The following is a 60,948-nucleotide window of genomic DNA, read 5'->3' as shown; positions in this document are numbered from 1 at the left end:
GAGGTAACCTTTATCAATCAAGTCTTTGTAGACAGATAACCTGAGGTCACCTTTATTAGACAAATCTTATTACACAGATTACCTGAGGTCACCTTAATTAAACCAGTCTGCATACACAGATTACCTTTATTAATCCGGTCTTTATAGACAGATTACCTGAGGTCACCTTTATTAATAAAATTTAATGATCTAATAATTAAATTGATTTATTGCATTAACAATATATTTATTTGTTTATTGTGTTTCAAATGTACGTCAGTCCATTACTTACGTTTTGCCATTTAAATACTTACAACCATATATTTAAACATACGAAAGAATATGCTTTGAAGCGCCTCGTGGACTTTGGTCATATATAAACACGTGTTCCCGTTAAATTTTCATTCCACGAGTATTTTTCAACAAGATTGCACAAGGATAGGACCAGAGCGTTAATAAGATAAGTTGATTTAGTTTATTCATTATATTTAAATACGTTTACTTTTATGCATTTAAATTCACTTTAATAATTTGGTTTACATTTAAAGAGCAAACTTTTTACCTGTAACGATAAAGTAAAACAGGTAACTTTAAATTTAACACGTGTTTGCACGGGGTCGTAATTTTGTTTCCCTTTACTTTCACAATTAAATACATGAATTGTTTTTGTCAATTCAATATTACATTTAAATATATGCTTATTTATTACCGTTTAATTTCATTGACTTCTGGTTGTTGCATTTAATTCACAGTTCTTAAACATGGTATTTTTATCGGTAAGTTTTTGTTTTTATTTTACCATTGTAGCATTGAATATTCTCATTTAATTAGCTATGAAATGCATGTGTAGGCTTGCTTACGATTATACGCTTAGTTATTTTAATTCGCGTACTTTATCTAACCTGTATTGATTTAAATTCACACTTACATTATACCGGTTATTCAAGTTACGGAACGCCCGATTATTACAAATGTAACGGCATTTATTTAATTAAAAATCAACTGCTGTTCAGTTTGCTGGATGTTATTGTACATACATGTATATAGCCGTCTTTAAATTTGATAATAAATTGACACTTATATTATACCTGTTATCAAATTATGGAACGCCCAATTATTACAAATATATTGCATTTACAACTGCGGGTTATTATACACTTCTAGCTGTCTTAAGATGCGTACTTATATACACATTTATATTTGTATATATATTTCAAGTACGGATCAGTTGTTAAATTCACGATTTTATCTATATGCAGTCGAAGCATCAATGTAATCTGTTTTATAAATTAGAACATCTTTATATATTTATAAACATTATACTAATATTGATTTCATTTATAAAATGCCTAGGAGAAGGAATGAATATCGTCGGAGATTACGGCCCAGGGTAAACGATGTTAGGGTTCAACAACCTGCTCATGAAGAACCTGAACCCGAAGAGGAACCCGTCCCTGAGGAAGTTGTCCAAGTGGTCAACAGAGGTAGACGTGGAAATAGAAGGCGTGCTGCGCCAGAGCATCAGCAAGCAGATCAACCTGTGGAGCCCAATAATCAGCCTCCACCTCAGAAACAGCTGAAAACTACAGCAGTTCAGGCTGGACCGGGTAATACTTTAAATAATACTGGTCCCTTGTTAATGCCATGTGCTAATGAAATTGATATAATTGTTTCTCAACAAATAAAAGAAAAAATTTGGAATTTTGAATATGTTGATTTTGGTATTCTACTCAAACAAAATAGTCAATATTATAGCAATGTGGACCAGAAACAAAGTGTTACTGTTGAAAATGGAATGCTTGTCATTTCCAATAAACCTTCAAAGGTCAATACTATAAATAACATTGAATTATGGACTGAAGCGTTTGCAAATTTTTCTAAAATACTTCTTCAAAAGCATGCTAGCTTAGCAAGAGACTTGTTTACATACATGTCAATCATAAGAGATGCTATATCAGATGCTCCTTTTGACAGAGTTTACCAGTATGATAGACAATTTAGATTACGTGTATCACTAAATCACTCCAAGTCTTGGTCTGAGATTGATGGCTTTCTTTGGTTGAAATTCATTGCAAAGGCATCGCAAGGCACACCTAATCCTGTAGTCTATCAGGCTAACTTACAAAAACCTTGTTATGATTTTAACTTTAAAGGATTTTGTCAGAAATCTCAGTGTTTTTATAGACATAACTGTATGAAATGTTCATTACAACATCCAGCCTTATCATGTGTTAGATTTGACAGGTTACAAGGTAACCAAGGTTTTCATTATGGATCATTGAGGCCACCAATGTTTAACCAAAATAGACCTCAAATGTCATACCAGTTTCGACAAAACAGGCCTTCATTTGTTCAACAAAATAGATATAGGCCACCATTTAACACAAGGTATTCAGTACATAGATTTAATCAAATGAATTGAAATTAACCTTTTCTTTCAGATTTTTCAAAGGATAGATATGATATTTGGAAGATGGGACATTCACCTATTAATATTAAACAATTACAGTTATTTTTAAGAGATTATCCTAATGAACAGGACAAACAAATTTTGTTTAATGGTTTTAAATTTGGATTTAGTTTGAATTATCATGGACCAAGATTTCCATTTGAATCAAAAAATTTAAAATCTGTTTTGTCAAATCCTGTTGGAGCTAGATTTAAGATTGAATCTGAAATATCATTAGGAAGAATAGCAGGTCCTTTTTGTAAACGACCAATATCTAATCTTAGATGTTCTCCTATTGGGTTAGTTCCTAAAAACACTGGGGGACTTCGTCTAATTACCCATTTATCATATCCGCCATTGAGCAGTGTTAACGATTTCATTGATGAAAGGTTTACCGCGGTTAAATATTCTTCATTTGATAATGCTGTTAATATGGTTAAGAAACTACGAAAAGGTGCTAAATTAGCCAAAATGGACATTAAGTCAGCATTTAGATTACTTACGGTTTATCCAGGAGATTTTGATTTACTTGGTTTTAAAATTGAAGATGAATACTACATAGACAAGACAATGGCAATGGGCTGCTCAATTTCATGTGCTGTTTTCGAAAAGTTTTCAACCTTTTTGCATTGGGTTTTAAAAAGCAAGTCTGGTTCAAATAATATAGACCACTATTTGGATGATTTTTTATTTGGTGGCAAATCAGATTCTGATGAATGTGAACAACTGATGTTTCAGTATGATGAAATTTGCAAAAATTTAGGAGTCCCACTTGCAAATGAAAAAACTGAAGGTCCAACTACACTGATTGAATATCTGGGTCTTACAATTGATACGGTAAATATGCTTGTTAAAATTCCACATAAAAAGGTTGAAGAACTTTTAGACAGAATTATTAAGTTGTCAGCCATGAAAAAAGTAACGTTAAAAGAATTGCAGTCAATATGTGGTTCATTAGCTTTCTGCACAAAGGCTCTACCTGCTGGAAGAGCGTTTAGTTGTCGTTTGTATTCAACAATGGGTAAAGTTTCAAAACCGTTTATTAGGGTGACATCAGGCATGAAAAATGATTTATTAATGTGGAAATTATTTTTGGAACAGTTTAATGGGATTTCGTATATAAATGATATAGGATGGATATCAATTTTGATCTTGAACTATATACAGATAGTGCTGGTGGATTAGGTAAAGGGTGTGCAGCTTATCTTAATGGTAAATGGACTTTTCTCGAGTGGCCTAACGAATGGAATAGTTCAGAAATATTTAAAGATATAACATACCTTGAAATCATTCCAATAGCACTTGCAATATTTTTGTGGTTTGATCAATTTTACAAGAAAAACATACTTTTTCACATTGATAATTTGGCAGTAGTGAATATTTTAAACAAAAAGTCAAGCAAATCTGAACGAGTTATGTCCATTTTGAGATTAATTGTTTACTGTTCACTTATTGGTAATTTTCAGTTTAAAGCTGTTCACATTTTGTCAAAGGACAATGCAATTGCTGATGCATTATCTCGTGCAAATTTTCAGAAATTTCGACGTCTACCACCACTAGCCAACGATCTTCCACATCCAATTCCAGTGGAGTTCTGGAACCTTTTAAAGACGAAGTGAATAAACTTTTACAGCACTCTGTTTCTTCAAATACAATGAATGTGTATGAAAATGCAATCTGTTCATTTAATAAATTTCGGACCAGTTTTCAAATAGAGGAAAGTTGGCCACCGCCTGTTGATCACATAATTAATTATGTTGCATATCTTTCAAAAAATGGTTATTCCTACACCACTGCAAACACATATCTATCAGGAATTAATCATAAGTTGAAAATTAATAATTGGAATGATTATAGCAAATCATTCATTTTGGAAAAAATGTTAAAAGGTATGCAGCGTTTGGGTAAAAGAGTTGATTCAAGAAAACCTATTACTGTTGATGTATTGAAACGGCTTATATTAATTCTTCACCATGTTTGTAAGTCAATTTATGAGACAAAACTGTTTAGGGCAGCATTTGCTTTAGCCTTTTTTGGATTTATGAGAATTGGAGAAATCACATATGTTAACAAAAATGCTGATAATCATGTTTTAAAAATATCAGATATTAAATTTAATGATATTGATTCTGAAGTTTTTGTTACTATAATGTCTTCAAAGACGGATCAAATTGGTTGTTCAACAACTTTAATATTGTCTTCAAATGATAATGATAACGAACTGTGTGTTGTCAAAATGTTAAAAGATTACTTACAGTTACGTCCAGATTCTCAAGGCCAACTTTTTTGTCATATTAATCACAATAAATTGACTCGTTTTCAGTTTTTAGCTGTTTTAAGGTCTGCTTTGAATTTTATTAGTTTGAATCCTGAGGAGTTTAATACGCATTCATTCCGAATAGGGGCTGCAACTACTGCAGCCTTGGAAGGCAAAACGGATGAAGAAATACAAACCCTGGGGAGATGGAATTCTAATTCTTTTAAATCATATATAAGGCTAAGTCGTTTGGTAAATTAAATAATTTTAATTGTTTTCAGGCATTTTTGTGGTTTGGATTATTGGATCTTCCTTGGTTGCCAAAGCCTCATCACATAGTCAAATAAGACCTTTGGGAAATGATTTGGGGTTGCATAAGTTAGGCTACAAGTTGATGTGGGCAGGAATGTCCGGTATGTCAGTATATAACGTTGTACCAATAGTAGAGAATTTGATACATTGTTGCGGTTTACCAGATGCTGTTTTGCTTCACTGTGGTGGCAATGATATTGGACTTGTTAACTGTGCCAAACTTTTATTTGATATTAAATTTATGCTAGATATAGTTGCACGTATGGTGAATGGAGGTAAAATTATTTTTTCAAGTATTTTACCAAGGTTGAAATGGAGATATTCAAAAGATTTGAAAGCAATGGATGCAACCAGGAAACGTATAAATAGGGGGGTTAAATCACATTTAAATAAAACTGGGGGTTACACTATAACTCATTCTGATTTTGAAGACAAACATCAATCTTTATTTAGTCATGATGGCGTCCATTTGTCGTTTATTGGCAATGATATATTTTTGAATTCATTTCAAACTGCTTTAGAACAATTTTACTATATACCAAATAATTCTGTTTATCCGATGCATGAATGATGTTGTTTGTTTATTTTTGTTGTATGTTAAAAAGAATAACAACTAGTTGATTATATTTTCATTGAATTTATGCTGCTTATTAAATTGTCATGGCGGATTAGCATTTGATTGAGAGTTCACTAAAATGCCAATTTTGGCAGTGATTTATTCAAATATCGTTCATTAAGCTGTTATGGATCTGCCCAGCAGCTAGAAATTGTTATGCATTTACTGTTGGTTTCCCTTCAGTGACCAATTGTCATCAAGTTTTAACTTGTTGGCCAGTTTGTTGATGTTGGTTGTTTGTTGGTTTATACTGTTGAATATTGTTGAATAAATGCCATGACAAATAATCAGCCAAATTTCTAATTTCAATTGTTTGTTTGTTGTTTATATTATTCTTGCGAAGGAATGAAACAAAACAAATCTGCAGTTGTATATTCATTGCGCACATTGAATATGCAATAATAAAATTTAATGATCTAATAATTAAATTGATTTATTGCATTAACAATACATTTATTTGTTTATTGTTTTTCAAATGTACGTCAGTCCATTATTTACGTTTTGCCATTTAAATACTTACAACCATATATTTAAACGTACGAAAGAATATGCTTTGAAGCGCCTCGTGGACTTTGGTCATATATAAACACGTGTTCCCGCTAAATTTTCATTCCACGAGTATTTTTCAACAAGATTGCACAACCCACCCTCCCTCCCTTTAACAAACAAAATTGCTGCTGTTTTTAGTTTATTTTTCAGATTACATGGTGAACAGATCCAAATGTATTGAATGTTCCAATTAGATTGTCATGTATCATCAAAATTGTCAGACGTTTCAATATTCATCGGCAGATCCAATGAAACCTGAATATTCAAGGAATTTGCAGGAATAATTAAAAAGAAAATATCTATCGTCATGGCATTCCGTTTTATATGGAAAGTGTGTTGGATGTCATCATCAACATGATTCAACTGGCAGTGATTTATTCAAATATCGTTCATTAAGCTGTTATGGATCTGCCCCCCAGCAGCTAGAAATTGTTATGCATTTACTGTTGGTTTCCCTTCAGTGACCAATTGTCATCAAGTTTTAACTTGTTGGCCAGTTTGTTGATGTTGGTTGTTTGTTGGTTTATACTGTTGAATATTGTTGAATAAATGCCATGACAAATAATCAGCCAAATTTCAAATTTCAATTGTTTGTTTGTTGTTTATATTATTCTTGCGAAGGAATGAAACAAAACAAATCTGCAGTTGTATATTCATTGCGCACATTGAATATGCAATAAACAAATCCCAATACACTACAGATTACCTAAGGTCACCTTTATTAAACCAGTCTTCATACACAACAGATTATCTGAGGTAACCTTTATTAATCCAGTCTTTATAGACAGATTACCTGAGGTCACGTTTATTAAACAAATCTTAATACACAGATTACCTAAGGTCACCTTTATTAAACCAGTCTACATTCACAACAGACTAGCTGAGGTCACCTTTATTAAACAAATCTCAATACGCTACAGATTACTTGAGGTCACCTTTTTTAACCACTCTTCATACACACATATTACCTGAGGTCACCTTAATTAAACCAGTCTGCATACACAGATAACCTGTGGTCATCGTTATTAAACGAGTCTTTATAGACAGATTACCTGAGGTCACTTTTATAAAACAAATCTGAATACACTGTAGTGTATAAAGACTGGTTGAATGAAGGTGAAATCAGGTAATCTGTAGTGTAGGAAGACTGGTTTAATAAAGCCCTTATGTAATCTGTTGTAAAATATTACAGGATAATTATATACCCTAGCATTGTATCTATTTTTCTTTTATTACAGAGGGTACCTGAGGTCACACCCCTAAAAAAACGAATATAACCCATTGAACTCAAATTAACTCAGTTCACCTTAAAAATACATTACACAAACAATACAACGTCCATGAATCCTACATTTTAAAATGAAGAAATTAATTTATTACAGAATAATTATATACCCTAGCATTGTATCTGTTATTCATTCATTACAGGGGGTACCTGAGGTCACCCCCCCCCCCCCCCCAAAAAAAAAAAACCAATAAATATTATCATTTAACTCAAGTTATCTTAACAAATATATGACATAAACTATGCAATGTCCATCATGTCCATGAAGTCCTACATTCAGAATGAAGAAATTAGTTTATTGCAGCATAATTATATACCATAGCATAGTATTTACTATTCTTTAATTACGGGGGTTACCTGATATCACCCCAAAAACCCACAAAAATGCAACCACTTCATCTCCAATAAACTCAGTTCACCTTAACAAATACATAACATAAACAATACAACGTCCATGAAGTCCTACATTCAAAATGAAGAAATTAGTTTATTACAGCATAATTATATACCATAGCTTAGTATCTATTATTCATTCATTACATGGGGTACCTGAGGTCACCCCCCAAAAAAGCCGAATAAAACCCGTTTTACTGAAATTAACTCAGTTCACCTTAAAAAATACATTACACAAACAATATAACTTCCATGAAGTCCTACGTTTCAAAATGAGGAAAATAATTTATTACAGAATAATTATATACCCTAGCATTGTATCTATTATTATTTCATTACAAGGGTACCTGAGGAAACCCCCAAAAATCAAGAAATATAACCCATTTAACTCAAGTTATCTTAACAAATATATTACATAAACTATACAATGTCCATCATGTCCATGAAGTCCTACATTCAGAATGAAGAAATTAGTTTATTGCAGCATAATTATATACCATAGCATAGTATCTATTATTCATTCATTACATGGGGTACCTGAGGTCACCCCCCAAAAAAGCCGAATAAAACCCATTTTACTCAAATTAACTCAGTTCACCTTAAAAAATACATTACACAAACAATATAACTTCCATGAAGTCCTACATTTCAAAATGAGGAAAATAATTTATTACAGAATAATTATATACCCTAGCATTGTATCTATTATTATTTCATTACAAGGGTACCTGAGGTAACCCCCAAAAATCAAGAAATATAACCCATTTAACTCAAGTTATCTTAACAAATATATTACATAAACTATGCAATGTCCATCATGTCCATGAAGTCCTACATTCAGAAGTAAGAAATTAGTTTATTGCAGCATAATTATATACCATAGCCTAGTATTTACTATTCTTTAATTACGGGGGTTACCTGAGGTCACCCCAAAAACCCACAAAATGCAACCACTTCATCTCCAATAAACTCAGTTCACCTTAACAAATACATAACATAAACAATACAACGTCCATGAAGTTCTACATTTAGAATGAAGAGATTATTTAATTACAGCATAATTATATACCCAAGCATTGTATCAATTTTGCTCTTTGGTATTAAGTCACATAACAATTTGGTATTAAGATTGATCCAAATAGAGAACTATATTTTCGTGCGAATTAATCGATGACCAATTTCCCCGGATACCAGAGGGCACCGGATACCTCAGGGCCTACATCAGCGGACCTTTCTTCCACCTGCACAACTTTACGGAAATATCAGAGTGATTATAAACAAGGACTCTGTGACGGGCAACTTATAATATCCGTGTTTTAAAGATTTTAATGATATCAAGCCAGTCCAGTTCAAACTATTATCACGTGGTACAATTCTCATTTACATATTATGAATATTAATTAGCAAAAGTACTACTAATTTCTGGCTATGATCTCAACCCTCCCCCTATACCTCTAGCCAATGTAGAATAAACAAACACAAAGCAATACGCACAGTAAAAATCAGTTTGAAAGAAGTCCGAGTCCAATGTCAGAATAGGTAACAAAAGAAACTAAGAAAAATGACAATGATGCATAAATTAACAAAGGACTACTAGCAGTTACAGACCCCAAAAAATACATTCAAACGGACGCAAAAAAAAAAAACCTTGAAAAATCCTACAAAAAACAAAAGAATATTGCGCACAAAAAAAAATCGAAAGAAATACAACAAACAAAAAACCTTTCAAAAATCATACAAAAACAAAACACATGAAAAAACAAAATATAACAAACAAAAGGGTGTAATTATATAATAGCCATGTAATTGCCATGTTTCTTTTTTTCTTCATGGATCAGTAATCTTTAATCTGTAATCGAATTTCTGCCAATCAAGGCACATCTCCAATCACTCGGAGGAAAATGTCAATACACAATAACAATATACTACACAGCTGTCATCACTTGATATATAGAGAATATCATATGATTTTTTTCAATATCACATCCGTATCAACCCGAAACACCAATATAATCCAACAGCTCTGCTCGAGGGATTATATTGGTTGAGGGTTGATACGGTATGTGATATTGAAAAGCCATATCAAATACACTTTATTATATACATATACCTCACGTAGATGTTTTTTGTGACACGACGTCATACAGATAAGGAGGTTTGAAATGACGTCATACAGATTATAGGTTTGACATGACGTCATACAGATTAGGGGTTTGATAAAGCCTGCAACAGTGACTGCAATCGATGACGTGACTTCATACAGATTAAAGGTGTGATAAAGCCTTTGCAACCGTGCTGATATCGATATCATCACGGGTGGCTGATACAGCACGCTTGCCAATGATTGTATTACACATACAATTTATCTGTATTTACTACTAAGTATATGATAAATATAACTATAATAATAAAAGTTTCTACCACCACAAGCTTAAGGATGAATACACTCCCGAATATATTTTGAATAATGTTAAATTGTTTCTACTGCTTAAGTTATCAAGATTAGCTAATATAGCATAGCGTTTATTATGTAAATTATATAGCAACTGTCTACACAGGGGTTCTAAGATATTACTGGTTTCCTCAAAAGCATTTCTGTTTACATCAATGTCCACATAACAGAATGGGTTGATAATTAACTGGAGAAGATCAGCTGGAAGGGATGTTGTATCTTTAGCTAGAATCAAACTTCTTAGTAATGTCTAAAGTTTTTAATATAAGTGGTTTTCCTGCTTCTTCTAATTCTTCACATAACAGGATAAAGTGTCCAACTGTTTCAACCGCTTTATTACATAATTTATAAATTGAACTGATATATTTCTTAGAAAAAGGAAGCATATGGGCTTGTAGATATAGTTCCCAGTTGCAATTTTAAGACGTGAAGGAATTTTTCTGATATCTTTTAGATTTGCATTGACCGAAATTGCTAAAGGATGTACAGGTCCAATGTTATATTTATGATCCATGAATTTTAGTGTTGAATATCCTTTTGATTCATTAATATTTGTTTACGTCCAATAGGCATACTTTATTGGATTTAACTAACTTTTTCCATTGAAATTTTGATAAAGGGCTGTTCAGATAAACATAAGTCTGTAATTCCATATTTAAAACATATTTCCTTAATTTCAATAAACCAACTATGGCTGTTGTGAGATTTTATCTGTAGCTGTCTTTCAGCTAGCCGCCATTTAATTGGTTCACACTTAGCTCTTGATATATTTCCAAATAGATTAATAGCTTTAATATGGATTTCAGCTTCAATAGGAAGTAAACCGGGCAAAGTATAAACTGTTGAGTCAGCTACATTAGATTTAAAGACAAAAGGAGAAGGTCCGGTAAGGGCTAGTTTTGGCCTAATATTCAAAGTACATCTAATGAAAGATTTTTGACATTTTTTAAACACTTAAGTGTCTACTTCAGTCGATTCAATTAGTGTATGTAAAAGATTTGGACTGATTTGGTCATTAAAGACGCTCAAATGGAGGCTTAAATATGAAAAATCTATCAAATATGCCATAAAACGTCACTTTGCAGTTGGTTATTGTCTAGAATGTAAGTGGCCGCATTCGTGATCAGAATCAACCTTTATATATGTTATGTATTATCATCAAATACAACATATATTTAAATATTAAGACTGAACACAAATGCGGCCACTTCCATTTTAGACAAAAACCGCCTTAAAATTAGCACAAATGCTAAAATTGTGAAGATTTAAGTAATATTGCATGAATGTATGATGCTATTACCTGATGAATGTGCATTGTATTGTCAAAATCCGCCCATATTTATGAAACAGAAGTATTCTTCTTTCCAATAAATAGCTTAAAGTTTACATTTTAACTAATTTGTAAAAATACTATATTTTGGGGCCAAACAGGGGTCTTACCGGGTCTACTCCTTTGTTTAATCTATTTTTTTGTAGTCAATAGAAATATCATTTAGTGTTTTACCTTTTGGTAATAAAATTTCCAAACCATAGGTTAATATTGGTAGAATGTGCTTTCTTATAAGAGAGATTGGAGTTTTACTGTCTAAACCATTTTCTCCATGGAGGCCTGTACCCATTAGGCAATACATTCACCGTGTAGAACGCCACATGCGGGTTGTTGGCTATGTTTGACACGGGGTGGCGGTTTTGACGTTTGCACTTTTTTAATGGACATTTGCGCTTTTTCTATGAGGCAATTGCATTTTTTTTAACACGACATTAGAGCTTCATAAACATAACATTTCAGTCATCATGGTTAAAAGTTTAAAAAAATCATGTAATATCAAAAACACACCACATTCATATATTTATATACAGCTTAGTGTTGTCATTTTCTTTCTTTCAGCCATACGTCACTTTTCGTCTCTGGTGTGTAAGTTTTTAGACGAAATTTGAATAATGATACTTATATGATAACTTAACGAACTGAAATTTAAATGTTTTATGTGAAAAATAACGAGTACGGGACAGGGGTATAACACGGAGTCGGCATAAGCCAACCCGAATTATAAATCCTAGCCTCCGTACTTGTATGATCATTTAATCCGAAATTAAGCTTGTCAAATAAACAAAAGCATCGCTTTTGTTGACCAGAGGTGAAATATCGCATTTGCTAATAATACATGCAAAATAGTAAGAAGTATTATTCCCGAGCGTATAATGCAAAAAAAATATGTTTGTTGTGTCCTCTTAAACTTAGTTAGGGCTAATTCGGTCTCTGATGCATAGTTTATCTCATTGGCCATTATAGCCCACATCTTTTTATTTAAGTAAAGTCGTAAATCTTGATTATTTTGTAATCAATTTATGAAGCTGATCGAGACGTAGATTCACTCAGATACCGAGTGTTCTCTTTGCATCTATTTTACAAATGAACCGCTGGAATTCGGCATTTGACAGTTTTTTGACATGCTCTGTTTATATCTAATTCGAAGCATTGTCGAATTATTTCAGCCTAATGGACTTTCATCTTTAGAATTTCCTTTGCATTAAATATCTATGATATATATATATACAATGTATAACCTTTTATATAAATGAGATATAATAGGGACAACTTGGAGTGTATATATGTACCAAATTAATTAAAATATAGATCTCGGATTTCGTTATACTACATACGAGGATCTAACAAGTACCCTACAAGGTTTCACTTTTGTGACCTTATATAACGTAATATTTGACCCCAGAAAGTATTTATATCGACCAATCAGAATGCTCCTTATAAACGCGACCTAGGAACAAGTTGAAGATGGCGACGTAGAAATAGAAAAACAACATAGAAAATGCATTAACTGAAATTTTGCCTTAGTACAAAGTGAAAGAATTGAAATTTGAGAAGAGACAAATTTTGGAAATCAAAGATTGCATGGTCAGGCTTCCAACATGCTTCAAACGGGCTATGGAAAGAGTTTACATACCAGATATCTGCTACCCGATAATCAAGTCTGCATTCAAAGGTAAATTCTCGAAAATAGAGTATTAAAGGTTGACATTTTTCTATCATTGGGCAACTTCTCGAGTGTTTATTAAAAAAATCTTTGTGGAGGATTCACAGTGTACTTTAAAAAAAACATGACAATATCCCAGAAAATACATTGCAAGTCTTCATTCTCCTATAAATTCTCCTACCAAAAAATTATAATTTACAGTCAATGAAGATATGGGATCAGATAAATCTAAATTCATTGGTAATAGTATATAAATCATAATGTCATCTTATTAATGATATTCTACTGTGTACTTGCAAAGATATACATGTATACTTATGCCAGCACATGCAGGAGAAGTTTTAATATCAGCATACTTTTTTTACTTCTGTCACACACTGATACATGTTGATATCATGTGGTGCTCCAGATAATTGTTAGGGGAAATTTTCTGCCAAGAAAGAAATTAATTGTTCACTATTCTTGGACTCAGCAACAGTGGGTCAGAATGGCAATTAGTGTTTCAGTGTTCATTAAATATTAGTTTAATGCTTTGTGAGAAAAATAAGTTCATCCTGTTTATGTACATATAAAAAAGAAGATGTGGTATGATTGCCAATGAGACAACTCTCCACAAGAGACCAAATGACACAGAAATTAACAACTATAGGTCACCGTACAGCCTTCAACAATGAGCAAAGCCCATATCGCACAGTCAGCTATAAAAGGCCCCGAGATGACAATGTAAAACATTCAAACGAGAAAAACTAACGGCCTAATTTATGTACAAAAAAATGAACGAATAACAAGTATGTAACACATAAACAAACGACAACCACTGAATTACAGGCTCCTGACTTGGGACAGGCACATACATACAGAATGTGGCGGGGTTAAACATGTTAGCGGGATCCCAACCCTCCCCCTAACCTGGGACAGTGGTGTAACAGTACAATATAAGAACGAACTATAAAAATCAGTCGAAAGAGGCAAAAAGTGTTACTTTAACCGTTCCAGAACAAATGGTAAAATTGCTGAATTTTTCGTTTCCATTCTCTAACTTTAGTTTGCCTCAACCAAATGTTATGAAATTTATACACAATACTTATTACCAAAAAAACTCAGATCAAGCACAAATTTGGGTAGCATCACTTTTACCGTTCTTCAGTTATGTCGTTTTATAACTTTATATGATCTGCAAGAGTGGGCATCATCTGTGTCCTATGGACACATTCCCCATTTATTGTAGTCTTTTATACTCAAATATTTAGCTTTAACTACATGATTGAGTAACTTTGCAGAGGCGGATTTAGAGGGGGAGCTCAGGGGTCTCGGGCCCCCTTTTTTGGAAAAATTTAGTTGTTTATATAGGGAATCACTGAAGCATGGCTATACAGGCCCCCATTATGAAGAAAATTTCTGGGTCCGCCACTGCTTTGTTTTCATTTGTAACATTACTAGTATGCTAAACAAAAAGTAAAAAATGTGAAATGAAATGAAATACAAGTTTAAAGATTTGTGTACAGATTCTGATAATAAATACATGTACGTACAAATTTGATTAGGGAATCCACACCTCAAGGACTAATCCCAAAAAGGATTACTCAAGGGCCAGTCTTTTTATTTCCCTAAAAAATGTTCAAAGATAAGAAGATGTGGATCCTAGAAATGGATTCACAGCGTCAATTTATAAATTTACTTTTAGATAACCTACATGTATATCTGTAAGTAACATTTATTTAAGGACAATAAAACATTCTGTCATTAACCAGAGGAACATATCAACTAAAATGTGTTTGAATAAACACTAGTATTAAGTAACAGGGTATGTACATGTAGGTAGGGAAACCCTAAACAAACATGCATGTACATTTTTTCTTCATCTTTTAGTCTGGAAAAGCTAGTAATAATTATTAAAGAAAAAAATTTAATGATTTCCTCTGAAACGGATGTTAAATAATCTTAAATAAGCTTTATAATGGAGTCAGCATTGTTTTGAAATCAGAATATTCCATAAATATATTTAAATTGATATTTCAGGAGCAGACATTCTTCCCTGGTCTATATAGCTTCATTGAAAGGAATCAGACACAGAAAGTTTGGGGAAATGAAATTGAGAGTCACTGTGAATAATTCACACACATGCTAGACATAAAGAAATGGCCAGACACAGGCTCAGCTATAGAATCTGTATCAACTGGAAGCAACAGCATTTTCATCAGAAAACTAAAAAGGATGTGAAAAACAAACATGCATTTGGAAATGTTCAGCCGCCAAACAAATAGATATGCCATGAAAAGCAAATTGTTTGCTAATATAAATGTCAATGATGTCTGTACAAAAGCAAAGATATAAAAGCCTTTTTCATTTATACATGTAACAGGCATATACAATACAGATTTAAGACCATCAGACAATCTTTAAATCTTTGGAAGCCACGGTACCTAGTCCAAGACATTCCATATTTTCAACTCGTTATGAAGACATATTTGACCAATCTGGTTTCCAATAGAAGTTTAAAAATAAGTTCTACATGTACATGACATGATGATCACCAGCAATGAAGGTGATATAGGATACAATATTCAAAGTAGAGAAGTATAAAGTGAATTTGAACCTCCCACCATAATAGCATTCTGCACATTTTGGATCAACTATGGATCAAGCTGTTGTACTTGTGAACTAAAAGATTGTTGCTTGGTTGTTGTCAGGTACATTGTACATGTTGACAGTGCTATACGTTCATTAAATAAAATGCAGTACAGCACACTTATATTTTAGTAATAGATAGACTTCTTCTGTCTTTATTTGAACGGATAAACCATATAATAAAAAAAAAAATTTCTGACAACTATGTCTGTTCTGGAACTGAAGACTACCTTCACTTTTTGTATCTTCCTTGTTCATTTTCCTCCAGATAAATGTACCTTTTATTTACTGACTATCACCATGAGGCTTATAACATGTATAAGTAGGCTTAATTACTCCAAGGTCTCCAGTTATGTCCTGTCTGTGACAAAAGTTTCAGAATACAAGACATGCAAGACATGAAATGCTAATCGGACAACAACATTTACTATTTATATGAAGTTTTATATTTCAGAGGGTAGAAATCATGGATTTGTCATACTTAAAATCATAATGTATATGGAATCCTTATGTTTAGAAGTTTCTGTCAAGACATATGTCCATTGTCCTTATTCCATTTTCATTGTTCAGTGCTCCTTAAAAAACTACATGTGTAGTGTTTTATCAAGTGAATTTGTGGCATATTATAAGTAATACGATAACTATATTACTATGTATGGGATCAAAGGTTTACATGTGTTGTCAGACGGGGTTCAACTTGTCTCTCAATTTTTTGTCGAGCCCCAGGTTCTCACTAAGGCGAGTCCAGGACTCATCATAATCAGTCTGGACTCATCATTTTCAAAACTTGCGAGTCCCAAGATGCATAAAAATTGTAAAATGTTGTATCAACTGAGCACATACATGTATATCACCATTTTATCACAAAAGTTAAAAAATAATCTAAATTTTGTGTAATTAGGGATAGTGATGCGGTAGCGTTAACTCACTTCTTAAAAGCTTAATATTGCAGAAGGTAGAAGATCTGGATGCTTCATACTTTGTATATAGATGCCTTATGATATGAAGTTTCCGTCTGTCATATGTCTATTGTCATTGACCTCATTTTCATGGTTCAGTGACTACTTGAAAAAAAAGTTCAGATTTTTTGTAATGTTAATTTTTCTCTTATTATGAGTAATTGGATAACTATATTTGGTATGTGCGTACCTTGCAAGGTCCTAATGCCTGTCAGACAGTTTTCATTTGACCTCGACCTCGTTTCATGGATCAGAGAATAAGGTTAAGTTTTCATGGTCAAGTCCATATCTCAGATACTATAAGCAATAGGTCTACTATATTTGGCATACATGTATGTAATGATTGTAAGGTGTACATGTCCAACTGGCAGGTGTCATCTGACCTTGACCTCATTTTCATGGTTCAGTGGTACTAGTTTAGTTTTTGTGTTTTGGTCTGTTTTTCTAATACTGTATGCAGTAGGTCAACTATATTTGGTGTATGGAAATATTTTACAATGTACATATCAGTCTGGCAATCAGTCTGGCAGGTTTTATTTGACCTTGACCTAATTTTCACGGTTCATTGCTCAATGTTAAGTTTTTGTGTTTTGGTCTGTTTCCCTTAAACTTTAAGCAATATGTCAACTATATTTGGGGTAAGGAATGATTGTAAGGTGTATGCATGTATGTCTGTCTGGTACATGTTGGTATCATCTGACCTTGACTTCATTTTCATGGTTCATTGTTCCATATGGAATTTCCATGGTTTGGTCTGTTTGTTTTATACTACAAGCAATAGGTCATCTATATTCTGTGTATGGAATGATTGTATTAAAGGTGTACATGTATTTCCGCCTTGGTTTATCTGACCTTGACCTCATTTTCTTGGATCATAAATGTTAATGTGATACTTGTAGTAAAACTTTATAAGTAGGACTATCAACATAAAATCAATGGTCAGTATAGTAGGCGAGACATTTCAGTGTGTGCACTCTTGTTTCAATTTATAAGTCTACAGATATCTAAATAAAAAAATTAAGGTATATACATGTACATTAGGTAAAAATAAAATCAAACAAAAGACGGTGTTCATGTGACCCCAACCTCATTTTACCCATCAGTGATTAAGGTTATTTTTTTGTGCAAATTAATATATATTGTGGTTAATTCCATTTCTCAGATTCTACACAATGTATATAAAGCAGTAGTTCAAAGTTTACATATGAACAAGAAGAGATACTATACATGAAACGTTTATATATATATGTTAATGATGATGATGATGATGATGGATAGGTGCTTACAGTCCAGTGGCAAATTAATATGCATATTCAGGACAAGAATATGTTTATGTGATGTGAATAATAACCCTGCTTTGTAATAGACCGACAGCAACTGAAATAGCAAAAAATAATTAAATGACATCTAGAATGAAACCTACATGTATATATAAGGCTTCAATAGAAGGAAAGGCAATTGTCTATGCAATATGTCAAGCTCTAGTCTTTAATGTGTCTATAAAAGTAGTGAATAAATTCAGCAGAAATATCTTGTTCATTGTGTCTGTGATAATCATTCATGTACATGTACATCACATCACTACATGTACAAAAATGTACCACATCTATTTTATATAGATCTGTCATATGCATTTAATACACAATTCTAAAAATAAAAAAATAAAAACTATAGGCCATGCAACATGTACTACAAGTATACAACAGGGTTTATACTTGGTACAGGCACATGAAATGTGATTGAATTTAATGAAATAGTTTTTGTGTCACCTGAGACCATTGTTGCAAAATGTGACACTTAGGGATTACAATCAGCATAATCATGCAGCAGCATAAACTATTTGAATAAAGTTTTCACTTTACAAATGTATTATGGTCAAGTCTGTATCTCAGATTCTATAAGCAATAGGTCAACTATATTTGGTGTATAGAATAATTGTTAGATGTACATGTGCATTTTGGACTAGCAGTTTTCATCGAACCTTGACCTCTTTTTCATGGTTCAATCTTTAGTTGTTGTGGTTAAGTCTATTTTTCAAACTAGCAATTAGGCCTCTACATTTGGTGTATGGAATGATTTTAAGGTGAACATGTCCGACACAGGCATTTTTTCTGACCTTGACCTTTTTCATGATTTATTATTTATGATTTTGGTCTATTTTGCAGACACTTTGAAGCAATAGGGCCACTATATTCTGCATATGACTTCTGCAGCCCTTCTATGTGAAGTATATATTGATCTTAAAAAATGACAGGTTATTTATAATTTAGTTTATTGCTTTCAAATTTAAAAATTTGATTAATAGGTAAAAAAAGCTAGAATTTTCATTTTGGACTAAGGGAGCTACCATTTGATTTTTATGGGGGGGGGGGGGGGGGGGGGGGGCTAGGATAAAAAATTTGTTCTGCTTTTTTTTTTAGCTGTAATATCTGTCCTGCCTTTTTATTTTTCACTCTATTCGGTCCTGCCTTTTTTTTAAGTTTATCCTGACTTTTTTTTAAATTGTCATCCTGAGGCCATAAAAAAGAATATGTTTGTTTGCCCTAACCCTATCTACCCATATAACAGCTGCCTACTCAAAATCTTTTATTGTCCTGATGTGAAAAAGTTTTTTTTTAATCAGATAGGCATGAAGACTAAAAATCATCTGACACTTCAATTACTCTTTACCGAAAAAAAAAGAAAATGCCTACCTACCTACCCACTGTCTCTACCTTTGGGTAGGGTTTGGGCAAACCAAAATATTTTTAAGTGTGGCCTGACTTTTTTTCGCAAGTGTCTCATCCTGCCTTTTTTTTACTCAAAATTCCTGTCCTGCCTATTTTTTTCAAATTTCATCCTAGCCCCCCCCCCCCACCCCCCCTAAAAATCAAATGGTAGCTCCCTATGTAACTTTTTCAAATTAACTTGGATTTTTATAAAACTCTACAGCTATCTCAATCATATATTGATCTTACAAAATGCAAGGTTATTTGGAAGTCAGGTTTATTGCTAGCTGTAAATGTAAGGATTTATTTAAAAGGTAGAAAAGCAAGAATTTTCAGTTCAAGCTAAATTCACAGCTATCTAAATCATATATTGATATTACAAAATGCCTTGGTTATTAGTCCCCTACCGTCAAAGTCGAAGGGGACTTTAGGTTTGCACTCCGTCCGTCTGTCTGTCCATCCGTCAGTCTGGCAAATCAGTTTTCCACACTTTTTTTCTTCGTGCTTGAAGATATTGATTTGATTTTTGGTGTATTGTTTTATCATGACAAGTTACAGATCAAGTTCGAATTTTATTTATCAATTATTATGTCAATGATAGACTAGGATTGGTTTTTTGTATATATGTATCTGCTACAGCATGGGAATTGTATAGGAAATACACATGTATTTAAATATATAGCCTACTACCTAAGATTTTTTTCTTACTAGATACAAAATAAAAGAGCCCCCCCCCCCCTGACAGTTCACAAAAATTCGTACAGTAAGGCACCTCTCTAGTAGACTCGACCAACTGAGCTAAAAAAAACTTCACCAGAGCAGCTAATAGAGGATAGTTTTTTTTTCTGTATGCAAGCCGAGGAGGGTGCTTGTGGCGCTAAACATATATATGTATGGTTTATCAATGCTTAGACTTTTTACATGTCCCATTCAAACTATGCATAGTTTGCACCCCTTATCAAAATCCTTGATCCACGTCTGGCAGAGGGAAGCAGTCAGGGGCGGATCCAGCCATTTATAAAAGGGGGAGGGGTTCCTAACCCAGGATAAAGAGGGGGGGGTTCCAACTATATGTCCCCATTCAAATGCATTGATCGTCAAAAAAAGGGGGGTTCCAACCCCCGGAAGCCACCCCCCCCCCCCCCCCCCCCCCCCCCACCCCCCCTGGATCCGCCACTGGCAGTGCTATAGTGTACAGTTTAACAGTGTTTACTGTACTCTTTAATTTCCACGATTACGATCCGACCTCAAGTCATAAAGCATATGAGGCACATCTGAAAACTTTGACAAACGTCACATATTTCAAATATTCATGGCTATAGTTACAATATGACGACGAAAGAGATTTAAAAACTATTTCCAAACGATTAACAATCGAAGCGATAAATTTTAAGTCCCATTGTTTTTATTTTTGGATACCCTCGGGACCTTTCAATGAACCTCATTCAAGTAAATATGTTCCGCGTGCGCTGTTCAGATTGGATAACTAGAAATCTGATTGGTTGAAAAAGTCACATGCAAAATCCTTCAGAAGTGAAACCTTATACGGGTAGATGTTAGATCCTCGTATGTAGTATAACGTAGTATAACGAAATCCGAGATCTATATTTTAATTAGATTGTATATGTACGTGTAAAAAAAGCAAAAACACCAGCAATAGTTGACAAAAACGATAATGATGGAATGGAATTTTATCGTCCAGTGGCGTATATTACATGCATGTCGGAACAGGAAATTGACAATAGGTATTATTAGAAGCCTACTTTGTACAAGATAGTCACACTAAGTCGGAACTTAACGTGCTATTTCACCAGGTTCACATTATTATACAATATAACTAACAATTGTGACGACGAATTTCTTAAACTGTTCTAGAACAATTTAATTGAAATATAAATGTGATTTTACTATGATCATAAATTCGATGATGCAAAAGCAAGTTAGATATAGATCTGAATTTAAATCAGATTGGTGCTGGCGGTTTCTCTCTTATTTTCAATATATATATTATGAATTGTGACTACATGTATCTATAATAGTTCTGTAACTTTCTATTTGTATAACCAATGATCGACAAGTGCGTACATTTTTGTGAAATGAATATATTTATATCTTTCGAAATGTCCATAATTATTGACAACGAATATATACTTATTTTTTTTTAAATTTTACCCTTGGAAAATATCTAAATAGATTTTTTTTATCAAACCTTTAGCTGGAATTATTAACATTTTCATAAATATCATTCTTTACACCAGAAATGTCATTCATAAACAAGTGGTAGTAAAATTGTATACACATGTGAGTTTAGTAGTAACTAGTCTATCACTGTCGGACTCAAGACAAAAAATATGTACTCATGATGTATTTTACATCTGAAAGTTTTTAAATGGAACGTTCCAAGTTACCGGCCGATTACTGTGATACGGTCGGGCACAGGACGTTTGCGCTTTTTTACCTGTAACACGATAGGACATTTGCGCTCCAAACACTATGGACATTTGCGCTTTAAATTTTGATACACCTGTATTAAATTGACCGGACATTTGCGCTTTTTACCTATACTTGTCTACCTGTAATTTTAGTGAATTTTATATGTAGTAAGTTAGTTCACATTGACACAGTCTTGAACATAGAGTTTAAGGTTAAAGACTAGTAAAAGAAAAAGATGGATTTTTATCATTAAACAACAGTCGGTTAATTACAATACAATTCGTTATATTGATGAACAGGGACCTCAGTCAAGAGTTGAGAAAGAGAAACTAGAATATCTATTTGAAATGTAGGCGAAATACCAGTCAGGACAGATTACAAGAGCTAAATTTGTTCATTCCCTGAGCTTCAGATATTAAGCGAAAACTGACCTGTGATGTCTTTAAGTCTTTGGAAGTTTTACTTTTAGCTATATTTAACTATATTAATGTGCTGTGATATAACTTATAAACACGAATGTGCTTTGAAACGACTATTAATCTTTTAACAATAATGAAAATTATGACTTAACTCAGGAGGGGAGTCATAAGAAGCAAATATTATAAAAGCGCAAATGTCCTATATAAAAGGCGCAAATGTACTTTTTTAAAAAGCGCAAATGTCCTACAAATTGAAGTGCAAATGTCCTATGAAAAAGCGCAAACGTCCAGCGCCGATACGCTCAGAAGTGAAGCGATGCATGCACCTGCATTATGTAATAAGAATTTTAAGCCCGACAGTAAATCGCTTGAATACCTGGACGTGTCACCTCACAATAACTCTGGCAATAATTCATTTAGCAATGCCGATGATCAAATTAGGGAAGGACCGATTTAAATAAATATATTAAATAAAAAGTTATGAACAAATTCGATTTTTGGAAACAATTTTACACGGAACACCGCTAGATAATTATGACTGTAAACTTTGAGAGAATCCATAAAAGTAATCGCTCTTAACTAATTCCCTTACGTGTATATATATAACCGCCATTTTGCAAAGATTCAAAACAAACCATTTTGAGAATGAAAATTGCAGTGAATCAAAATTTATTGCAGTCCGTTCTTTTTGATTAAATCATACCAAATACCAAAATTCTTTAATCTTAATTTAGTGGTTGAAAGAACTTAATTTTCGAATTAAGCACGATGTACGCTGCTAAGTTTTCCTGCTTTCAGTTTTCACTATGTTTCTAAATGTGTCACTAAATTCATATCTATTTGATATTTTCTTGAATTGGACATGCTAATAGAAATGTCTAAAGAAGCTTCATGTTTGTTTAGACATGACAATATTTTTTTTCTATACATGTACCTAGGTATTTCTAGTTGTTTTGGACAATTTCAGATAACATTAATATTGTATGTCAATTCTGAGCTCCAAAAACCAATCTACTATGCAGCGAATGAAACCCAAGTCGCCTCTAACCAAACCCATTAACTTATTTTGCTGAAGACAAACTATTTAATTGATAGGGCGAGGGGAACAATATGGTAAATCATAGAAAACGATCCAGAGGAAGAACAAAGTGAAACAGCTATGTCAGAAATCGAATACATGATACAAAGCAGATTTGATCTTCAATTTTCCCTTTTATGAAAGATATACTAGAACATCTCTAACGTTGTAAAAGAGAAGGCATTGATTGAGATTCAAATTACAGAACTTTGGTACTTAGTAGACAATGGTAGAATAGTTCTTATTTCATTTAAAGCGTACGACCTTGCATCATAAAGCCAAACCAACTTCTCTTCATTTGTGTTTGTTCTAAAAGACGTCCGGTATTTTAACGTGTTTCATGGTTTAATATAAATGTACCATTTATCGAAACGTTCATTATGTTTGAAAGAGTCTATTTTTCCAACAAAACGTTTTTTTATACAAATCAATGTGTTATCTATGCACATGACATGCATGAGCGTGTTAAACACTATGCTTGTTGTCTAGATGCTTATGTTATATTCTCCAGTGTCCTACTCCTTTTCAAATCCCCCCCCTCCCCGCCGTTGAATATCATTAACCAAAGTCTTGTGTAGTATTATGGTTTCAAATCATATGTTTGATCGATCATTATCAATCTAAATATCTTACCCTTCCGGAGCACCTGTGATCACCCCAGGTTTTAAGTGAGATTGGTGTTGCTCAGTTTTATATCTTGCAAACCACCTAAATCGGCACCGCCTGTCTTGTCGCTTATCCCGACTGCAGTGTTACCATTACTTATAAATACTGTCCTAGAAAGGTTTTAAACGAAGGTGTATAGTTTATTTTCTTTTGCCTATTGTGCATGTTGTGATTCAGAAATACGTTTTGTTAGGGGACGACCATATACTTTGTATGGGGGAGGGAGAGGCCAGGGCGGTGTTCATGGTGTCTGTCCTTCACCTTCACTTTTGGTGTTAATTTGCTTCTGATATTACTTTTTAACGGCTATAGTGATATAACATTACATATTAAATACCTTGTACTGAAATGCTTATGTTGTTTGGCATTTGATTTTGACTACCACTGGAATCCAAGTAATTCCCGTGACATTTATAGAAGGTGTCATCTATGCACATGAGTTTGTTAATTGTAATAACTGCTTTTGTTGATGATTGTATTATAGACGTCAGTGTCACTCTTCCTTTCAAATACTGTCCGACATTGGTTAACAGCGGGGGTTGGTTTGTATAAATAAGAAGATGTGGTATGAGTGCCAATGAGACAACTCTCCATCCAAGTCACAATGTATAAAAAGTTAACAATTATAGGTCAAAGTACGGCCTTCAACACGGCGCCTTGACTCACACCGAACAGCAAGCTATAAAGGGCCCACAAATGACTAGTGTAAAACAATTCAAACAGGAATACCAACGGTCTAATCTATATAAAAAAATGTTGAAACGATGAGAAACGAAAAACACCTATGAACTACACCAACAAACGACATCCACTGAACAACAGGCTCCTGACTATATATGTTGCTATTGTCTCAAAAGTTATGCTGCTTCTGTTGAAAGCCACAAAAGAAACATAGAAGATTTGTGAAATATAATTTTCCTGTGTGTATAAACATTCTATTTCTGTCCCGTTGTCTCCAAGTAGCCCTGCTTCGTTTTCTGATTGTTTTTGAGATACCTCAACAGATAATGCATAAGCATCTACAAAATAAAACTATTTGATAGATTTGTGTTTCAGCGGGAAAAATGCATATTCTGACGGCAACAACATAATTTAACAGTGAATAGGTTCTGCAAATTAAGGTCGGCAAATTTGAACTGAATCTGAAAAAAACAAACATAGTCTGTAAAAATTTAGAGGTTATTTTGTATCATCGAACCAGGATTCGAAAAAAAAACATCACCTGCGTGTCTAACACTTACAAATGTAGCATGCTTTCTTATCAATTCTAAATGAGAAATTTCAAGTTTAAAATGAGACATTGTAACAACAAAATGTCCCTACCAGTTTACGTGCAAATCAGATATAAATGTTACACTAACTTAGCCAGTTTTAGATTGACAATAAATTAGATCATTGAGGAAATGTTACTGAGACAACGTTACAATTAGAAATAAGCTAAATTGAGAAACAGGGTGGCAATATTCCTGGAAAACACGGCGAAATCTCACACAATTACAAGCCATTAATCCCTGCCAAGGAACTATCCACATGTTATAGGTTCTGGATGGAGAGTTCTTTATTTCTGTATTATATTTTTTTTGGGGCATTTTTCTTTATCTTTAGAAGAGAGACGAAAGATTCAAAATATAAAAAATAACGCTTGTTCTATGAAATTCTGATAAAACTATTTTACAATTAAATTTCTGTGTAGATATATGATTTCTTTATTCTTGTGTCATTCATTTCTGTAATATGTATTGTATTACCCAATTCTTTTATTTTTCACAGTTATTCTTTATACTTTTGCCCCCCATTATATATAAAGGCGACAAAAAAACAGATACCGACTGATTGATGAGAGAATGACATATGTATGAAAAATATACTAACATAAGGTCTGATCACAACAGAATGCAAATAAAAGTAATATAAATATATAAACACGCATCATCACTAACAAATTATGGAAAATAAGGAAGTTTTTTTTAGCCTTTTTAGTTTTGACAATATCAAAATAGACTTTCATATGTTTGATATTTTAATTCGTACTTAGTAATACATTTACGTTAAAATGACAGCATTCAACTGGTTCATACGAGAGGAACGTTCATGTCATCTTCACATGCAGAGCAAAAACAAATCAATAATTAAATGGGCAATACTGATTTCAAAATCAATAATTATTAAAAATAATGTTCCAGTCCTAAGTTTCGGCAGCATTAATTTTTCAAGGACTGTCACAATAAAAGAAAAAAAAAACATTCTCACTGTTGAAACTTTGCTAATGACTGAAACGGCGTAATGTACATAGCGAATATCACTGGCTTTATCAATATCACATCCGTAGCAACCCGAGACACCAATATAATCACAAGAGCTCTGTCCGATGAATTATATTGGTTGAAGGTTGATAAGATGTGTGCTATTGAAAAAGCCATATCATACGCACTTTGTTCATGTTATTATATACCTCAAGTATATGTTTTTTTCACGTTACTCATGTTACAATACGTTATACAGATTAGGGCTTTTTTAATGTCTTTGCAACGTTAACGTGCACGTGACTGATATCGATGACGTGATAAAGCCTTTGTTATCGTTACTGTCATCGATATCATCATGGGTGTCTGATACAGCACGATTGTCATATATCGTATTACAGATACAATTTACCAGTATGTACTACTAAGTATCTGATAAATGTCTATAACATCATGAATAGTTACGACGATCGGTTTTAAGAAATACCAAAGATTTATAACCAATAATTCAACAATAATGTCCAGTTTTGAAAAAAGACAACAATAGTTTGCTTATAACCTAGTGTAGTTAAACCAACAAATCCAACAAAAAAACCAAAGATTCACATACGAATTGAGTAATAGCCATTTTGATTCTTATTTTAGAAATTACGATATGCTGTGTTTACGCCAAAACATCACCATAATGGGGAAAAGTAGTACTTCATGTTCCTGGCATTAGGTTGGTCTTTTGTGTACCAATGGATTCTCAATTTAAATTGAAAATTTTCATATCTAAATTATGGACATCTTTAGAAATTATTTTGTTTGCATGCTGACATCCCAACTATAAACATGCAAACTCACCTTTCGTTTTGACCCTGGCATCCCATTAAAACATGGGATGTTAATACATTAGAGTTAATTCCTCGGATGCCGGAATCAGTCCCAACTGTAAGTAAAACTTATAAAACTGTCTCCACATATAAATTGAATGCTTGCATCCTCTTCCTTTTGATGTTGGAATGTCAAATGATCTGGTGCTGTTTTGATGTTTTGTCGCCTATATATGTTCAACATGTCCAGTAACTATAAAGTGTCACACTACATAATACGTAACACGTAAATAGTAACCGGAAAGGTACAGCCACTGCTTGAGAAATACTGAAACGATGAATGAAATCCAACATTGTTTAAAATACACATAGATATTCAGACCAGTTTAAAGAAATTGCTTATAATGAAATTCTCGTTATTAAGATCTTTCAACCAGTCCTTACCACACGCCCACCGAAAACTTATAATCATATGAAGAAAATCTCCTTTTTAACTTTACTTTAACCAACATTTTCCATACTAAGCTATATCTGTTATTTCTGTTTTGTCATCAAATAAAACTATTGAAAACCATCTAGACCACTAAATTGAATTTTAATGTTACAATACGCAGATACAATATCAAAGGGAGAAAAGGGTGCAATTTCATCAATGTCTCTCGTTTTGGAGAAAGATTCTGTATGTGCCTGTCCCAAGTCAGGAGCCTGTAGTTCAGTGGTTGTCGTTGGTTCATGTCCGCATATTTGTTTTTCGTAAACTGTTTTATTAAACGGTAGAAAATCTAATAATTGATAAAAATAATAAAGAAATAATCTTGATTGTCGTAAAGCATATAAAATACAGCTTTTGACAAACAAAAAACTAAAGACAACATATATACAAAAATGGAATTTAAGTAAATAGACTTAAATTCAGCTATCGCTGGGGCCACTGACGGATTACCTTACCTTACCGCTGAATCTTTCTCCGTCCTTCAGGACAACCTCTTAGTAGAGTGCATTAGTAAATACGACCCTCCACCATCCAGAATATCATACAAATATATATATACAGTTTATATACAGGTCCGCAATTGTTTGTTTAATTGCTATCACTAGTTCTGTTAAATCAGTTTAATACTCAAACAAATACCACCTCAGAAATCCTTCAATGCGCATTCTACGGTAAAACAGATGGAAAAGAAAACGAGAACCAGAATGACAAAAGAAGAAATAAGAAGGAAAATGGAAAAGTCCTCAAAAGTGGGCAGTATAAGATGAAAGTTTCTTGTGCTATAATATTAGTATATTTGTTAATATCAACTTTGTCCCATCTAATTCTTGATTGCACTTTACTCTCTAATATGTCATCTTTCTTTAAAAATTTACATGGAAGTGTGATCATGATCGGATGATGATCAGATACATTAGATGCTACATCAGTTAATCTTGAGGTTTTGTGAATGACTTCTGTCTTGTATATGAAGTAATCGATTTCAGAGATTTCTTCTCCTTTAACATTGATGAAGGTTGGACCTTTAAAATCTACTTTTATATCATCATGGGTGTCTGATACAGCACGATTGTCATATATCGTATTACAGATACAAAGATCTTAAAGATCTTAATAACGAGAAATTCATTGTGTTTCATGTTTTAGATTTACCTAACAGGAATGACGTTATATTCTTTGACGTAATTTAGTCCTTTACAGAATTTCATCGCAGCAGGCAAGCTGTTTAAATTTCGTTAGCGGTAAAATTGAAAAAATTGAAAAGTAGTATGCCAGCTTTAGCTGGCACTTATGGTAGAAGAAGCGAATTGGAATAAAGAACGATAACTCTCTCTACATGATCAATCTAAAAAGTTTCGTCACTCTCGTTAAATCTCGTACGATTTTTTAAAAAAAATTTCGAAGTTGATCAAGTTAAGTTATCTAACTCTTAAAAATATTTTTTTTCTTTTTTTTCCTTATATTTATTAAATAAATATTGTATTCTTGCTTGGCTCCAAATATAAAGTAAATTCTTCAAATAATGAAAACGAAATTAGCATTGGAATATCCGCCAGGACATTGTCAGGACATTAGTTTAACCCTTATATGTTTGATGGCTGCCAGATTCTCGTTTAATCGCGATCTTGAAAAAACGGGACAAAACGGAATAAATTCGATGTTAAATACGACATGAATTTTTATTTGTTTACAAAAACAAGAACTTAGAAATTTTAGTAACTTGTGTAGCTTATTTAAATTTTATTGTACCACGGAAATAACCGAAGTTTGGACAACAACATCTTACGCCATGTATCATCGTCTGCTTCATCTTTCCATTATCAGTGACAAATTTCCTAAATAACCACAGGTACTTCATTTAACAGTTATAATATCATAATTTATCATGACATTTGTAGTGTAAAAGTTCCGTCCAGCCATGGGAACACAGAAAAACCCTCTGCAAGCAATAAGTTTCGGGAGAAACGTAGCCGGAGGTAGTAAAATCCGGTGCTCTGCCTCTGGTTGACCATGAATACTATTATTTATCTGCTACAGAATTTCCCATATCAAGTTACAGTGATAATGAAGTTGGTTATACTGTTGAATGTGGTCACGGTTATTCCTGTATCTCACAGACAAATGGAGGTGAAATAAACAAAAAAAATATATTCAAATTCAATATCTGATAATCTGTAGACTGTACTTCCTTTGACAAACTCTGTAAAACAGCTGTAAAAGGAGACTTGACGTCTTGAGTCTGAGTGATACATTTATAGGCACATATATATTGTATGCACCCATATTGTCCAAAATAAGATTTTATGGGAAGATGGAGTTATGATAACCCATGATGATAATACCATGACTTTTGATAGGTATAGAGCATGTTACTTGGAAGTATTTGGGCTACATCCTTTGAAATTCAAGCTGCCGACACATTATTTGGATGCAATATAAATAATGCAGTCGCCTGTATATTTTATGCGTCAGTTTAAACCTGATCAATACATTTTCCCTCTACTGAATACTTTTATCAGGTGCACATTTCAACCTATTAAAGCAATAAACACTTATGGCTATAACGTCACCGTTCCGAAATTGCACCGAGTACCCAATTGCACCTATTCAACAAAAATAACTGCGGAAATCTTACAAGTTTTCTTCGAGACTTAACAATTTGTATTGTTATGATTTGACATTATACATGTCTTTCAACATCGGTTAATATATTTAAATATACACAAATCGTTCACAATGGGAATATATCAACAGATGAAGCATTCCCGGGAAAAAGTAAATCTACGAAAACGTCAGTGTTGTCACCATGCGAAGTTATCTAATTATCATCTTTTAAAAATGTAAGCAACGTCACAACTACAAGTTAATTTTCATGACCAAAATAAAATAAAGTACAAACAAAAAAGCAATAAAATGCTTCGCCAAGCACAGCCTAATACAACTGCAGATGTAGATTTAGCATATGAAAAACACCAAAATTTTTATGTCAGTTGAAATCAAACATATTTTAATTTTGGACCCTTCAAACTTTAATATGGACTAATTTGAAAACAGGTATCAGGTGAGCCAGAACATTTCTATTCAGCAGCAGTCTCCAACTACATATCTCCTTAATTTTATATGATAGTCCCACAAAAAAGTTGAAAAATTATGTGTACATTTAATTTTTTTTCTAGATTCTCTCATGTCATACATGTGAAAGCGGTACCTTTTTGGTCTCTATTTATGTGTTGCGTCTAAATATGAATTGTAACACTTTATAGTGACTGACCAGGTCAAACAAATATTTCTCAAGAAACATGCAGAGAAAGAAGACAGCTTGGAACAGCACCAGCCATGGTAGAATATGTATGAATAAAACCTCAGATCGGAATAGCATGGACAATATGTTAGTTATATGTCCTTGTGAATAGTAAGGAAAGCTATCAATAATTCTGCAGATAACGCAATTTTATCAGGTTTATCGTACATTTTCTGTTCAAATTTTCACACAATCAGTGAATCGTTCAAAAAGGCTAAACTAACTTTTTATTACTGAAAGTTTCAAACAATGACAAGTGTTTCATTCATGAAATAACTCGTGTTTTTCTGCGAAAAAAAATCATGTGCAATTTTGTGAATTAGAGGGAAAGAAGATCCTTTTGCGGTGCACTCGCGCATGTCAATTGCGAACTGACCCAATATATTTTCTTTATCATGACCAGTTCACTGATACTGACGTCGACATTATCAAGAAGTACACATCAAAGGAAAAATGCACAAATTACCGAAAAAATAATTTACACACCCTGTTTCCCCGGGCCTGTTTCATGTGTATCTCCTGTCATATCAGTATTTGTTGCATTTATATATAAATGAGAAATAATCAATGTAAAGATGGTAAATTTTTGGAGAAAAAAAACAAAAATTATGGAAAAAACAACTCAAAAATGTTGTTTTTGACCATGGACTCCTAAACTGTTGGTACCATATGATAACCCCCAAAATCAATTCTAACCTTCCTTTTATGTATTGAAGTTGAACCTTCTGGTACAATTTCATACATTGTCATAGAGATCCATTTACTTAAACTAAAGTTATTGTCCGGAAACCAAATGTGTCTGCGGACAACAACAGGGACATGATTGCATTAATACTCGAAAGCAAATTTTTGACATATTCCCCATGATTTTTTGTTTGAGTTAGATTTTTTTCAGGCAAAGGGCTTCAACGCTATCAATCAAAATTATTTGGTCAAAAATTAACACTAGAAGGTATGGGGATAATCTGGATTCAGAATGTTTTTTTGTCCTCTGCTTGATTAGAATATTTTTTTTCCATCAATTTGGGAATCAGAATATTTTTGAAGAAAAAAAACATACTCCATCCTGCCTTTCAATGATCTTTCCCTTAACATTTTCCATCTGAACTTATTATTTTATTTTAGACAAAAAATATATGTAGGACATTCGTCCTGAACATGCATGAAATATTTGCCACTGGACGTTAAGCAAACCAACAATCAATCAATATGTAGGACATAGTCTTGGTAAGCTGGCATTCAAGGTAGCGCCTTCCTCATATTATCTTGTAATTACCGATACGGTCTGATTAGTCAGAGGCTGGACGTCTGGAATGTGGTAAATCTGTTAACGGGATCTCATTGGTTATAAATAACATTAAATGGCTGCATCTCAGCTGCTTCTGGGGGAAGTGAAGGCCATCTTAACGTCTGATTGGCAATTATTGAGTTGTATGCATTATATGTCAACCCGTCCGTAAGTGGGGTCGGATAAAAATCATGATAGTAGGTCATCGGTAGAAACTATAATGAAGTGTTCAATTGCTATCATAATTTAAGCCAAATTTGGTTCACGAAGCCCTGTCAATTTGAGCAAAGAATATCATTCTGTGATGATGAAATTTATGTTATCTTAAAATTCTGTTGCAATTTTGGTACAAAGGTGTGTATTTATGGATTATTAATGTTCTTTCAAAAACAAAACAATAATACATCTAATCTTCACTTAATAGTGCGTATTGAAACATATTTTGCTATATTTCTTCATAAACTTTAATATTAAATATAGTAAATACACAAAACGTGTACTCTATGATTAAAAATGTTATCCTCATATTTTTCATTGCTTGAAGATATTGATTAGAAAATATTCAAATCACGGAATTTACCGTATTGATACGAAAATGCCCTTTCGTTTCCCGCGCAATCACCGCTTCATTGATTTCTGATGTAAACAAAACAGACAATTGCCGATAAACAGCTGATTAGAAGAATAGAAAACAAACAAGGTGAGTAAATACCAAGCATCACGGTTTAGTTATGGGTAAGGGTTTCAGTGCATTATAGTTTGTTTAATGACCCCTCTAGCTGGACGTCTACGACTATAGATGAAATTAAAAAAGGCAGCAATGAGCAATTTGAATTAATATGCCTGAAAACCCAAGATACTTGCAACACAGCGAGGTCCCAAATGATGTTCGCATGTGGGGTAGACAGTTTAATGTACTCGTACATGATGATTTATTCTTTGGAGTCGTTGTACACCCCAGGCGGATCCAAAAAGGGGGGGGACTGGGGGCCACCCCTCCCTTTGGTAGGTTATATAGGCCCCCTGTATGAAAAGTTCTGGATCTGCCACTGTACACAGTGGCGCTCAGCAGTCATTGTTAATTGATATATCAACAGCACTGAGAACTGCATTTGATATAGATAAATTCAATTTTGATTTGTTCACATTACAATGTATCAGGTCTTACAATAAGTATATTTCGTCCTGATGATAATTACTATTTGATTTGATTCACATGCTCGAGATAATCAAGGTTTCCCATTTTCAGATGGTGCTGCTATTTTGCTAACATTTTCAAATCTGAATGAGCTGATACTATATGTATAATCATCAATATACAATGGTCAGTCAGGGGTACTACTTAAACAAGTGATTTCAGAATCACTTCTTCAAGTGATTTTGGCTGTGAAATATTAAAAATTTTCACAAAAATAGACACAAGACTTTTTAAAATCACTGAAACAAGTAATTTGAGAAGTTAAAATGTAATCACTTCAACAAGTGTTTATAACATTTTCTTGATATTTTTCCCACAAGCTAGCCTTTTTTATTGATAAAAAGACAAGAATTCCATTGAAAAAAAAACAACTATGTACATGCAGAAATTGTCTTTTGCTTGATTAGCCTGTCAGTTTTTACAGTTTATTTAAAATATGCAAAAACTGGAATAATTTGTAGATCAGGACATAACCTTGAAGTAGATCATTATTACTCTAAAGAAAACCAATCAGGTTACCTAATATTGTTGACCTTTGTCTGATAGTAAGAGTAGTTAATGAATATTTGATTATAGAAAAATTCCCAAGGGTACTTTTAAAAGCTTTAGCGCACTAACTTACTGTCCAAGCGCACTGGTGAAATTGATATACAAAAGAAAGGGATAATTAGTTCTATGTAGGAAAATTATAGAAAAGTTTGTCAAAATATGGAAAATCAATGAAATTAGCATTTGAAGATCATAGGAAACACCAAAATCACTTAAATAGGTGATAACTGAATTTATCAAATCACTGAAATAGGTGATAATGAAATCACTTGTTTAAGTAGTACCCCCTGACTGATGGTGCTGAATTTAATCTATCGGCTGTATTTGTATAAGTATTTGTAATATGTGATATTGGCAGATCGAACTGACTAGTATGTAAAGGCTCTTGTTTATGACTTGGATGCGTTAACAATGATGGTGGTTGATAAGGAAATCCAGATCCAGGATGTTCATCCAAAACCGAACCGGTATTTTACGTATATATATTAGAATTCATCCTCCTGAACATACAATGTAGTACCCATATATAATAACCATACAACTTATCGCTTTATGGAATTCTGTCCCAGCTGACCTGAGAATCTGTCCCGCTTCAACCATTGGCATCATACAACAATCACTTTTCCATTGTGGCGTCAGATATTTTGTATTATGAGGCCAACCTTAAAAATATGTTTGTTTGCAGTTTTCCGACTGTACCTTCAGACTGCAGGGTCGGTAGGTAGGAAAAATATTTTATTTTATCAGCCAGAATAAAGTTTAAACAAGCAGTTTAACACAAACCAAGTTTCTTGTGAAGAAAAAACATTTTGAAACATCAAACACTGAAAACCAACATGAAATAAACAGGCATTTTCAGGTAAACAACTTTTTAACCAAAACTGAAACTTAACATAGTGTCATTATACAATTCATGACATAAATTTATGCTATTATGAAATACTGGAACACTTATAAACAAGGAATGACTAGAATTGTTGTAAAGAAACATATTCACTGACATATATGTATTGTGACAATTGTTACTGTGTTTTATAATCCTTGCTAAAGTATTGACGTATGTCACAATGAGGGGGAAACAAACTCACAATCAATTGGTAGATAGGCCGGAATCAGCAACAGGAAAAGCTAGAATACAATAAGTGTTCGAATTGTTTAATGAAGAATAAAGTTAAAACATTACAATATAAGTTATTATTTAATACATTGTTTTTTCCAAAGTATTTGTAAATTGAAACATTAATAAAAATGAAACATACATTTTTAATTGTTCTTAATATAATAAAACAGTTATAATGAATACAGTACTTATGATCTAAAAACTTTCTTTAATGAAAAATAAATAAATTTAACTTTTAGAAATTATCTTAAGAATAAATAGTTTATTTCAAATTATTTCAAACTTACCTAGAATACAATAAGTGTTCGAATTGAACACAAATTGTAAACCTAGGCTTTTATAGATTTTATTGTAATTACTGATTATCAAATTATCTTTGATGTCTTGACCACTACTAATAGAATTTCGAAGTATTGCCAAAACAACCAGATGTTTACGATAATTGTTTAATTAGTATTAATCTTATGTGTGTACAATATTTGACCATCAAGTAAACAGAAACTAATTAACCTTATGTCGCATCTGCTATTTGTCCCAGAATACATTATTAGATTTTCATTATGATAGAAATTGTTATAAATTTGTTTATCTATAACTTGTAATGACTAATAAGTTATATAACAGTCTTTGTGGAATTGAGAAACTCAATTTCCATTCTTAATAACAGCATATTGATACCAATAATCTATATTAATATCAGGAATAGTTAGATGAATAGTTTACAACATAGTTTGTCCAAAAGTCATGTCAAATCTACTTTTATAATTTAAAACATCAACAATCTATACCTTATATTTCATAAATGAAACAATAGCAATATAAAACACAATTTTACATTACAATAATTGCCCTCCCTTTAAAAGATGATTGTTCCACCAATCATATATTAAAATATTATGCATATATATATTGAGAAAAAGAATATTACATATAAGAGGAATAAAATATATTTTTTTTATTATTATTTTTCTTTTTTTTTTTGTTTTATTTCTTGTTGTTTTTTTTTTTTGTTATATATATATTATGATACAATGGTATAATGAGAATATAATAAGTCATACGATATAAACATGAGATTTTAACATGAGTAATACAATATATTAAATAACACAATCATTATGAACAATAAAAGGCCTTTTTATTTACAATTGTACATAGTAATTTTTTTTTTTATGATCCTTGATTAAATGAACATTTTAAAACAAACGATTATCGTTATGTAAATGCTATTCAAGCAAGGTCAATATACATGTATTTTAAGATGTTTTTGCAAAGTTAATTAACTTTCCTCGCATTGCAAAGCAAGGAACATAATTTTCCTCATGAAAAGGTGCTTCTTGGTCATACCAGGATAAATTATGTCTGAATTTTGTACATTGAAGGCAACGGCACCGAGCTAAAATTTTAACTTTATATTCATGCAAGCATTTTGCGTTTCTATACGCACGCTTGAATTTATTGTAGGAAATTAGAGGATCACTTAATAATGATAATGGAAGTCTACCTCTGATTGCCCAATCTTTTGCGATATTTGGGAAATGTAAAATCAATAAACAATGAATAAACGGTAAGAACAATTGGATATTATGGATAGATATATGAGGAAATGGTAATAATTGTTTAAAATTGTCCTCAGATATGTTCAGAAAAGAAACTAGTTTAACAATTTTAATTAAAATATCTTTATCGAGAGGATAATTCAAATTATGTGTTACCTTTTGTCTAAGCGTTTGAAATGCAGAAAGATCAAATAAAGATAAGTCTACTTCATTCTCATTAAAGCGCTCTAAAGCTTTAAAATATTCCGACAAACTAATAAACGTATTATCTTCTTGAGATAAAAGTATTGTTCGATTTTTAAACTTACAGATGATTTCCATTTTGATTAACGGTAATAACTATTGGCATTTGCTATGTATGATTGCTTTAATTCATAAAAATAATCAATGTGCAAGTGTATACGAGGTGGTAATTTAGGGATATATATACTTGGATTATTAGAAATGGTATCTAAACAAAAAGATTGCAAACTTGAAGATTCAAAAGGGTCAAAATCATATGATAATAAATATTGTATACTTTGGAGATAATCAATATCGAAGTGATTATTTGATAACTTATTCCAAATTTGTGATGGCGAAAATTTTTCAACGTCTTGTAAATCTGTGGAACCTGGGAAATAGAAAAAATACGAATTAGTATAATGCTGGATATAAGTTTGTCATTTGATTTGTTGATTTATTGACGTTTTTGATTTTAGTATCTACATTTGGGTTGTCAATGGGGTACTTAATATTATGATGTAATAATATTATATAAACTGAGAATGGATGTTTGAGCATTGACCTTAATGCACAAGCTTGAAAAACATTAAGTTTAATTGTATCGGGTATGACGATTGATTGTAGAGTATTCTTGTTCTTGATTATGAAATTGGGATAAGAGACGTGCAATTTAGGTCTGAGGTAATTAACAACTGATAAATTGTCAATTATGGTTGGATATTGAATGTCCCAAAATATTGGACATAAAGGCATTGATATAATTGGAATGCAGATACATTGAAATCCAGTAGTAATTTCTAAACATAATTTTGTATGCATATTAGAGCGTTTGATAGATTTAAATATCAAAACAATGATTAATAAAAAGGATAAAAATGAAAATGCAAAAATGCCGTGGTCCCATTTGAAATTTGAATCTAAGACGTTTATCCAAGAAGAAGATGTTGTTGTTGTGGGGGATTCAAATTCAAAATTTGGAATAGTGGTAGGTGACGTTTGAACAGGTTGATACAAAGCAATTGCAGTTGCTATGATTTTGAATTTATAAAATAGCCAAATTAAAACAACTGTATTTATTGATGTGATAATTATAGAGACTAAGGACAATATGTCATTTGTAGTTGGCCATTGTTGAAAGTCAAGATCTATTTGTCCATCAACCATAGAATCAGCCAAAGTAGAATATATAATGTTTTGATTTTTAACTCTTTGAACTAATTTTTTAAGACTTAGATGATAATTTTCATCTTTGGCAAATATGTGGTTCATTTTGTTTTTGTAAATATTAAATTCTGGCAAGGAGACTGTAATGGGATTAGTAAAAGTTGTGTTAGCAAGAATATTTGAAAGTTTCTTATCGTCAAAGAAATGTTGCAAAATTGCTAAATTGACTGGATGTAGTTTTGTAAAATCATTTATTTCATCTTCACAAAGTGCTATTTTACTTGTGAAATTAGAAGGATTTGACAGTAAAATACAATGACAGGGGATTTTAAATACACAAAAGGAACAACCAGGAACCGTTGTATTTTGAGAATTACATTTTAAATTCAACGTTTCAAGTCTATAGATCAAAACAGAATCATCAGTTATTTGTTCAATATGTGGGGAAATGGAATTAGGCAAAACTTTAAAATCACAAGAGGATTTTATATTGGGTTTATCATTGTTAAAAATGTGAAAAGCACATTCGATTGTTTTTGATGATTTAAACAAAGGAACAAAATTACAATGTTTTGGATTAGAACTTTTACATGTACTTATTTGTTCAGAAGTAAGAGTTGAATAATAATTGCGGTCATTGGTTATAATGATATATTGAGGTAAATTTATAAGTTGAGTAGAGTGTAAAGTTTTGTTGGTTATTTCTACGGGAAATGATTTTATTTTATATGTTTCAAAGATTTTGCCATGGGTTGTTAATGGAAACTGAACAGCCAAATATAATTTTGTATCATTTTGTAAAACAACATATTTAGCATAATTGTAATAATAATGAGGGTTTGTAGTTAAGATTTTATATCCCGTATAATTGGTATTCAAAATATATTGAACATCAAATATCGTCTGCTGGATAACTTCAGGCTTGAGAAGTAGAGGAGATAGTTTACCTTCAAGTAAACTTACTATAGACGTTTTTAAATCAGTTATATAATTCTGGATAGTATTTGTATCTTGAGTTTGATCAGTTAATATTTGAAAATAATCAGTATAATGTTTATCAAGATTTTGAAAATCCCTTTGAATAAGAGTATTCAAAAAACTAAAAGCTTGGTGGTTTTGTTTTATAGCTTTCATTGCATTGTCTAGTCTATTTTCAGTTTGGGTAACAAATGATGTTAAACTTCCTCCATATTGTTTTAATGCAGAGGAGATTTTATTATTTTCAGAGGTTAATGAATTAATATGAGTAGCTAATTTCCGTAGTTGTTTTTCCGTAGCTAAACCAAACATTCCTCCAAAAATATTTCCTACAAAAGGTAAAAGGCTTCGCTTTGATTTACCTATTAAAGTTTTATTTAGCTTCGGTACCAACTTATCTACTAACGATTTTGTTTCTTGAATTTGGGAATTCATATATGATCTCATATAATTTATTTGTGAAACCATCTTGTTATGAGAATCGCACTGATAACCGGCTAATTTTGGACATTTAGTTACTAAAGTATGTTGCAAATCTAAATACATTGGAATCTCATATACATGTGTCCAATAATCTGTTGCAAAATCAACATTCGATTGTTTTTGAAATATAACTCCATAATTGAGTCTCTGTTGATCTGCATTTGACGTTGTCAAAAGTAAGGCAAATAACAAAAATGGCAAAAACACAAATCCAAATCTTGGCATGCCTACAATATAAAAAAAACATTAATTTGTTTCTGGTGGTCAAAATAAGGGGAATGAATTTATTTCCAGTTTTCTAAATAAGGGACAATTTAGACATAGGTAAGCAAGTTGAATGTGTTTGCCATTAGTTTACCACTAATGAATAGTCAATGCTTATTTCATTTGCTTATTTTCGTTTTTTTTTTAATCGTTTGCGCGCTTTTTCTGAATGAAATGCTTCTTTTAATGCTGGACTTATGTTTTCTTGTGGCTCCCATGATGGGTCTGAATTATCTGTCCATTTAACTAAATAATACCTTTTTCCTGATTTCCATTTGAACTTTAATAATTTATCTACTTCATACCATTCATTTGAATTGTTCTGACTTTGAGTACTCTGTGAGTTTTCATCATTGACCTTGTTTTGAGAATTATTTTGATTCTCATTTTGAATTAATTCATCAGTTTTATCTTGTATTTCTTGATCATTATTGTCATGATCTTTGTCCGTTTCATCATTGTTGATTAATCGATTAGGAGGTGGTCTAAAATCATTTGGATCTTTATATAATTTTAGTCTGTTTGCATGAATGAACGACTTGGTCGGTCGAAGTGTTTGTAAATTTAATAATTTATATATTAAATCATGCTTCTGCTCAATGATAGAAAATGGACCCGTCCATTTAGGTTCTAACTTCTTTTTCTTTCCTACTTGAACTTTTTCAACCTTGAGTAAAACATGATCTCCAACTTTAAATTTTGGTTGTTTAGTAGATTTGTCATAATAAATTTTACTTTTCTGTTGAGCTTCTTCTAAATTTGATTTTGCAATATCTTGAATAATTTTTATTCTATTTATCAATTGATCCATATATTTTTCCGGTGATTGGGTAATTAATTCCTCTGGAATTAACGCTGTATCGATAGGTAGAGGCATTTCTCTTCCAAAAATCATGTAATACGGAGAAAACCCCGTTGATTGTGTACAAGGACTCATTCTGAACGCCATCATGATACTGGGTAAAATATCTGGCCAATTTGTTTGTTCTTTAGAACAGTAAGCTCTTAATGATTGTGCCAATGTAGCATTTGTTCTTTCACAGGCAACATTACTTTGTGGATGATACGAACTAGTAAAGTGTTGTGTAACATTGAACATTTTACATAAGATGTTAACTAGTTTACTCATATTACTTGCATGTCTATCAGACACCAAATAACGACAAGCTCCATATCTAGTAAAAATTTGAGAATATAAGATATTTGCAATTTCTTCTGCTTCTTGCGTTCTCATTGGGATACATTCGCACCAGTGCGAGAAAGAATCTGTTATTAATAAAATATATTTATATTTTTCATTTGAAGTTGGCAATCCACTTAAAACATCCATGTGCAGTCGAGCAAAAGGACCGTTAATTGGTAAAGGTTTTAAAGGTGCTTTTTTAGCAGTACTATCTTTTTTAACTGTTTGACAAATTTGACAACTGGTTACATAATCATAGACATTTTGATACATTTTTGGCCAAAAGTATCTTTTTTTTATAGCTTCATAAGTTCTTTGAACTCCTAAATGCGAACCTCCGGCTTTTTGATCATGAAATGACAATAAAATATCATTTCGCAAAGGTTCAGGAATAGCTACCTGTTTTATTAATTGATTCTTTGAAATTTTAATTTTAGTTCTTGGTTGGAAAAAATGATACAATGTACCATTCAAAATTTCATATTGACTAGTTTCATACGGTATTGCATGAGCTCTTTTTTTGTCATTGGGTAACACTCCTTTTTCTAAGAAATCAATAATTGGTCCAAAATATGGGCATGCTTTTTGCAAAGTTGATATTTCATCTAAAGAATAAACTGAAATATTTTCAGAATTATTTGTAATTTGTTCCAAAGTTTCTTCGGGGAAAACAAATGTTATTTCAGTCATTGAGTCAGAATTGTGATCTATATTATTATAATCACGCCTGGATAAACTATCACAATGTTGATTACGTGAACCTGGTCTATGAATTACCTCAAAATTGTATTCCTGGAGTTTTAAAGCCCACCTAATTAATCTTGAATTTGTATGTTTAATAGTTTGTAACCAAGATAGTGCTTTGTGATCTGTATACACCGTAAATTTGTTACTTATAAGATAAACATGAAAATATGCAACGGCTGACACTAGTGCTAACATTTCTTGTTCTGTAACCGTATAATTTTTTTCTGCTGGAGATAATGCTCTACCTCCATAACCAATAACATGTTCTTTTTTGTCTTCTCCAAATTGTGATAAAATGTAACCTATAGCGGAACCTGAACCATCACATGATATAATGAATGGCTTGTTAAAATTCGGAAACTTTAGAACAGGAGTTGATGTCAAAGCAGTTTTTAAAGTTTCAAAAGCTTTTTGGCAATCTGAAGTCCATTTGAAAGGAGAATCCTTTGTAAGTAACCTATTTAAAGGAGACGCAATTTTTGCATAGCCTTTAACAAATTTTTTGTAGTAGTTGCACAAACCCAAAAAACTTCGAACATCATGTTGATTGTTTGGAATAGGAAAAGTTTCAACAGCTTTGGTTTTTAGATGTGTCAACCTGAATACCTTCTTTAGAGATAATGTGTCCTAAATATAAGATTTCTGGTTTAGCAAATTCACATTTATTTGGTCTTAATTTAAGGTTTGCTGTTTTTAACCTATTGAAGATTAATTCTAAATGATGTAAATGAGAATCGAAATCTTTAGACCAAATAATGACATCGTCAACATAGACTAAACAATGTTTCCATGTAAGACCTCTTAAAACTTGAGTCATTAAAGATTGAAAACTTTGGCAGGCATTGTTTAGACCATAGGGCATTCTTTTAAATTGATACAAATTATCATGTGTAATAAAGGCTGTTTTGTGTTTTGAATTTTCTTCCAAAGGCATTTGATAATAGGCCATGGTCAAATCAAGTCTTGAGTAAATTGTAGCATTTGATTGACCTATAGCATCAAAAACATCATCTAAACGAGGAAGAGGATATTCCTGAACTACACTTTGGGAGTTAACTTTTCTAAAATCAATACACATTCTCCAACTATTATCTTTTTTCTTTACTAGGACAATTGGTGAACTATATTCACTTGTTGATGGTTCAATAATGTCATATTTTAAAAGTTCATCTATTTGCCTTTGAATTTCTTGTTTAGCTGCTGGTGATGTTCGATAAGGCCGAGATTTAATTGGCTTAGAATTTCCTGTATCAATTTTATGATGATAAACACTTGTTTTACCTAATTCTTTTAGGCTAGTTGCAAAAACATCTCTATTTTTATTTAAAAATTTAGTTAATTTTTGTTTTTGTTGATCAGTTAAATCACTTTTTGAAAAATCAAAGTGAAGATCAGACTGAGTGGAAGATGTTTGCTGCACTGAATTTAAAGATGAAGTTTTTGATTTATTTTCCGATTGATTATCATCTAAAGACAATATACTTGTAGTGTCTACCTCATTAATAGTAGCTATAATAAAACCAGGGCACAGTTTTATTATTTCGTTTGTGGGATTTATAATTTGTATAGGTTTTGTTGTTTTTGTTTTTAATCAAACATTTAGCCGTTAGAAAATTGTTTTTGGAAGTTTGAATTGGTTCCAATAAGTAAGTTTTTTGAGGTAATGCTTTGGATAATCTAACACCTATATTTTTCATTGTGTTGGGCTGGATTGAAGTTGTCTTGGAAACTCTAGCATAACCCGGTGTAACTTTTATTACATTGATGGTAACTGAATCTTTAATTAAAGATAGTGTTTGATTATTCCAATTTAAACAAACACTTTTTTCTTTACAAAAATCTGTGCCTAAAATCATGGAATGTCTTAGAGCTGGTATAATGTAAAAAATTTGAGAAAGAAGTAAACCACCTATTTTAAAATTTAATTCTAACTTTCCTTTAACTGGGTAAGTAGCTCCTCCTGCCCCTACTATGTGTTTTATTTCAGAGCTGAGTAGAGATTTGTTGGCAAATTTAGTTTTTAAAAATGTCTTTTCATTTAATGCCGAAATTGTGGAACCAGTGTCCAAAAGTGCTCTTAATTTTAAATCACCTAAAGTAATTGGAAGTAAACATTGATTTATTTCTGTAACTAATATTTTAGCTTGAGGCTTTGAACTTTCAAAATTTGAACAATTTCTTTTAACATTGTTCTTTTTAGTATGCCTGTTCAATGAATTTCGAACAGGCGTAAATTGCTATTGTGGTTGCATTCTTTTAGAAAATAGACAGGCTCTTGAAAAGTGACCAACTTTGTTGCAAATATGACAAACAACATTACTTGCAGGACATTGAGAACGATCTTGACAAAATCCGTTACAATAAAAACATCTACGATTTAAAGATTGAGGATTTTGATAGCGGGGCGGCTGTCGAATGTTTTGATTGAATGATTGACGGGGAGGCATTCTATTAGTTCTTGGACGAGGGAAATTTGGTTGTGTTTGTCTAAATCTGTTAGATATATATGTTTGCTGATTTGGTGTTCTTTGATTAAAATAAGGCTGTTGAACATAAACAGGATTAGGAGGTTGTTGAAATTGATTTTGGGAATGACCCATTTGTGGAGTTGAATTGATAACATTGATTGATTTAATTTCTTCTTTTAAAGAATGAATTTCGTCGAGAACGGTTTGATTAATTGAGGTTACGGAACCTATATTAGAATTTATTGCTTTTTCTGCCAAAACAGCGGCATGCCGTAACTCTTCAATGTTTTTGGGTTCTTTTGTCATGACAATTGTTTTGAAATCAGACCTTAACCCATTCATTGCTACAGCTAGCAATATATCATCAGATATATTTCTATTTGTAGACAATTTTAACAATCTAGACAAATAATCGAGAACAGATTCAGTCCTCCCTTGGTGAGTTTGTAAAATTGTTAAATCCAACAGATGTTGTTTGTCCTTAAATCTCTCTTTAAAAACGGAGATCAATTCATCAAAATTAGATTTTTTTGTGGCCGAAACTGTGTCATACCAAATTCTGGCATGGTCTTCCAAATGGAAGGGGAATGACTCTGCACTCTTTTGTTTAGTTAAATCATAAAAAGAACAGTATTGTTTAAAAGTGTTCAGCCAAGTTTCAGGGTTTTGAGAATTATCACCCTTGAATTTTTCAATCTTTAAAGAAGACGACATGTTAAAAATGTTCATATGTGGTATTGGTGTCCTACCTGCTGAAATAGCTGCTGAAGCGGTGGATGTTGTTGTTGCTGGTGGTGGTGCAGAGGTTGTTGAAATTGGTATTGAAGATGCAGATGAAGATGGCACTGTAGTGGCTGCTGTCACAATTGCTATGGCTGCTGGGGCCGTGTTTGAAGAAAAATGGGACGGCGTCTGTAAAGCAGGCAAGCTGGCATTCAAGGTAGCGCCTTCCTCATATTATCTTGTAATTACCGATACGGTCTGATTAGTCAGAGGCTGGACGTCTGGAACGTGGTAAATCTGTTAACGGGATCTCATTTGTTATAAATAACATTAAATGGCTGCATCTCAGCTGCTTCTGGGGGAAGTGAAGGCCATCTTAACGTCTGATTGGCAATTATTGAGTTGTATGCATTATATGTCAACCCGTCCGTAAGTGGGGTCGGATAAAAATCATGATAGTAGGTCATCGGTAGAAACTATAATGAAGTGTTCAATTGCTATCATAATTTAAGCCAAATTTAGTTCACGAAGCCCTGTCAATTTGAGCAAAGAATATCATTCTGTGATGATGAAATTTATGTTATCTTAAAATTCTGTTGCAATTTTGGTACAAAGGTGCGTATTTATGGATTATTAATGTTCTTTCAAAAACAAAACAATAATACATCTAATCTTCACTTTATAGTGCGTATTGAAACATATTTTGCTATATTTCTTCATAAACTTTAATATCAAATATAGTAAATACACAAAACGTGTACTCTATGATTAAAAATGTTATCCTCATATTTTTCATTGCTTGAAGATATTGATTAGAAAATATTCAAATCACGGAATTTACCGTATTGATACGAAAATGTCCTTTCGTTTCCCGCGCAATCACCGCTTCATTGATTTCTGATGTAAACAAAACAGACAATTGCCGATAAACAGCTGATTAGAAGAATAGAAAACAAACAAGGTGAGTAAATACCAAGCATTACGGTTTAGTTATGGGTAAGGGTTTCAGTGCATTATAGTTTGTTTAATGACCCCTCTAGCTGGACGTCTACGACTATAGATGAAATTAAAAAAGGCAGCAATGAGCAATTTGAATTAATATGCCTGAAAACCCAAGATACTTGCAACACAGCGAGGTCCCAAATGATGTTCGCATGTGGAGTAGACAGTTTAATGTACTCGTACATGATGATTTATTCTTTGGAGTCGTTGTACACCCCAAGTGGATCTGAAAAGGGGGGGGACTGGGGGCCACCCCTCCCTTTGGTAGGTTATATAGGCCTCCTGTATGAAAAGTTCTGGATCTGCCACTGTACACAGTGGCGCTCAGCAGTCATTGTTAATTGATATATCAACAGCACCGAGAACTGCATTTGATATAGATAAATTCAATTTTGATTTGTTCACATTACAATGTATCAGGTCTTACAATAAGTATATTTCGTCCTGATGATAATTACTATTTGCTTTGATTCACATGCTCGAGATAATCAAGGTTTCCCATTTTCAGATGGTGCTGCTATTTTGCTAACATTTTCAAATCTGAATGAGCTGATACTATATGTATAATCATCAATATACAATGGTCAGTCAGGGGTACTACTTAAACAAGTGATTTCAGAATCACTTCTTCAAGTGATTTTGGCTGTGAAATATTAAAAATTTTCACAAAAATAGACACAAGACTTTTTAAAATCACTGAAACAAGTAATTTGAGAAGTTAAAATGTAATCACTTCAACAAGTGTTTATAACATTTTCTTGATATTTTTCCCACAAGCTAGCCTTTTTTATTGGTAAAAAGACAAGAATTCCATTGAAAAAAAAAACAACTATGTACATGCAGAAATTGTCTTTTGCTTGATTAGCCTGTCAGTTTTTACAGTTTATTTAAAATATGCAAAAACTGGAATAATTTGTAGATCAGGACATAACCTTGAAGTAGATCATTATTACTCTAAAGAAAACCAATCAGGTTACCTAATATTGTTGACCTTTGTCTGATAGTAAGAGTAGTTAATGAATATTTGATTATAGAAAAATTCCCAAGGGTACTTTTAAAAGCTTTAGCGCACTAACTTACTGTCCAAGCGCACTGGTGAAATTGATATACAAAAGAAAGGGATAATTAGTTCTATGTAGGAAAATTATAGAAAAGTTTGTCAAAATATGGAAAATCAATGAAATTAGCATTTGAAGATCATAGGAAACACCAAAATCACTTAAATAGGTGATAACTGAATTTATCAAATCACTGAAATAGGTGATAATGAAATCACTTGTTTAAGTAGTACCCCCTGACTGATGGTGCTGAATTTAATCTATCGGCTGTATTTGTATAAGTATTTGTAATATGTGATATTGGCAGATCGAACTGACTAGTATGTAAAGGCTCTTGTTTATGACTTGGATGCGTTAACAATGATGGTGGTTGATAAGGAAATCCAGATCCAGGATGTTCATCCAAAACCGAACCGGTATTTTACGTATATATATTAGAATTCATCCTCCTGAACATACAATGTAGTACCCATATATAATAACCATACAACTTATCGCTTTATGGAATTCTGTCCCAGCTGACCTGAGAATCTGTCCCGCTTCAACCATTGACATCATACAACAATCACTTTTCCATTGTGGCGTCAGATATTTTGTATTATGAGGCCAACCTTAAAAATATGTTTGTTTGCAGTTTTCCGACTGTACCTTCAGACTGCAGGGTCGGTAGGTAGGAAAAATATTTTATTTTATCAGCCAGAATAAAGTTTAAACAAGCAGTTTAACACAAACCAAGTTTCTTGTGAAGAAAAAACATTTTGAAACATCAAACACTGAAAACCAACATGAAATAAACAGGCATTTTCAGGTAAACAACTTTTTAACCAAAACTGAAACTTAACATAGTGTCATTTTACAATTCATGACATAAATTTATGCTATTATGAAATACTGGAACACTTATAAACAAGGAATGACTAGAATTGTTGTAAAGAAACATATTCACTGACATATATGTATTGTGACAATTGTTACTGTGTTTTATAATCCTTGCTAAAGTATTGACGTATGTCACAATGAGGGGGAAACAAACTCACAATCAATTGGTAGATAGGCCGGAATCAGCAACAGGAAAAGCTAGAATACAATAAGTGTTCGAATTGTTTAATGAAGAATAAAGTTAAAACATTACAATATAAGTTATTATTTAATACATTGTTTTTTCCAAAGTATTTGTAAATTGAAACATTAATAAAAATGAAACATACATTTTTAATTGTTCTTAATATAATAAAACAGTTATAATGAATACAGTACTTATGATCTAAAAACTTTCTTTAATGAAAAATAAATAAATTTAACTTTTAGAAATTATCTTAAGAATAAATAGTTTATTTCAAATTATTTCAAACTTACCTAGAATACAATAAGTGTTCGAATTGAACACAAATTGTAAACCTAGGCTTTTATAGACTTTATTGTAATTACTGATTATCAAATGATCTTTGATGTCTTGACCACTACTAATAGAATTTCGAAGTATTGCCAAAACAACCAGATGTTTACGATAATTGTTTAATTAGTATTAATCTTATGTGTGTACAATATTTGACCATCAATAAACAGAAACTAATTAACCTTATGTCGCATCTGCTATTTGTCCCAGAATACATTATTAGATTTTCATTATGATAGAAATTGTTATAAATTTGTTTATCTATAACTTGTAATGACTAATAAGTTATATAACAGTCTTTGTGGAATTGAGAAACTCAATTTCCATTCTTAATAACAGCATATTGATACCAATAATCTATATTAATATCAGGAATAGTTAGATGAATAGTTTACAACATAGTTTGTCCAAAAGTCATGTCAAATCTACTTTTATAATTTAAAACATCAACAATCTATACCTTATATTTCATAAATGAAACAATAGCAATATAAAACACAATTTTACATTACAATATATGCATCTTTACTAGAATGTTTTCATGAGATGAGTATTTGCATCAGAAATATGTAGATATTAAAGATTCAAAAGACAGTTTGGGAGTGTGTTAAAAAAAAATCAACCATTGAATCTTCCTCAATTGAAAAAAAAGACAACTTAAAAAAAAATATATTAGACATCTGACTGTTATAAAGGTTATATTTGGAAAGATATGTTGATGCCAGGCTTTAATTAAAACAAACAAAAATCTTAAGACTAGCTTTGGGGTGAAATCCATAACACCCCATTAAAAGTAAATGGTCTGTACTGAAATGTTTTGACTGCATAAAAAAATTGACAGCATAGCTCCTAGCTAAGGACATATTTCAATTCAATTCACACAGGCCACACAGTTTGGGTATATTTAATATTGTAAGAGAGAGAATAATTGCAATGAGTGGGACAGCCCCCCCCTTATCCTAAAGGAGCATGCTCATTGCAATCGAAGATAGATTGATACAGAGAGAATATATTTATTTCTCAAGCCAACGATTCATTTTCCCTACATCTTTGTGTAGTTTGTGGGGCTTCTTATTGATTTAACATTTCAAATGCGTCCTTCCACAGTACAGGCGTGTTTACAGGTATCCATGAAGTCACGGAGGAGTGGTTTCATCTTTGTCGTCTTCATGACGATTTAAAGAAAATATGGCATACTCCAGGCTGCTGTCAAATTGTTGAACCACTGATATTGGTTCCATAGTCAGTCTCAAAAGATTCTGTATCCGATTTGTTTGAGACAGAAAGGGTTATCGTGTCGGTTTTATGAATATCCGCTGCATCATCTTCAATGATATCATCGAAGAAATCATTCCATGTGCAATTCGGCCTAAATCAGTATAAACAGTTTACTATGAACACCGTCTGGTTCAACTTGTCAATTTTCTGATTTGTCAAAATTCAAGGGTTGAACTTAGTTGATATATTATTCATTATAGAATACCATTTGACATTCAACATTGTATGCAATGCGCAGTTTATTTAAAATGGATGAAAACGTCAACACAGAATATATTCATATTAATGACCCCATTAATATGATCAACTTACAAAAAATAAAATAGCATTGTACGGTGATAATTTTTTGAGTTACTGAATTCAGTCACCTGATTGCATCTTTATATCACATAATTCAATAAGTACAATAGAAAGTAACATTACCATTTTATTCGTAAAATATCTATCAAATACATTTGTACTTGTTGCTTCTTAACTAAAACCTATTACTGTTAATTCAGATGAAACAGAATTCGGATTATAGATTAATACAAGCAACATATAACAGGATAACAGCTAAATGAAATTAACTCTTTATCCTGTTCATTTTTTTCACAAAATGTTGACTGAATTCAGTCACACAGCATTTGATAGAAGCTCCAAGAAATTGTACTAAATTAGAGTGTTTTCTAAGACTTGAATTACACCAAGTGTGATTACATAGTATACACATCTATAATACAGATGACTGAATTCAGTCAATACAAATTCAGGAAATATTTGTTGAAAAAAACCAATTCTGCAGCAGTAAAAAAATATTATGACTGAATTCAGTCACAAAATTAGGTTTACACATTTATATTCACTAGAGCATCAACTCATAGCAATGTGTATTGCTGTTTAGTTCAGTCAGAAGGGGAATAATTTAGGGATGTCACTCTAGTAACCATTTATAAAAAGACACTGGAAATTATGTCCATGGCGATTATCCCTCCCCCAATCACTGTCTATTGATTTCGAAAATGCATAGTTAATTTACAGGTTTATGTTTGTGATTTGGTCAGTTTAAGGCTGAACATTAACGGTTATTACATTAGATGTGCAGTTGTACTAGATTTTGCACATCTCATCTCCATAATGATTATTTTCCCTCCCCCAGTCATGATTCATTGACTTTGAAACTTTTATATAGGGTCAATTTCTATACTTTAATATATCAGAATACTGATGAAAAATGGGTAAGTAGTTATTTAAGTATTGTGATTTAAATTTCAACATTTGCATAATATATATCTATCAAAATTGCACACAGGTGATTCATATCTCTGTATATATTGATTGGTTACTAATACTTGCCATCAAAATTAAGTGAATTTTTGAAAGCTGTTGTTTTAAAATGATAGTGTACTAGATAAATGCTTATTCTTATGTTGTGCTGTTGCACCACTGTCCCAGGCTAGAAGAGGGTTGAGCGATCACAAACATGTTTCACCCTGCCACCTCCGTTATGTGACTGTCCCAAGTCAGGAGCCTGTTGTTCAGTGGTTGTTGTTGGTTCATGTCTTTCATATTGTTTTTCGTAAATTGTAATAAATTAGGCCGTTATTCTTCTCAATTGAATTGGTGTTAATGTCGGGGTCTTTTATAGATGATTATACAGTATGGCTTTTTCTCATGTCGTTGAAGGTCGTATGCCTACGGTTACATCATTTGAACTTTCGTGGAAAGCTGTCTCAGTGGTAATCAAATCAAATACTTCCAAACTTTCCAAATTTTTTATTAATTATTTATAATTTTATGAAAATGAATGAAAGCAACCTTTGGGATGAACTTTACCTTAACATATTAATTTTTAATTAAAGGGTTTTTCATTGTTTAAGAAAAAAAAATCAAGAACAATTAACTGTTAAGTTTCATTGGTAAGAACACAATTTGCAATTTCACCAAAAAACAAAAACCACAAAATACAATGAAAGCCAGAATATACCATATGAAATGTGACAATGTTTTAAATGTAGTGTGTAACAACAAGAAGCATCAAGAAGTCTGACTTTCTCACTTAGAAAGGTTAAAATAAATTGATAAAAACATAGCGAAAAAATGAAAATAAAATGAAGTGAAATCAATTTCAACATTTTTATTTTAATGTCTGGATAATATTATTTATTCAATGTAAATCCAGTAAAAACAATTGTTGTCACTTCATAAATTTAAAAAAGCTTGATTTTTTTTTCAAGCGAAAAGCGGTTAAAAACTGGATCACACTTGAGACTTGCATGTTCATCTTTTAATAATGTTTTGTAGATCATCACAGTATTTACAGTTTAAAAAAAAACTGTTTCACAAAAATAGAGATTGTCTAAATGCAACATTGTGATAATATGTATCATTTTGAAATTTCTTCTTTCAACTATCCCATATTAATTTCAATTGTGCTGGCATTTTGTAAAGATTAACATTATCCCACTTAAAAGAGACAAGAATGTGTTCAGTTGTTGTTTGTTCAAGATTTTGGAATCAATGTACCAGTCTGCTACTCCTGCCCAAAATATCCATTAAACCAATCGAATGTGTTGCTGTCACTTTTGTAACTTCTATCCATGGTAAATTCTCCAGACTGTCTGGTCTGATCAATATCCATTGTTCTGCTTGAAAATACTGTGGGTACTCATAGAAAGTAAAATCTAAAAAAAGAAAACAAATTATTCTAATGATCTATTTCCGAAAAAAAAGATGATTTAGATAGTGAGGATAATACCATTCTTTGTAAATGCATTTCTATTCAGAGTAACGGTACATGTTGCTTCATTTTTTTTGAATTACGTTACTTGTAAAAACACCTTATTTCATAAAAGCATATTTTTTTTTTAATTTTAAAATTTGGTTAATTACATCAAATACCAGAAACAGTTAATGATTTTAATTATTGCTATATGTTCAACAGTTAGCCGGATTTGTTGAATAGCTTCAGACAAAGGACATGGTACAAGATAAGGGACTTATATTTTGGCAGAATATTTTACTTAAAATCTTAATTTTCCTTTAAAATTGAAGAAATGCCAAAAAAAAACTACTATTTTTCGGTCAGTGTCATCACAATCCATCAAAGTTATACACTCTTTTGAAGAAAAACCTTAATTTTGAATAAACAATTTTTGACTAATTTCAACAGGGTGTTTACAAAGGTATTGGCAGCATGAATGGACAACCATATGTTTTGTAATAGTGTGAATTTGAACCATATATATAATTTGATAAGTTTTTATTACTCTTAGTATGTGACCAATATTATTCAGATAAAAAGGCCTATAAATGCATAAATACAAGCAATCTAGCTACAATGCATGTATTAAATATTCATTTTTTTAAACTAAAATTTCGAGAAAAAAAATATGTAGTCTTTTCAAATTTGCCTTTTTGAATATAAGTCTTGGATTGAATATTGAAAAATTTGACATAAGGACCAAATATAGGACTTCTTGATCCTACTTCTTTCAAGAGGTCACATGTGCCATTTCAAAAGACGTTTATTTTTAAAGAATATTGACCTAATACATGTAATATTCATACTTGATATCTTAAACATATTGCTGGTATAAAACTTTGATATAAGTTTCATAAAATTCTGGCAAGAATTGAACAAATGAGAGCGCTAACAATGCAATTTTCCATATGAATAATATTTCCAAGGGCAATTGATTGGCACTGATTTTCGAACTCGTCCAAAACATTGCTTATATTTACCTATAGTATAAATTTTCAAAACTCTGGCAAGAATTGTTCACATTAGAGCATTCATTTTGGCAATTTTCACCATAATTAATATTTCTAAGGGGCATAACTCTTTAAAAACTAGAGGCTCTCAAGAGCCTGTGTCGCTCGCCTGTATTAACTGATGCTTTGGAAATCATGTAAAATAAGGTTAAAATCATAATTAATAGTATTAGATATTAGATATTATAATGATATCTAAGATAATAACAAAAAACTGCAAAAATTTTGTAAAATTACTAACTCAGGGGCAGCAACCCAACAACGGGTTGTCGGATTCGTCTGAAAATTTCAGGGCAGATAAATCTAAATCTGATGAACATTTTTGCCACCTGTCTGATTTGCTCTAAATGCTTTAGTTTCAGAGATATAAACCAAAAACTGCATTTTACCCCTATGTTTTATTTTTAACCAAGTCGGCCATGATGGTTGAAAGGCGGGGTCATCGGACAATTTTTTAAACTACATACCCTAATAATGATTATGGCCAAGTATGGTTAAATTTGTCTCAGTAGTTTCAGAGAAGAAGATTTTTGTAAAAGATTACAAAAATTTTACAAAAAATTGTTAAAAATTGACTTTTAAGGGCAATAACTCCTAAAGGGGTCGACTGACAATTTTGGTCAGGACAATTTATTTGTAGATCTTACTTTGCTGAACATTATTGCTGTTTACAGTTTATCTCTATCTATAATAATATTCAAGATAATAACCAATAAACAGCTGCGCCATGAGCGCATGATACGCCCGTTTTCTTGTGTGTGAATTTTTATGCAATAAGCATAAATAGTTTCTGACATACGGCGTGACATGCGAAAACCCCCCTTTTTTTAACAAAAAACTCAATATCTCTAAAATAAAATTTTGAATCAAAACCAAAAAGTATACAGATCTTTAGATTAATATAACTAAGAAGTGTGTAAAGTTTTAAGCAATAATCATAAATCGTTTTTGAGATACGGCGCGACATGTGGAAACCCCCCCTTTAAAAAAAAAATCAATATCTCAAAAATAAAATTTTGAATCAAAACCAAAAAGTATACAGATCTTTAGATTAATATAACTAAGAAGTGTGTAAAATTTTAAGCAATAATCATAAATCGTTTTTGAGATACGGCGCGACATGTGAAAAACCCCTCCCCCTTTTTTTACAAAATACTCAATAACTCAAAAAATAAAATTTTGAATCATCACCAAAAAGTATACAGATCTTAAGATTAACATAACTAAGAAGTGTGTAAAGTTTAAGCAATAATCATAAATTGTTTTTGAGATACGGCGCGACATGTGAAAAAAAAACAACACACACCTGTTTTAGTTACTAAGTCCCGTAACTCAAAAAGTTTTAATCTTATTTTCACCAAAAAGTATACAGATCGTTTGACCATCATAAGAAACAACTATGTTAAGTTTCGTGAAATTTGGATAAGTCATTCTCAAGTTACGGTGCGACATGTTTACGCCGGACAGACAGACGGACGGACAGACGGACGGACGCCGGACATTTGTATACCTTAATACGTCCCGTTAAAAATTTTGACGGGCGTATAAAAACTGCAAAATTTCCTTAAAATTACCAATTCAGGGGCAGCAACCCAACAACAGGTTGTCAGATTTGTCTGAAAATTTAATTCAGGGCAGATAGATCTTGACCGGATAATCAGTTTTACCCTATGTCAGATTTACTCTAAATGCTTTGGTTTCAGAGATATAAGCCAAAATCTACATTTTACCCCTATGTTCTATTTTTAGCCATGGTGGCCATCTTGGTTGGTTGGCGGGGTCATCTGACACATTTTTTAAACTAGATACCCTAATGATGATTGTGGCCAAGTTTGGTTAAATTTGGCCCAGTGGTTTCAGAGGAGAAGATTTTTGTAAAAAGCTAACGACGACGGACGACGACGACGACGACGCCGACGCCGACGACGGAGGACGGGCGACGGACGCCAAGTGATGAGAAAAGCTCACTTGGCCCTTCGGCCCAGGTCAGCTAATAAATGAAAGGCACGGCTGTTTAAATTGGTTCAAGAAATTGCTAATTTAAAACTATGACATAAGTCTCATAAAAATCTGGCAAGAATTGTACACGTGTCAGCGCTTAGTAGATGGAACGGAAGGACGGACGCCAATATTTCTATGTCCCCCAGAACGCGTTGCACCGGGGAAAAATATAGTCAATGTAAGTGGTATATTAATTGTTGGATCACAATAAATTTCTAACTGTACTACTTGAAATGATTTACCACAAACTGGTATATCGATAAGGATCGCTTTACCAGAAGCTCTGGAAAGGTATTTTAAATCTAATTTAAATGCTGGAAACCCTTGATACATATTTGATGATAAAGTTTAGAAACACTCAGTTTTTAAGAAGTCTAGGTCCGATGTTAGAATAGGTAACAGAAGAAACTAAACAAAAGGACAATGATACAGCAATTAACAAAGGACTACTAGCAGTTACTGACATGCCTGTTCCAGACCTCAATTATATGAAAATCAAGATTAGAATTAAGAATCATACCATCATAAAATATACAAGAAGAACATAACATGCATTTCTTTACTTTTTGTGTGTTTATGATTGTTTAAAAAATAAGGAGATGTGGTATGATTGCAAATATGACAACTATCTACCAAAGTTCAAATGAAGTGGATGTAGGCAATTATAGGTACATGTAACTGTACGGCCTTCAACAATGAGAAAAACCCATACTGTACGGCTATATAGTACCGTAATAGTCGGCTATTAAAGGACCGACATGAAAATATAAAGCAATTCAATTGACATAACTAACGGCCTAATTTATAACAAACCAATTTACGAAAAACAAATATGACAGCTGTGAACCAACGACTACTACTGAACTACAGGCTTGATTTTTTTTCAAAATAGTTATATAAAAACTAGAAATCTATTAAAAAGGATATAAAAGTTCTTCACACACACATAAAGTTTCTAACATCAACCTCAGTTGGTCTCTGTTGGATACTTGTCTTACATGTCTATATTCAAACTGTATCTTCTGGGTTTTTTTTTTAATAGTTAGTTTAAACAGTCAGGGGAATTTTTGAAATAATCACTTATAAATAGAAAAAAATAGCAACTTAATTGGGGTCTGAAGCCTTGATAAAAAAATAATTTTGTATTTTGTATTTTGTAGTTTTACTTAAATTTTAAACATACAGGTTTATATTATATCTTATTATGAGTAAAATTGAAAAAAAAAGAAACCTCTTTAAAATGATTCTTTGAAATAAAATAGAATTATGATACATTTATACAAGTGATTTTCATGTCATTATCCCAGATTCAGTACAAGGTCATCACCTGACATGACCGGTCATCCTTTAAACACAGATGTTGGTTCTGATAATTTCAGCAAACTGATTAGTCCCTGGATCATTAGTATATATCTAAAGTTACATAACATTCAAATGTTACTGAACTAGTGATTTAAGATATCACTCATTTAAGTAATTCCCCTGACTGTTAACGGTGATAAATTGATGTTATAAAAAGGAAATTTTACAAATTTATAACCTCACCTTTTTCTTTTATTTTCTTTATTTGAGGAGCACTGTTGATAATTCGAATACACTGCACCCAGGCCACTATTAGAACTTTGAGTTTTTCTTTTCTTTGGTGATTCATCTGTTTTAATACAAATTATACACAGTTTAAAACAGTGCTTAAACATTAGTTAGAACAGTGCATACAAAAAATAAGGGTATAATATAGGTCATTATCAGAGTGATTGAGAGTACCTTATGGTGCATTTTCAATAAGTTTTCCAAAAAAAGATAACGTACAACCACGTATAAAAATATGAAGAGCAAAATATCTTAAAATTGAAAAGTGTCAAGTCTAAATTTACTTTGAAGTTGTGTTGAAGTACAAAAAAAGTCATGTATACATAACCAATAAGGATAGGCAGTGGAAATAAAAAAAACTTTTCAGTATTAATTTACCCACAATAATGCTTATTATATCTGTACACTTACCATATTGACCACTTCTGATTTAAGCACTAGAGGGATATAAGTTTGCACAAAACTGGCACACAAGTAGCACACAAGTGGCAGTAAGCTTTAACAATTAAACTAAATAAAAGTTATGGCTACTGGATCAAGGCAAATAAATAACCTAACAAATAATTTCTTCATATAAATGTTGCCCAATTTTCTTTATAACATCCAGTAGCCATAACTTTTATTTAGTTTAAATTAGATAATGGTTTACTTTTACAAATTGTGACTTGGATGGAGAGTTGTCTCATTGGCACTCATACCAAATCTTCTTATATCTATTGACTGAGGTCTTAAAACTTTGGAAATAGCATTCTCCGCAGACATATGCACTTATATAAAACATTCCAAACTGTTTTTATAACGGTCAGAAAGTAATAAAATTTGGCACTTATGCTACTAAGATATCATGCTAAGTAAATGTAAAATTTCATAAGAAATACCAACATTTTGGTGTCTAACAGGCTTCAGACCACAATTAATTCCCCTTGTTCGTAGAATATATTTCCCAAGTATTAAATTGGGTGTTTCTTGCAAACTATTCTGACTACTGTTTTGTTTGAGATGTTTACTATTCAAGTGGTCCTATCAGTTTCATATTACTATCCATAAGAACTAAGTTAGTTATTATTCATGTTGATGGTCAATATAACCAAGGACATATAACTAAAATACTAATACATCCTTGATAAAATGAATCATGCCAAAGGAATAAAGTTAAAATAAATTTCCCCATCAAAAAGTGAGTATCGAGTTATTACTCACTTTTTTTTACTCGATACTCACTTTTTTACTTGATACTCACTTTTGACAACTCGATACTCACTTTTTTAACTCGACACTTGGTCTCTACTAAAAGTAAATCTCGTCAATAGAACTATGAAAATTTCAATCGAATAATATTTGCCAGTATTGACAACTTGATGAGTATTATAATATGTGTGTAACTTAGAATTCTGCAACATCTCAAAATCCGAAGTGATCACATAGATCCAGCAAGGCTGAATAAAGAAATGTTAAATAAAAATGGGAATGTTTGGCTACTCAAGACAAAACAATCCCGAATTAACTGTATACCTCCATTTCTTATTCATTAACATATACCATACATAAAAATATGACAAACATTTTTGTATTCTAAATGAACTTGGGCAAACCTCGGTTTTTCATATTCATATTCAGAAATCATATTTTAAATATCAATGAATTTTTTTTCTCTTCTTATTTTCTATGGATTAAAAAGTATATCTTACCAGAACTCTCCGGCATAAGTAAGCTTCGGACTCTTCGTCCTTGAAAACGAAATTACATTCAGCTTATTTTCATTTCTAGGGGACTCCATCCTTCTCTTTCTTTGACCAAAGTACGCAACTGAATGACCTCGTTTACTGGTTGTGATAACAAAACACGCGCCTATATGGATATGACATAATCCCCCACTGGCCACAGCATAATCCTCGATTATTAGTGTATAGCGGAAGTTGTACAACTTTAAAGACGTAAGAATAACCATAGAAGTATTTAATATAATACTTCCATGTTATTACTGTGTCTTGGGTCAATCAGAAGGATATAAAACACACTGTTTCATTAAGATTAGCATCCCCATGATAGTACTTATCTGACTTATAATCAGATGATAAGAAACATGTTTATTGCCCACTGGATATAACCCTCGTGGTTCTATCATTATTGTCATATGGTGGTCATTATTCTCGAAATATCATATTTGTTGAAAGTATATTATATTTAAATCAAATGTTACCGTTAATTCATATTATCAAATAACTTCTTTTCACTGCAAAGTTTTATGCAGCGTAATATTCTCAACTTTTTTTTGGAGAGATTTAATTTCATCTTCAGACTGAAATGCAGTTTTAAAACTTTACTTGGCAGAAAGTCTATTGAAAATAAATCAAGTCGGACTTGCTTGTTATCGTGGGTGTTCGGTTGAAATTAATAATCGAATATAGCAAGAACTGAAATCGTGACAAAATCGCATAAAACCAATTTTTTGACATGTATGTAGAATTGTTGAATTTGTGTCATGCCTTTGGCCCTCTTGTGGGTGTAATGTGTGCTTTAATAATAATAAAAAAAAAAAAAAAAAAAATTATAAATAAAGGGAGGGTGTGTGGTTTGTAATATGTCGTTGAGACGACAACCAGACAACAGGAAAAACATAAGACAGTGAATTATATTTTTTATTTACTCAAATGTACATTCAAATTCGAGTGGGTTTAAGCTGCCACCCATTTCAAATTAAAAAAAAAACAGCGGAAAATGGTCAATTTCCTTTGTATAGCCGTAGCATAAAATAAGCCTGTGATTCTTGATTAAACATAAAAGTTATTAAATATACTTTTCATAGGATTATTTAACGTGAGATTTTTTAATGATTAAACCGGTTGCAATTTAACAGAAAAGTATTTAAAGATGCAGAGCATCCGATACAGTTTCATGTCATTGTCATTTTCATAATTTTAATTGGCCTAGGCGAGTTATAAAATAATAAAACATAGGTCACCGTGCTTGTTTTCGAGAAAACTGAGGCTGAAAAGTGGGGATTGTTGCACTTTTGTAAAAAAGTAAAGCAAAGTTATAAAATTTTTTGAGTAGATATATTCTTCGTCATAAATTGATTGGATTCAATCTGATGCTGTGATTAGTTCAAACAAGGGGGAAATAAATCCCCACGAGAATGACTAGTTAATATTTCAAGCCATGCTTAAAATTACGGATAAGTTGCTCAAAGTGGGATTTTTTTAAATTTTACTTTTATGTGGAAATCGAGAGGTACTTATACTGTTATTTTTCTCATAGTGCTATTATAAATTAACTGCCTTTTGCGTAATTTAAGCCACATTAATTCATAAAATCAAATTGTAAATTATAGAAAATATCGTTCTTATTACGGAAAATAATACGCATGACGTCCCGCAGAAAGTGACGTTTTGATGAAATTCGAACGCTTGACGTCGCGCCAAGCATTCGGAATCCTTAGGTTTTATTTGGCAGTGCTATTAGAAAAAATTACCCACTAACCCCTACCTTTCCTTCCATTTAAATTTAAGAAAAATCTACAGAAAATTATTTCCCGCCAAATTTTCAATGGTTTATATCTCAAAAACAAGCACACGGACCCTTCATTATTTTCTGCTTTTTTAATTTCTTTATTTTTATACTATCAATATATAACAGTCTTCGAAAAAGCCTGTTACTTTAAAAATGAATAGCGAATATCCTTAAAGTCAAACTACTCAAATCTGTAAAATAATAAACAGGCAGTAAAACAATTTATAGTTCACTTTTTATACGCCCGTTTACGGGGCGTATTATGGTGTACCGTTGACCGTCTGTCCGTCCGTCCGTCGTTAACATGTCGGACATTAATTCAAAAACGCTTTAACCAATTAATATACATGAAACTTTGGTGAATTGTTTATATCTATTGACGT

At 32.1% G+C, this 60,948-nt stretch overlaps 3 long non-coding RNA genes across 3 annotated transcripts; 1 reads left to right on the top strand and 2 right to left on the bottom strand.

Annotated features, from left to right (window-relative positions):
* Positions 1–7,494: 7,494 nt before the first annotated feature.
* Positions 7,495–8,993, bottom strand: LOC127710395 (uncharacterized). The gene is made up of 2 exons (XR_007986166.1): positions 8,759–8,993; positions 7,495–7,804 (listed from the first exon to the last, which is right to left on the bottom strand). It is a non-coding gene; the product is annotated as an uncharacterized LOC127710395 (long non-coding RNA).
* Positions 8,994–12,961: 3,968 nt separating this feature from the next.
* LOC127710396 (uncharacterized) lies at positions 12,962–16,151 on the top strand. Its single transcript, XR_007986167.1, has 2 exons — positions 12,962–13,294; positions 15,305–16,151. It is a non-coding gene; the product is annotated as an uncharacterized LOC127710396 (long non-coding RNA).
* A 35,661-nt stretch (positions 16,152–51,812) lies between these two features.
* LOC127710400 (uncharacterized) lies at positions 51,813–59,050 on the bottom strand. The gene is made up of 3 exons (XR_007986170.1): positions 58,744–59,050; positions 57,011–57,116; positions 51,813–52,374 (listed from the first exon to the last, which is right to left on the bottom strand). It is a non-coding gene; the product is annotated as an uncharacterized LOC127710400 (long non-coding RNA).
* Between the last annotated feature and the right edge of the window lie 1,898 nt (positions 59,051–60,948).

The sequence above is a fragment of the Mytilus californianus genome, unplaced genomic scaffold, assembly GCF_021869535.1.
Source record: "Mytilus californianus isolate M0D057914Y unplaced genomic scaffold, xbMytCali1.0.p SCAF_76, whole genome shotgun sequence".
In the NCBI taxonomy this organism is placed as follows: Eukaryota; Metazoa; Mollusca; class Bivalvia; order Mytilida; family Mytilidae; genus Mytilus; species Mytilus californianus.
The sequence above is the reverse complement of the archived record's forward strand: the minus strand, read 5'-3'. Positions and strand labels throughout refer to the sequence as shown.